Source organism: Eptesicus fuscus, chromosome 6 (genome assembly GCF_027574615.1).
Source record: "Eptesicus fuscus isolate TK198812 chromosome 6, DD_ASM_mEF_20220401, whole genome shotgun sequence".
Taxonomy (NCBI): domain Eukaryota; kingdom Metazoa; phylum Chordata; class Mammalia; order Chiroptera; family Vespertilionidae; genus Eptesicus; species Eptesicus fuscus.
The window spans coordinates 107,329,497-107,390,444 of NC_072478.1; the positions used below are offsets into that span (position 1 = coordinate 107,329,497).

General features: G+C 64.0%; 1 protein-coding gene across 1 annotated transcript; it reads left to right on the forward strand.

Moving 5' to 3' along the window:
• Window positions 1-28,499: 28,499 nt before the first annotated feature.
• On the forward strand, window positions 28,500-60,626 carry CARD11 (caspase recruitment domain family member 11). The gene is made up of 23 exons (XM_054717051.1): window positions 28,500-28,713; window positions 30,466-30,603; window positions 31,499-31,824; window positions 34,946-35,125; window positions 38,245-38,397; window positions 38,717-38,842; window positions 39,681-39,878; window positions 41,652-41,828; window positions 42,830-42,881; window positions 43,433-43,515; window positions 44,478-44,578; window positions 45,341-45,393; window positions 47,444-47,576; window positions 47,999-48,200; window positions 48,557-48,683; window positions 50,629-50,869; window positions 51,383-51,479; window positions 51,798-51,893; window positions 53,757-53,892; window positions 54,816-54,995; window positions 56,950-57,074; window positions 58,420-58,535; window positions 60,068-60,626. Exons 1-23 carry the CDS (start codon window positions 28,515-28,517, stop codon window positions 60,270-60,272), a joined length of 3,444 nt encoding a protein of 1,147 aa, XP_054573026.1. The 5' UTR covers window positions 28,500-28,514; the 3' UTR covers window positions 60,273-60,626.
• The last annotated feature ends 322 nt before the right edge of the window (window positions 60,627-60,948 follow it).

The following is a 60,948-nucleotide window of genomic DNA, read 5'->3' on the forward strand; positions in this document are numbered from 1 at the left end:
TGTTGGGGAGCGCCCGGTGTCAGGAGGCACTGGGTGTCGGGGAGCACCGGGTGTTGGGGGGCCCTAGGTGTCGGGAGCACCGGGTGTCGGGGGGCACTGGGTGTCGGGGGGCACTGGGTGTCGGGGGTACTGGGTGTTGGGGAGCACCGGGTGTTAGGGAGCGCCCGGTGTTGGGGAGCACTGGGTGTCGGGGGGCACTGGGTGTCGGGGAGCACCGGGTGTCGGGGAGCGCCTGGTGTTGGGGAGCGCCCGGTGTCGGGGGGCACTGGGTGTCGGGGGTACTGGGTGTTGGGGAGCACCGGGTGTCGGGGGCACTGGGTGTCGGGGGGCACTGGGTGTTGGGGGGCACTGGGTGTCGGGGGGCACTGGGTGTCGGGGAGCGCCTGGTGTTGGGGGGCACCTGGTGTCGGGGAGCGCCTGGTGTCGGGGGGCACTTGGTGTTGGGGAGCGCCTGGTGTCGGGGGCACTGGGTGTCGGGGGCACTGGGTGTCGGGGGGCACTGGGTGTTGGGGGGCACTGGGTGTCGGGGAGCACCGGGTGTTGGGGGGCACTAGGTGTCGGGAGCACCGGGTGTCGGGGAGTGCTCAGTGTCAGGGAGGTGACAAGTGGCCCCACGTTCCTGTCGAGGAGCCGGGCAGGGAGGGCGCCTTGCGGATGGCGTCGGCCGTGCCTGTGGCTGCTCGGTTGTGTCGCTCCGTGCCCAGCCTCAAGTTACTCAGATGCAGTTGGCGGTGTTTTTCACTGGGCGCCCCCCTTTTCCTCGTGGCGGCTAATATCTCCTGTCTCGGCCCCCCTCTGTGGTCACCCCTGCCATCCCTGTCGCCGCCCCACCAGGGGGTCCTCGGAGGGTTAAAGAAATCCAACGTGATGGGAGGCGGCGAGGAAGCAGACCGGGTACCTGGGGGATGAGTGATAAGCAGGCATCCAGCACGCGGTATTTATTGCCGCTGGAGGAGGGAGACATTTGCATGTTAAAAGCGGGGATTCATCACGCGGGGGAGGGGAGCCGGAAAGTCCCCCCTGCTCACTCCTAGTTATTCCCGACGTGCCCCCAGGCTCGGTGCTTCCCTGAGGGGTTTGCACCCCAGGGGCCAGGCTCGCTGGCAGGGGAGGGACGGAGCAGGAGCATGCTCCGCTGCCTGGTGCTGGGAAGGCTGGGGGGGGTGAGGGGTGAGCGAGGGTGAACTGACCTGGATCCGATCCTGGCCACGCGGCTCAGGAACTGCGGCCTCCCACCACTCACCCGGGGCCTCGGCACTGGGTCTCCTGCGGGTCCGTGCGCTGATTGTAAACCCTTCTGCACAGCCCTGGCTGGTGTGGCTCAGTGGATAGAGCATCCGCCTGTGGACTAAAGGGTCCCGGGTTTGATTCCCAGTCAGGGCACAGGCCTGGATTGCGGCCCGATCCCCAGTGTGGGGCGTGCAGGAGGCAGCCAATCCATGATTCTCTCTCCTTATTGATGTTCCTCTCTCTCTCTCCCTCTCCCTTCTTCCCTGAAATCAGTAAAATGTATTTAAAATGAATAAATAAATGATGCTACCACTGCACAGGAGGAATGAATCCTCACCCTTTGCAGTTGTCCTCCGGCGTGGGCCTGGCGCGTGTATGCTGTCACGGAGAGCGGCTCCGGGACGCTCCGTGACGAGCGCCGGGCAGCGCGGCCTGCGGGCCGACCCTCCCAGGGCTTAGGTATCAGCACAGCGCTGGCCACGTGAAAGGAGGTGACAGGGTTCTCGTGAGTTTATGACAGAGTTGGTGTAAGATGTGCCATTTCTGCCTTAAATGTTCGACCAAATCCGCCGGTGAAGCCATGTGAGTCGAGAGCTTTCTTTGTGGGAGGGTTTCTGATAACGACTTCAAAATGTGCTGCGTGCACGAGCCAGGCTACCTCAGATTGTCTGTTTCTTCCGAGGTCAATGTTGGGAATGTGTGTCTTTCAAATCATTTGTGTCCTTACCACCGATGTTGTAGAATCTGTGGGGATAAGGTTTTCTATGATCCTCTATAATAAAAGCCTAATATGCTAAGTGTCCGGTTGTTCGGTCGTCCGTTCAACCAATCAAAGCATAATATGCTAATGATATGCTAAGGCCGCTCAACTGCTCACAATGACATGCACTGACCACCAGGGGGCAGACGCTCTGACAGGTAGGTTAGTTTGCTGCTGGGGTCCAGCCTATCAGGACTGAGCAAGATGGGCTGGACACTCCCTGGAGCTCTCCCACGGTCCCTCCCCGGCTGGCCAACCTCCCGCGTCCCTCCCCAGCCCCAATCATGCACAGATGGGGTCCCTCGGCCCAGCCTGCACCCTCTCGCCATCTGGGCTGAGGGACCACCCCTCCCCCACCCCCCAGTGCATGAATTTCATGCACCAGGCCTCTAGTATTTCCATAATATCCCAATGCCCCGAGGGTCTGTAGTTATATCTCATTCCTCATTCCTGATATTGGTAATTTCGTTTCCTCCCTTTTGTTCTTACTCGCTCTAGCTAGAGGTGTATCAATCTTGTTGATCTTTTCGAAGAACCAGCTTTTAATTCCATTGATTTTTCCACATTGCTCTGAATTTTCTTTTTTTCTTGCTTTACACTCTTTTTTTTTTTTTTTTTTAATATATTTTATTGATTTTTTACAGAGAGGAAGAGAGAGGGATAGAGAGTTAGGAACATCGATCAGCTGCCTCTTGCACACCCCCTACTGGGGATATGCCCACAACCAAGGTACATGCCCTTGACCGGAATCGAACCTGGGACCCTTGAGTCCGCAGGCCAACGCTCTATCCACTGAGCCAAACCGGTTTCGGCTCTTGCTTTACACTCTTTATCGTCGTTCCTCTACTTTGGCTTTTCTGCGTCTTCATGTAGAAATTCAGAACCCTCCTTTTAAATCATCCTTCTTTTCTAGCATAAGCATTTAGACGTATACCTTCCCCTCAAAGCATTGGTTTAGCTGCATGCCACACATTTTGGTGTTTTGTTTTCATTTCTATTCAAGTCAAAATATTTTCAGCTTTTCCTTTCTGTGTCTTCTTTGATCAGCGGGTTATGTAGGACTGCCACGTAGCTTCCCAGTATCTGGGGGCTTTCCAGGTGCCTTTAAATTATCGTCTCTCGTTTCATTCCCTGTGTCAGAGGACATATTTTTTATAATTTTAATCTTTATAAAGCTGTGGAGACCTGTTTTATGGCCCAGCAGAAGGAGCTGGTGAACGTTGGGTGGACGTTCGAAATGCCTCTGTATTCTGCAGGGTCTGCAGGTGTTGGCCGGAGTGTTTTGTAAATAGATGCCCACCAGGCAAAGTGGTGATCGTGTTGTCCAAATCTTCCATCTCCTTGATTTTTATTTATTTGCTCTAACAATAACTGAGAGAGGAGTGTTGAAATCTACAACTAGAGCCCTGGCTGGTGGGTTTCGTCCGTGGTCAGGGCACATGTCCAGGTTGCAGACTCGATCCCTAGTGGGTGGGAGGGGTGTGTGGGAGGCAGCCGATGGATGTTATGATGTTTCTCTCTTCTCCTTTCCTCTTTCTCTAAAAATCAATAAACTATGCTTTTTAAAAAATAATAAATAATTACAATGAAAAAGAAATCTACACGAAACCAGTTTGGCTCAGTGGATAGAGCATCAGCCTGCAGACTGAAAGGTCCCAGGTTCGATTCTGGTCAAGGGCATGTACCTTGGTTGTGTGCACATCCCCAGTAGGGGGTGTGCAGGAGGCAGCTGATGGATGTTTCTCTCTCATCGATGTTTCTAACTATCTCTCTCCCTTCCTCTCTGTAAAAAATCAATAAAATAAAAAAATATATAAGCCGAAACCAGTTTGGCTCAGTGGATAGAGCGTCGGTCTGCGGACTGAAAGGTCCCAGGTTCGATTCTGGTCAAGGGCATGTACATTGGTTGCGGGCACATCCCCCGGTGGGGGGTGTGCAGGAGGCAGCTGGTCAATGTCTCTCTCTCATCGATGTTTCTAGCTCTCTATCCCTCTCCCTTCCTCTCTGTGAAAAATCCATAAAATATATTTTTAAAAAAGAAAAGAAAGAAATCTACAACTATAATTGTAGGCTTGGCTAATCCCTTCAGTTCTATCCACTTGTTTGGTTTTTTTGCCCATTACTCTATAATTCAGTTCATACACATTCAGATTGTTGTATCTTGTTGCTGAACTGACTTCATTATTATAATAAAACTAGAGGCCCAGTGCACGGATTCGTGCACCAGTGGGGTCCCTCAGCCTGCCCTCTCACAATCCGGGACCCCTCGGGGGATGTCAGAGAGCCAGTTTCAGCCCAATCAGACAGGAGGGAGCTCGACCCTGTGCATTGAACGTTTGTCCCCTGGTGGTCAGTGTGCGTCATAGCAACCAGTCGACTGGTCGTTCGGTCGCTTAGGCTTTTATATATATAGATGTCCCTTTTGGCCTCTGCCTACACTCCTTCTCCCCAAGTCTGCGTTTCTAATGTCAATGGCTCCAGTTTTGATGGACATGTTGCCACAGTTTTACTTTCGCCCTGTCCATGTCTTTATATTTGAAGTGTCTCTTATTAGCAGCATATCGTATGAGCACTTTGGGCCACTCTGACCATTTCTGGCTTTTCGTGGCAGAGTGCAGCCGTTGGCATGTGCCGTCTAAGTCTGTCTCCTTCCTGACGGGCCTGCTCTCTGTCCCAGTTCCCCTCCTCGCCGGCCGGCCTGCCTTTGGGTTGATCTTGGTCTTAGGGTTCCCACTTCCTCTCTGCTGGCCGGTCAGCCTCCTGCCCGGTCTCTCCGTGCGTGTGCGCAGTTGCTCTGTGGCTTCCGAAACGCAGCTTTACCTTGATCACAGCCTACCTTGTGCTTAATTGTATCGACTCTGCCATTATATCACATCCGCCTGGTTTTTGTTTTGTTTTGTTTTTTAATCCTCACCCGAGGATATTTTTCCCATTGATTTTTAGAGAGGGTAGAAGGGAGGGGGAGAGACAGAGAGAAGCATCGATGTGAGAGAGACACATGGATTGGTTGCCTCCTGCATGCCCCCGACCAGGGCCGGGAACTGCAACCGAGGTACGTGCCCTTGACCGGAATCGAACCCTGGGACCCTTTGGTCCGCAGGCTGACACTCCAACCACTGAGCCACATCGGCCAGGGCCGCCTGGTTTTTACCTGTCACTTCACATACCGCGTAAAGACTTGCAGTGTGCTCTCCCCGAGCCCCTCTGATGCTTTGGGTTACTGGGGTCTATGTTTTACTTCTGAGCATTTTCCGAACTGCACAATAGACTGCCGTTATTTTTGCCCTCCGCTATCAATTATCTTTTAAAGAAACTACAAATAAAAATAGGTTCTCTTTGCTCACCCTGCTACCATGCTGGGCTCTCTCCAGTTCATGCAGATCTGAGTCTCCAGGCTGAAGAATATTCTTTCATATTCTTCACACTGCAGGTCTGCTGGGGGTGAATTTTTTCAGCTTTGGGTTTGTCAAAGAAAGAGCCTTTATTTCATCTTATTTTTGAAAGAGATTTCGCTGGATAAAGAATTCCATGTTCGATGCTTTATTCCAGCACTTTAAACATATAGTTCCATTGTCTTCTTCCTCGCATTGCTTTTCGGGAGGAATAAGCAGTGTTTCTTATCTCTAGTCCATTGCATTGAATGTGTCTTTTTTTTTTTTTTTCCTCTGCTTTTAAGATCGCTCTTTATACGTAATTTTCAGCAATTTGGTTACGATATGCCTTATGTGTGTGGGGGGGGGGTTGTTTGTTTGTTTACTTTGCTTATAATCAATTGAAATTCTTGGACCTCTGGGTTGATATATTTCATCAAATCTGGAAAACATTTTAAAGCATTCTCTTCCACAATTTTGCTTTCTCCTCTCCTCCTGGGACGCCAGGTCCACCCCACAGTTCACTGGTCCTTTGTTTCGTCCTTTTCCGTCCTTTCGTTCCCCTCTGTGGCTCAGTTGTATCTTCCTTTTGTCCTGTTTTTAAATTCACTGTGGTTTGTCTGTGTTTCCTTCTGCAAGGTCCAAGGGATGGTTAAGCCCATCGATTGAATTTCTAGTTCCTGTGTTCTGATTTCTAGGTCTAGAGTTTCCATTTGCTTCTTTCTTGTTTCCTCTCTTTTGCTCTGTTGCGTTCATGTTTTCTTTACATCTTTGGCGTATTTATAGCAGCTGTTTTTAAAGTCTTCGTGTGCCGATTCCAACATTTCTGTAACTCGTGGGTCTGTTTCTATGGACTGGGTTTGCTCCTGACTATGAGCCACATGTGCTGGCTCATATGCATCTAGTGAAATGCTGCTGAATTCTGGTTGTTGTGGATGCCAAGGGCCTGGATTGCGTTCCCCGTACGCTGGGATAACTTTTGATCTGGCAAACAGTTCATTTACGTGTCGATAGGCGCGATTCTTTTCCCACTTGTGTTTAGGTGTGGTTGGGTGCCTCTAGAATGGACCTTCTTCTGGAGTTAGAGTCGCCTGCCCTGTGGGTGGGCTTTCCAGGCCGCTGAGGGGAGCGCAGTGCTGAGTGCCGACCTATGACCCAGGAGGTCACGGTTTGATTCTGGGTCAGGGCACATGCCCGGGTTGCGGGCTCCATCCCCTGTGTGGGACGTACAGGAGGCAGCAGATGAATGATTTCTCTCAGCATTGGTGTTTCTCTCTCTCTCCCTCTCCCTTCCTCTCTGAAATCAATAAAAATATTTTTTAAAAAGAAAGAAAGAAAACACAGCAAGGAGGTGAGCGACCCTCAGAAGCTGTACCTCCCGCCGTGAGCCTCTTCCCAGGACGCAGGCCCGTGCGCTGGACGGCAGAGGAGTCGCGTTCGGAGATGCGGCTCCGGGAGGAGGGGGCGGCTCACGCTGGCGTCAGCAGGTGCTCGCGCGCGGGGACATGCAGGGTGTGTGCAGAGCTGTGACCTTTGCACGTGTAAGGGACACACCCTCGCACCCTCCGCACACGCCAGCGGAGCCATGGGCGGTGAGGGCGCCGCCTCGCCCGGCCCGTGCCCGGGTCGGTCCCGTCGTGGGTAGGAAATGACGGTCAGGCTTTAGCTTCAGCCTCTTGGGCGATGCCGGGAGAGCCCTTTCGTCCCGAGAGGCGCCAGGCCTGGGCGCGGGGCTCGGCTGGGGAGCTGAGTTCAGGGCGACGATGAAAGCTCCCGAGTTAAGCACCTGCTGTACGCCGGGCGCCGGCATTACGGAGGCTTTTACTCACCTCGGAAACTCCACCCGCCTGGGTGCCTGTCCTATTAGGCAGGTGACCGTTTACAGATTATTTTGGGGGAAACCGAGGCCGGGGGCGTTGAAGGGGCAGTGTGGGTGCTGGGTGCCCGGGTCTCCTGAAGCCTTGCTCACCCACGATCGCCGGCCTCAGGCAGGGTAACCGGCTCGTTCTGGCTTCCTCGTGGCCTTTCCTCCGCCTTCTCGGCAAAGACTCGGGGTTCTTCCGGCCCCTCCCTCTCGTGGAGCGCGGCAGCTGCGAGAGAAGACAGCCGGCCTCTGACGGCCGGGGTCACAGACCCAGGGAGGGGACGTCCGACCCCTCCGTCCCTCCCCGCCCCTCGCGATCCTCCGCCCGAGGGCAGGGTCCTGCCTGTCCGTCCAGGCCAGCGGCTGCCTCCCAGCTGCTGGGCTCTGCAGGGCCGCGGAGGGTGGGGGAGAGCGAGCCGGGCAGCGGGCCCTGTTCCCGGGCAGGCCTCCCCCGCCACCCTCACCCCCCGCATCTCCAGGCCGCCGTCCACGGCGACTTCATTAGCAGCAAGCTGCTAATTAAATCTCACATTTATGATCAGAAAATAAAATCACTGGGCCTATTTGAAAAGGGATTTGATGAGTTCTGGCTGCAGCAGCTGAGTCAGCAGGCGAGGCCCACGCCGTGCAGAACCGGGTTTCAGGGCGAAGCTAAATAAAGCAGCGCCGGAGGAGGCTGGCTCCTGAGTTCTGGGTGGGCCTGGCCCGAGCCGGTGTCACCTGGCAGGACAGACCTGGTCCCTCTGGGCAGAGTCCTCCCGCCTCCCCAGGCTTGGAGGGGCTGGGGTTTGGGGCTCGCACACCAAAGCCCCGTGGACCAGGCGGGTCTGTTTCATCTCCAGGGTCCCCAGGCCGGGCCGGAGGAGGCTGAGCAGGGCCGGAGGGGGCTGAGCAGGGATGGAGGGGGCTGAGCAGGGATGGAGGGGGCTGAGCAGGGCCGGAGGGGGCTGAGCAGGGATGGAGGGGGCTGAGCAGGGATGGAGGGGCCTGAGCAGGGATGGAGGGGCCTGAGCAGGGATGGAGGGGGCTGAGCAGGGCCGGAGGGAAGAGCAGGCTGCTAGGAAGGGGCGGGGCTGACCTCTGACACCCGGGTGTGCGGGCTGCTCCATCCACCCACAGCCGCCCTCCCTCTCGCTGAGGGCTGTGTAGCCCGTCCACTCGGAGCGCCGCCCTGCAGGCCGCCAGGGCACAGGTGCCCGCTCCCTGCCGCAGACCGGGGCCCGGGTCCGGAGGAGAAGCTCGTGCCGGTGTGTTTGGCTCTGAGCACCTCCGCGTGAGGCTTTCAAAAGTTTCTTCAGGGCCCTGGCCAGTGTGGCTCAGTGGGTAGGGCGTGGGCCTGAGAACGGCAGGGCCCGGGTTCGACCCCGGTCCAGGGCACGGACCTCGGTTGCAGGCTGGATCCCGCCCCGGTCAGGCGTGTGCGGGAGGCAACCCATCTGTGTCTCCCAGCGATGTTTCTCTCTGTCGCTCCCACTCGCTCTAAAAACAAGATTAATGGAGACGCACCCTCTGCGGAGGGTTAACAGCAGCAAAAGGAAGTCCCTTCAGGGGCACTGGGTCCCGCACTCCCGCCCCGGCCGCCTCCCCGGTCCAGCGTCCGGCGGGCAGACCTGGGTGATGCCGCTGCTGCCCGGACCCCCTTCCTCCCCGCTGCCCCCGTGACAGACGGCCAGGTTCTCTGCCGCGCCGCGGGGTCCCCCTCTCTCCTCCCAGCCTCCCCCCTTCCTGGAAAGTCACCCACAGACTCTGCTGAGAGCAGAAGTAAAAAGGGAAGTGCGGCCGCCCCACCGCTGCCCCAGCTAAGAATAGAGGCGCCCTGCGTGGGGTGCAGGCTCCGGGCTCCGCTCCTGCAGCATCAGCGTTTGGGGGGCCTGGCAGGCGACAGGAGGGGAGCGGGGATCCGAGGAGCCGGAGGGACCGGCGGGGCCGGGCAGAGCCTGTGTGTGAGCCCGTGAGTACATCCCCCGCGCCCCCCCCCCCAGGCCTGCGCGCCCTGCCAGGGAGACGCGCTGTTCGGAGGGAATGGGCTGCAGGTCGGGGGGCGTGCACCCCGCTCTGCGATTTCTCTGGCGCTGCCCACGCCGCGTGCTGATGGCCGTGCGTGTTCCTTTCCCGTCTTCACCTCCCAGCCACGCGGGCCCTCCCACGCCCGGCAGCCGTGGGACCTGCTTCGGTGCACGGGGCGCGGAACTGCGCGGAGACCCCCCATCCTGATCTCCGTGCGGACAGAGCCTCCTGTCCCCGGTGCTGGCCTTCCTGTCTTTTCCCGGATGTTTCCATGGATTTCAGAGCGGAAGGGAGAGGGAGAAACATCCAAGATGAGAGAATCATGGATCGGCTGCCTCCTGCGCTGGAGCCCGCAACCCGGGCCTGTGCCCTGACGGGGAATCGAACCGTGAGCCCCTGGTTCATAGGTCGACGCTCAGCCACTGAGCCCCGCTGGCCGGGGGTTTTCCTAACTTTCTTCTGATGAGGACGGTGCCCAGGCTGAGGGCCCTCGGGTGTTCCTGGGGAAGGAGTGGGGTGCCGAGCCCCGCTGGGCGGAGAGGACGTGGGCACAGCGTCTGTGCCTAGAAGCCGGGCCCCGCCCCGTGCGAACCTCACGCCCCATAGCCTCGCCCCTGGCACCCGCCCCCTGGCACCCGCCCTCCCGGGGCGCCTTTCCGTCAGCTCCTCAGAGGTTGGTAGATCCGGATGCAAAGGAGTCAGCTGTGGATGTCCGACACGCAGCGAGGCCAGCCCTGCCCACCAGCAACGTGGGATGAGAAGGCGGTGCTGGGAGCCAAGCCGCGGGGTGACCCAGGCCCACGATTCCGGGGAAACGGCCCCTCGCGGGGGCAGGGCTCACCCCAGGGCAGCGGGGCCAGACCCCCCCCCCCCACCCCGCCGGCCAGCTCTGTGGGAGGCGCTGAGCCGGGCCTGGTCTCCTCGTGAGACACCGGCAGGTCCCGTGGGCGGCACACACTCCTGCGCCGGGGCGGGGCGGGGGGGAGGGGGGGGCAGCAGCCTCGCTCATTAGGGACCGAGTCTTCGTCTCGGGGTCAAACTGAGGTCACGGTGTGAGGAGGTGACTCAGGTGCAGAGCTGTCCGTTAAGAGGAGAAGCAAGTGCTGCATTCTGGGCGTCTCAGAGTCGCCGGAGGGTAACAGCCCTCGGGGCAGAAATGTCACCGTGTGGTCGGACGCCGTCCCCGCCTGGCCTGCAACACGTGTGTGCGACGCGGGGCAGCGGCCCTGGAGCCTGGCTTCCCACATGGCCCTCGCATGGGAGGGGGGGGGGAGGAGAGAGAGAGAGAGAGAGAGGAGGCCCACGGAGGCAGCCGCGGCTCCCAACAGCCCCAGCCCCCTGCCCTCGCGGAATCACGGGCATTGTCTCACTTGGCACCCACCGCGCTCCCACGGCTTCGGGCGGGCGTGGTTTACCGCCCTCACTGGGCGGGGGAGCTGGGGTGACCTCTGAGCCTGGAGGTGCCTGAGTGCCTCTCCCGGTGACCGTCGGACTCGGTGAGGTGTCCGGCAGACCGTGTAGGACGCGAGGAAACAGGACAGCCGGCGCCAGGTGGCGGGCGGGTCAGGGATGAAGCGAGGAGGACGCCCCAGCCCTCCCGGCGCCTCCAGCCGCCCTTCCGCACTGACTGACACCCAGTCTGCGGGAGAGGCAGCTCCCACGCGCCTTGGGGGACGGTGTGTTCTGGGGTGTCAGGTGACTCCGCGGGGCGTGGGAATGTGAGTCCCCGTGTTGTCTCGCCCTCGGAGCCGGCCTTCGGGGACGTGCCCGCTAGTTCCTGGGCGGGTGGCGGGGCGGGGGCAGGGGGGGGGGAGGCGGAGCGGATGGCGGACAGGGGTGCCCAGAGGCTCACCCCCTGGCGGCTGCCCTCTCCCTCCCGCCCTCACCGGCGCCCGCCCCTCCTTCGCTGTGACTCGCCTCACTGCGCTTCCCTTTTCGGCCGTGCAGCTGTGGGCGCTAAATAAAACCCGTCCCTGTTCCCTTTTCCCGTCTCTCCCCGCCCTCCCCACCTGCCTCTGCGGCCGCCCCTGCGCAGCCGCTCTCCCGGGTCCCACGGCCCCTGGTGCCCCGCCCCCCCGGGCTGGATTGTCTCTGAGCGTGAAGATCCCTGATTCCTCTCACCGGGAACTCTCGGGGACTCGCTCAAGTTTCCATCGCGGCTGTGCAGGAAGCGGGACATCGGAAAACCACGGCGTCGGGTAAAACCGCTGCTGACTGCGCGGCGGGCTGCGTGGCGGTGGGCTGGTGCTGGCTGGGGGTTCTCGCGTGTGCTGAGAACTTGTAGCTGCTTCCGCCGACTTCACTTGTTGGTAGAGGTGACATTTCCGGGACATAAAGTGCACCATTTTAGAGTGAACAATTGGTGCTTTTTTAATATATGTTTATTGATTTCAGAGAGGAAGGGAGAGGGAGAGGCAGATAGAAACATCAATGATGAGAGAGAATCATGGATCAGCTGCCTCCTGCTCGCCCCACACTGGGGATCGAGCCAGCAACCCGGGCCTGTGCCCTTGACCTCCTGGTTCATAGGTCGACGCTCACTGAGCCATGCCGGCCGGGCCAACGGTTTTTAGTACATTCATAGTCTGTGCAAGCACCCTCTATCCAGCGCCGAAGCGTTTCCGTCCCCCCGAACACAGGAGCGTCACCCCGCCCCGCCCCTCCCCGGGCCACGGCCTGTGGGTTTGCCTGTCCCGCGTTTCCCGGACGGAGCCCTCGCTGTGTGGCCGTGGCGTCTGCTTCCCGCTCAGCAGATGCTTTCCCGGCTCCGCGCCGTGGACGTAGCGTGTCCGTGCCCGTTCCTTTCACGGCTGCACAGTGCTCCTCCGTGTGGATAGGTGTCTGTTTTAGGGTCACTGCTGTGTGGGCTCGGGGGGCCGGGCCTGGGCGGCAGCTGGCAGAGAGGGTGGGGAGCGTGAAGCTTGGTCGGCGCCGGGGTGCGGCAGAGACGCCGAAGCTGCCTACGAGGGTCCTGCCCATCGCCTCGCCCACCCTCTGTCCTCGCTGATGAGTGCCCCTGCCCCTCAGACACCCCTGCCCCACAGACACCCCAGCCCCTCAGGCCCCCCTGCCCCTCAGACACCCCTGCCCCTCAGACACCCCTGCCCCTCAGACCCCCCAGCACAAAGGTGTCCCTGAGGGGGAGCTGGCGGCAAGGCTCCCGTCCCCTTCCTGTGACCTCACACAAGAGAGCGGCGCACAAGGCTCGCTCTAGGGGCCACTGGCTGGTTCTGGGTGGTCAGTCCTCAGAGCATCGGGGTTCCACGGAGCGACTGGGACCGTGGTGTCTGGACGGGCTGTCCTCATCAACGCCAAGGCCCCGGGTTCTGGCAGTGCCCCCGGAAAAGCCCAGCTCGGACGCGGCGTCCGGGGCGCAGCCCACGGGGAGTCCTCGCGACAGAGCGGGAGGCAGCCTTCCCGCCCCGCCCGGCGGCCAGGGCTGTCCCCACGGGTCAGGAACCACAGGGACGTGCGGTCCAGCCTCTCATCCACGCTGGTCGGGAGAGCGCGACGGGTGGGCGCTCGGATCCGAGATGCAGCGCGGCAAACAGGCCTGGTGCCTGGGGGGCACGCGGTCCGGCCCGCAGGCTGTCGGGGAGCCTCACCGCTCACCGAGCGGAGGTGAGATGACGGAGATGACGGGGCTCACCCTCCGAGGGGAGGAACGCGCGCACAGAGGAGGGAGCAGCGCGCATCCATCGGAAAGCAATCCCTTTACACACACGCAGCGCCTGTCTGTCCAGGAGTCTTGCCGGCCACAGGGCTTCCCTGCCCCGAGGATCTAAGCAACAGGACAGACGGACAGAGACGCCGCCCCGGGTCGGGGAGTTTCTCACCGGCAGCCCAGACAGCAGGGTGGAGGCCAGGCGTCGACGCTCTCCTGTAAATTGCGTTTGGTGGGGAGGTGATTATCGGGACGCCTAGGCAGAGACCTCCATCGAGTTGGCCGTTGGCTGTGGCCGGGCGGGACCGGGTGACATTGACTGAGTGCCTGCCGTGGGCGCGGCGGCAACCCCAGGATGTAGGTCTGCCGTCCAATTGCACAGACAGCAGGTGGGCTCGGGAGGCTCAGCAGCGCCGAGGCCACAGCAGCTGCGGCTCCCACCAGGGCTCTCTCCTTCAGGGCACGTTCTTTCCACGGGGCACAGAGAAGCCTCGCCTTGGTGCCTTTACGCAAAGGTTTTTGGGGTTCGCTCTTTCTGATTTGAGTACAGCTCCGGGGACGCTTCTGCCACAGCCCCCTCTTTTAGGGGGACGATGTCACTTCACACCAACAAGCATAACACATTTAACCCCTTGAGGGCAGGCTCTCCATGTTCCTTGTGTGGGGGTGCCCTGCACACGGGACCCCAGCCCCCCAACTCTCCACATGGACAGCGGAAGGGCTCTTCAGAGACGGCCCACCTTAACGAGGTCGTGGTCACGTGGTCACCCGGCCCTCAGAGCACCTCCTCCCGCCCTCTGCTGCCTGGGGACCTGCCCAGTGACCGATGCCCGAGAGTCCAGCTCTCTCCTGAGTCCTCGGAGGAAGAGGAGGAGCCTGGGACCTGTAAAACCCGGCCTGCACTTCCTGCCCCGGCGCTTCCACTGACCTGAGCGGCCTGTGCAGTGGACCGCCGAGCCTCCTGCCTCCTCCGGCTCCTGCTGCTGCTCCACTGCCTCCCGCGGCACCTGTTACCTTGGACCATCACCTGTTACCCTTCAGGTTGATTGAAATAACAGCAGAGCTGTTTGCAGACACATGGATGGATGATGGATGGATGATGGATGGATGGATGGATGGATGGATGGATAATGGATGATGGATGGATAATAGATGGATGGATGGATGGATAATGGATGATGGATGGATAATGGATGATGGAAGGATGGATAATAGATGGATAGAAGGATGGATAATGGATGATGGATGGATGGATGGATGGATGGATGATGGATGGATGAATGGTTAAATGGGATGGATGATGGATGAATGGATGGATGATGGATGGATGAATGGATGGGATGGATGGATGGATGGATGGATGGATGGATGAATGGTTAAATGGGATGGATGATGGATGGATGGATGAATGGTTAAATGGGATGATGATGTATGGATAGATGATAGATAGATGGATGAATGGTTAAATGGGATGGATGATGGATGGATGGATGGATGGATGGATAAATGGATGATGGATGGATAATGGATGATGGATGGATGGATGGATGGATGGATGATGGATGGATGAATGGTTAAATGGGATGGATGATGGATGAATGGATGGATGGATGATGATGGATAGATGGTTAAATGGGATGGATGATGGATGGATGGATGGATGGTTAAATGGGATGATGATGGATGGATAGATGATAGATTGATGGATGAATGATTAAATGGGATGGATAATGGATGGATGGATGGTTAAATGGAATGGATGATGGCTGGATGGCTGGATGGATGGATGGATGGATGGATGGATGAATGGATGATGGATGGCTGGATGGATGGATGGATGGTTAAATGGGAGGGATGATGAATAGATGGATGGATGAATGATGGATGGATGGATAATGGATGGATGGATGGATGATGGATGGATGGATGGATGGATGGATGGTTAAATGGAATGGATGATGGCTGGCTGGATGGATGGATGGATGGATGGATGGTTAAATGGGATGGATGATGAATAGATGGATGGATGAATTATTAAATGGGATGGATGATGAATGATGGATGGATGGATAATGGATGGATGGATGGATAATGGATGGCTGGATGGCTGGATGGATGGATGGATGGATGGATGAATGAATGGTTAAATGGGATGGATGATGAATAGATGGATGGATGAATTATTAAATGGGATGGATGATGAATGATGGATGGATGGATGGATGGATAATGGATGGATGGATAGATAATGGATGGATGGATGGATGGATGGATGGATGGATGGATGGATGGATGGATAAATGGATGGATAGATGGCTGGCTGGATGGATGGATGGATGAGTAGGGTTCCCAGTCTCCCGCTTTACGTCTGCCCTGAAGCATCCTCACCACCAGACTTTCAAATGTTGCCCCACGAAACGTCCAGAGGCCTTGGGCCCACCTCGTCTGCCATTTGACTTGGTCTGTCTCCTGCCCCGTGGGACCAGTGCCAGTGCAGTGAGAAGAAGACCAAGGGAAGGTTTGGTGGGAGTGCGGCTCCCACAGAACCTTCCAGCTCTCGTCCTTGGCTGCTCTCTGGGTGGGGCTCCAGTTTGAGGACCCTGGTGACCTTTCCTGAGAAATGTGAGGGCCGACCTTTTCACTTCACAGGTTCTCGGGGCTGCGGGCCCCCCAGGAGCAGGTTCCGCCTGTCGCTGCTCCAGGTCAGGCACAGCTGCCCACGCCGTTTCCAAACAGGCTCCCCTCGTCCCAGCGCCACTCTCCGGGGCTGGAACTGAGCGACCTGCGATGCAGGCTCCGATGGATGCTCCGCGCCCTCCGTGGGGTTGCCTCTGCGTAGTAGAGACCCCAGGTCTCCGGCCCAGATCCGGGGGAGACGGGGTGGGTGGGGAGAGGTCACCGAGGGCCTGGGCGTGCAAGTCCCAGGTGAGTGGGACACAGTCCCCCTCCCGAGGAACCCACAGCGGCGTGGAAACACGGAACGGCCAAGGATGGAGGCGGGACGAGGCGTCGCAGAGCGCCGGCGGGCGCCGGCGTATTTCCCGCTCTCTCTGCGTCCTTCCTGGTGGGCTGATGGCCGAGGACAGTGAGGTGGCCACGGGATGCTTTTATGATGAAACCGGAGGTCATCAGAGCATCCCACTCAGCAAACGTTTTTACTGAATCCCCCCACGTGCTGCGTAGCGTGACTGCACCCCGTCTGGAGCCTGGCGTGACGGAGTTTCTCCCAACCCAAATGGTGAGCCGGCCCGTGGCCAGGACGAGGAAGAGGTGCTGAGGGGTGTTCCACGGGCCACGGACGGAGCAGGGCTCTTCGAAGGCACAGAGGCTCCTGATTGGAGCGAGCCGGTGCTCTCGGTGGCGAACGGGCATTTGTGGGCCAGGCTGCCGAGGCGCCCGCAGGAGAGAACGCATTTCCTTGTGGTCGAGGCCAGAGGGCTTCCGTGGCCGCCCGCCGTGGGCGCCCCCCAAGAGGGAGAGGGGTGGCCTCCCGCTGGGGCGGGGGGCGGGGGGGGGGGGAGGGTTGGCCGAGCCGCGCAGCCATGCCCCCCGGAGACCTTGGGGGCTGTCCTGTCCATCCCTGTGTGCGCGGCTCTGGAATCGAGACGCAGCCAACGCTCACAGAGCCACCGTGATGGAGGGATGCGCCTTCCGGAACGGTGTGAGCCTGGCTCGCGGATGTGCTTCTCAGAAGCTTCCCTGTGGCAGGAAGTGAGAGCCGCGGGGGGCGCGGGGGGCGTCCCTCAGGAGGGCTTGGCCTTGGCACAGGGCGGAGGCCACTGGGAAGGAGCGTGGGTGCAGGGCCGGGGGCGGGGAGCGGTGAGGAGGCCGTGTATGTGGGCCTCCCCCCCCCCCCCCCGAGTCCTGGCTCGTCCTGGGGCCTCCTCTCCCCTGGCACCTGCATTCCACAGCGACTGCGGCCCTGGCCGGGCACGGAGAGCAGTGGCTGGAGCACCTGAGGAGCTCGCCTGGTGCCCGGGGGGGTGGCGGGTGGTGGGCAGTGCCCGGCGGATGAGCAGGCAGGCCCGGATGTTGGCGCGAAGCATGGCCGTAACCGGGTGTTTGGGAGCGTCGGGAAGACCGAGGCTGAGGGAGAAGAGGCGAGGCCGGCGCGTGGGGGGGAGGCTGGGCCTGGGAACCAGGGTCGGCTCAGGACTGGAGGCCGCACCGAGGCAGCAGGCGAGATGAACGGTCCGCCAGGCACCGCCATCCGGGAACGGCCGGGCAGACAGACAAGGGGGTGTCGTCTCGTTACCGTGTCCTGGCTGTGCCTACCGCCTCGCGGCACGGCCACCCCTTGGAGCCACACCACTCGTTGCTGTCACCCGCGGCGCCCCGTCCACGGCGGTGCTTCGTCTTTATTGATCGCCCGCTCGCTCGGTGTTGTATCTGGAAAAAGGAACACGAGCGATGGACCGCCAGCGCTCAGGCGTCTGTCGCCGTGACCCCGATCGCGCTCTCAGATGTCGTAGATCTTACTTGTCACACGGTCTGTGAGGGTGGTTTTCCTAACCGCGAATCACGGAAAAAAATCAGAGCTTCAGACACACGAGGGATTTCATTCTTCTGTGGACCAAGGGCTCGAAGCTTAGCGTGGACCCAACGTCCCGGCAGCACCCAGGCAGCCGCACTTCGAGGGCAGCCTCTGTCTTCGTGCTCACAGGGCAGCTGCTGTGCTTCAGGGCGTTGCGTCCGCAGCCAGGGAGGGAGACGGGGACAAAGAAGAGGCTCTTCTCACCAGGTTCTGCCCCCAGCCCAAGGAGCCCTCCCCGATGTCTCACCTGCAACTTCCACTTACCTCGCGGAGGCCAGGGATTGTCTCGCACGGCCACCCCTAGCTGCAAGGGAGGCGAGAAACGCCCTTTTTCAGGTGGGCCCAGCGACACTCCACAAAACTGGGCCCCTCCACAGAGTAAGAGAGCAGCTGGCAGGGCCCGCCACTCCGCTGTGGATTTAAAATGATAATTGCTGCTTTCAAAACATGGACGGGCAAAGCACACTGACGGCTTCACATGGTAATTGTGGGGAATGTTATCATCTTCATGTTTCGGTTGAATGAGCCGAGATAGACAGAGGTGAGGACGTCCTCGGGGATGCCTGGAGGAAGCCTGCAGGGGGTTTCTAGCTGCTTCTCTGAGTGTCCTGTCTGTAGCCACGAGGGGCGGGGGCAGGGGACACGAGGAGGAAGGCGTGAGTCGGGGTCTTTTCCACAAGCTTCCTTCCTGGGCTGTGGACGCGCCGGCCGACCGGCCGCAGTGCTGGTGTGTCCCCGTGTGTCCTCATTCCTCACAGACACTAGATCATTCTTTTAAATAATACGCCTCCCCCCTTTTTTTTTTTTTGCCAGAACTCCTTCCAATTAAGTGGAGGTTTCGTTGGGATAATTAAACCCTCCATCTCAAGCCGCCCACTCCAATCACCCAGGCAAATCAATTAACCAGAGATGCGTGCATCTCCCTGCCTGCCGGGCCGTCTGGCCCCCGAGCGTTCGCCCGAGGGACAAGGGCAGAGAGCAGAGGCGTGTCCCGCAGGCGGCTCCTTCCCAAGGGCCTGGCTCTCTGTGGCTGCCAAGTCAGAGCAGCCTCGTGGTCGGTTGCATCCAGATTTGACTTTTATTTATCCGCCCGACAAACAGATGTGGGATACCTACTGCGACCGAGGCCCCGTGCCGAGTTCTGGGGGGGGGGCGGGGGTGGGAGGGCCGAGCGGGGACGGACATGGGCGGGTGGCCGAGCCCCTCTGAGCCTGTCTCCTCTCTGTAAAGGGGGGACGTAGTGGCCGCCTCGTAGGGTGGTTGTGTCAAAGGAGATGACCCACAGGGTGTCTGCCTACAGCCACCCCGCACCGCGTCCTGGGCAGCTGCTGGAGGGTGCGCTCCCGCAAAACAGGGGAGAGGACAGGAAGGAGGAAGCCACGGAGCCCAGGAAGCAAGGGCTCTGGCGGGGGCCGAGCTGCCCTGCCTCCTACATGCTACCTGTGACGGCGGCCGGCTCCCTCCGGACGGTGACAGGGAGCGGGAGGGCGGGGCTGCGGTCTCTGCCCCTAGCGGCTGTGGGGTCTCACCCAGGCTTACTCCCTGACCCTCCCTCTTCATCGTAACGTGGGAGCCTTAACCCTGCCCCACCACGCCCCTGCGAAGGGGCCGGGGGGGGGGGGGTGTTTGTGAAGTGCCCTGCACACACTCTGGCTCCTGGAGGGGTGAGCTGTGCGACGGGCATTGCAAAGGGCGGGGCGTGGTGAGTGTGCAGAGAAGGGAGGTGGCTGGCTGACCCTCCAGCCCGTCAGGCAGGGTCCGTATTTCCAACTATTGCTGTATGTCGTGTTTTATTAACATTTTTGCCAAGGTCACACATCCCATGCAGCGTTTACAAGTTAAGCAGGCTCGCTCCGGCTGCTCGGTGGTTAGAGCGTCAGCCTGCACACTGAAGGGTCGCCGGTTCGATTCCCGGTCAAAGGCATGTACTTGGGTTGTAGGTTCCATCCCCAGCCCTGGTCCCGGTGGGTGTGGGAGGCGACCAATCGCTGTGTCTCTCTCACATCAATGTTTCTCTCTCTCTCTCTCTCTCTCCCTCCCTCCCTTCCACTCTCTCCAAAAATCAATGTGGGGTGGAGGGGGGGGATAAAAGGTTAAGTAGGCTTGTCGTGAAAACCATCAGTGTCCAGCAGCCCCAGTCCTGACCCCCAAAGGCAACCACTTCTAACTCGCCCTCATCATCGTCTTCCTTCGGCTTCCACCCTGTGTTTCTGGGCAACATGTGTGCCTTCCATGTGTCGCCGTGTCTGCTCTGTCATTTCTGTTGGCGTACCGCACGGTAGATGCGGACTCTGCTGTCCTCGGGAACCCCGCTGCGTGCCCCCCTCCTCCCTTCTCCCCGTGCATGTGGGTCACGGTGCTGTGTGCTACAGTTCGTGACGAGGTAAATACTGTTTACGCTGAGGCCGGTTGAGGCCTGTAATTATGTTTCCTTTCTTACCTTTTTTATTTTTTCCTGGAGTTACTATTGCCTCTCTTTTTCTTTTCACTTGCTGAGGTTTGGGGTTTTAATGTACCTGTCCTTAATTTTTCCCATCTGACCCTCAGACCGGTCCTTTGTTTCACAATATTACGTCCTACATTATCAAATACTAGAGGCCCAGTGCACAAAATTCGTGCACTGGGGGGGAGGGTCCCTCGGCCCAGCCTGTGCCCTCTTACAGTCAGGGAGCCCTTAGGGGATGTCCGACTGATGACCTAGGCCCACTCCCCATGGGGACCAGGCCTAAGCCGGCAGTCGGACATCCTTAGTGCTGCTGTGGAGGCGGGAGAGGCTCCCGCCATGGCCGCTGCGCTCGCTAGCCATAAGCCTGGCTTCCAGCTGAGTGGTGCTCCCCCTGTGGGAGTGCACTGACCACCAGGAGGCAGCTCCTGCATTGAGCGTCTGCCCCTTGGTGGTCAGTGCACGTCATAGCAACCAGTCGGTCCACCGTTAGGTCGATTTGCACATTAGCCTTTTATTATATAGGCTATGAGATGGCCATTCAGTACGTTCGCCCTGGCAGCATCTCTCCTGGGCCCTCGATGGCCCTGCCGCAATCCTGGCCACCGCTTTTTGCGGCATCCCTCTCCTCCCGGAACTTTCCTCGGTGCTCCGGCCCATCACATTCTGCTTCCTGGGCTCCATACCGTCCTCTGTATTGTTCGAGCCCCTCGTTCTGCCGGAGCAAATCCTCAAGTAGCTTCCCAAGACAGGGGACTAGGAAATTAATGTCTAGAGTCATTGCCTTTCTGAAAATGCTCTTCTGTTTTCATTCATCCCAGTTCGGGTGGGTTTACAATTCTAGATTTAACGGCATTTTCCATCGAGAATGTGAAGGTATTGCCTTGCTGCCTCCCAGCTTCCTTCCGGAGCTGCTATTGGAAGCCCGAGGCCTAACTCACTTCCAGACCCTCCCGGGCGCCCTGCTTTTCTTCTCCAGACGCCTTCGGGGTCTCTAGCTCGCTGGTGGCCTGGCCTCTCAGCGAGGTTCTGAGAAGGCTCTTCCCTGGCTGGGCTGCGTGCTCACAATCTCTTCCCATCGGAACACTCAGGGTCTTGCATGTGGAGGGTCCTCGAATATTCTTTGATCGTTTCATCCCTTTGTTTATAGGATATCCTCCAAAGATGCACAAGGAAGGAAATATAACCTCTGTCGTCTCTTCCTAGGATTTCTGCTTATTGGGTATTAGACCTTCTAAGTGGGCCTCAGCCCTCCTTCTCGTCTTCCTTCTCTTAACATTTTATTAACTTTTTGGGGAGATTTCTTCAACTTTATCTTCCAAATCTCCTAGTAATTACAAATGTCTGCTCCCTGACTTTAATTGCCAAGAACCCGTTCCTTGTTCCTTTTCATAGCGTTGTTTTATGGCTGCAATATCTTCTCTAATCGCTCACGGATTCTCACGGTCAGATCGTGTTTTCTGAAGCCTCGCCTTGTTCCGCGCACTCTGCTCCCCGCTCCCTCCTCCTGGAGCCTCCTCGCCCTCCCCGGGGGGATGGAGGGGGCGTCCGTCAGGGGCGGCCAGGCCGCGTGGACAGCGCTGCTTGTCGGCTAACGGGCGCCGTGCGGGATGGATGGGCTCCCCGGCCGGCCTGACTCCCGCACCAGTAACTCCCGAGCCATCGATTCCTTTGCGAGAAGCAATAGCTCTTTTTCACCCCGAGCCAGTACCTGCCGTCTTCGAACGTGGTTGTACTTCTGCTTTAGGCTCGTGTGCTGAAGCCATAGCTCCGGGCGCGGTTGGACAGACACTTTCTGGTTGGAGACGTTTCAAAGGCGGACTTTAAAGAAAGGCGGTCCGGGGCTCTGGGGAGTGGTGAGGAAGAGGAGGCAGCGAGCGTGGCCAGAGCTGCCCCCTGCGGATCGGACACATGGGCTCCTTCACACCGGCCTCCTTGGGGGGATGGCCCTCGCTGTCCCGAGGGCGCCCCCTCTCACGGAGCCCGTGCGCTGACCAGCTCGCTCAGCCGAGGGCCTGGGGCGCGGTCCGTGGCCTGTCAGCATCGGGGGTGACGTTCAGCCGGCCAATTGTTAAATACCCGCAGGTCCGCCTCTCGGGAGACGTAGCCTGTTCGTCTCCCCGACCTCGGGTTCCTCGGGGTGTGGGCCACCTCTAAGGGCAGAGGTCGGGAGGGCAGCCTCGCTCCTGCTGCCCTGCGCCTCGGTTCCCCAGCCTGTGCTGACACGCCCGGTGGTGGTACCAGCCTCGGCCGACCGCAAAGGAGCCTCTCCCACCGCCAGTTTCCAGAGCCTTTTCTTCCGGGGGTAGAAGAGCCCGCGTCCCTCCTGCTCTCAAGGGAAGAAGCTGCTTCCCTCTGCCTGTGGGCGGCCTGCTGTGCCCATGGCCCTCCCCGGTGCCCACGGCCCTCCCCGGTGCCCACGGCCCTCCCCGCGGTGCCCGGAGCCCTCCCCGGTGCCCGCAGCCCTCCCCGGTGCCCGCGGCCCTCCCCGCGGTGCCCACGACCCTCCCCGGTGCCCACGGCCCTCCCTGCGGTGCCCACGGCCCTCCCCGGTGCCCGCGGCCCTCCCCGCGGTGCCCGCGGCCCTCCCCACAGTGCCCGCGGCCCTCCCCGGTGCCCGCGGCCCTCCCCGGTGCCCGCGGCCCTCCCCGCGGTGCCCGCGGCCCTCCCCGATGCCCGCGGCCCTCCCCGGTGCCCACGGCCCTCCCCGGTGCCCACGGCCCTCCCCGCGGTGCCCGCGGCCCTCCCCGGTGCCCACGGCCCTCCCCAATGCCCGCGGCCCTCCCCGGTGCCCACGGCCCTCCCCGGTGCCCACGGCCCTCCCCGCGGTGCCCGCGGCCCTCCCCGGTGCCCACGGCCCTCCCCGGTGCCCGCGGCCCTCCCCGGTGCCCGCGGCCCTCCCCGCGGTGCCCACGGCCCTCCCCGGTGCCCGCGGCCCTCCCCGGTGCCCACGGCCCTCCCCGGTGCCCGCAGCCCTCCCCGCGGTGCCCGCGGCCCTCCCCGCGGTGCCCGCAGCGGGCGGCTGCTCCTGTCCCGGCCGCCGAACAGGGAGGCCTTGGGGACGCCAAGGAGACGCGTCCTTCAGAGAAGCGTGTCCCGCGCTCCCTGGGGCGAGGCCGGTGAAGGCTCCTGCCATCGAGCTGACACCGGCGAGAACAGCTCTGTCAGCTCCGGGAGGGCCGGCGTCACCTGCGATTAGTCCTTCGGCCCAAATCAGCGGTTCCTGATGAAACGGCCCCCAGGCCCCTCACTCGCAGCGAGCACCGCCTGAGCCAGCACAGGGCTGAGCCTCCCTCCCCTCCGCCTGCCTTCTCCGGAGGAGACTGGTCCTTCCCTGTCAGCCGTGCCGGCCACCCCGAGCCCCGGGAGCAGCAGCCTGTCCCGCCGGCCCACGGCGCCGCGGGCTGCAGACGCAGCTCAGAGGAAGGCAGCCCCCCTGGGCTCGGGGACGTGCGCTGCCCTTGACCCGTGAGCGAGGGCCGATGGGAGCGTCCACTCAGCACGCTCCTCTCACGCTGCGGAGCCCTCCCCCGCCAGGGGCAACCCTGGGGACCTCTGTCCATCGCTGTCCCGGGGCCCAGAACCGGGGGCAGTGGCTCCCGGGCTGGATCCACGGCTCTTCCTCCAGCGGCTCCGGGGCGCGGTCACCCCACGGCCCCCGTCCCGGGAGAGATGCGCTGCTCGGCGCCACTGTGGTCCCCGAATGGCCCCTGGCTCTCGACCTCCAGCTCCGCCCCAGTCCCTTCTCCCTTTTCCAGAGCCCGGCCGCCGCAGCCCCCGGCCCCGGAGGAGCCCGGCTCGGGGAGGGACGAGCCCGGGCCGCGAGGAGTGACGCTCAGGCCTCGGTCACGGGAGGGAGCGGCCGTCCGAGCACCTGCCACATGCCAGGTACGTCACACCTGCCTCTCCTCACTGAGCACGAACAGAGCGAGGTGACCCGAGAGTGAGGGGCGGCGAGGGGAGGTCCGCGCAGAGGGCGCGGGGAGCCGGCTCTGAAGCCAGCAGCTCCCACGGACACTCAGAGGAGGCCGTGGGGACGGGCGGGCAGGCCACAGGGCCTCGGGGTCAAGGCGAAGACTTGAACTTCACAGTGACAGCAGCAGGGAGCCCCGTGGTCGGTGTTCCACTGAGTGCGGGGCGGAGGTGGGGCCGTGAAGCGGTGAGCACGGGGCCTTCCCGTGGGGCCTGCCCGGGGCCTGGAACTAGCTCTTCCCGCTATTGATACACAGACCCGTGTGGCCGGGGTTTGACTCACGACCACGCCAGGCCCTGGTCAGACCTGCCGGCGTTGGGTTGGAGTTGCCACCAGCCCTGGTTAAGATTCAGGGGAGGGCCTGGCCGGCGTGGCTCGGTGGCTGAGCGTTGACCTGTGAACCAGGAGGTCACGGTTCCATTCGGTCCGGGCACAGGCCCAGGTTGCGGGCTCCATCCCCAGGAGGGGGTGTGCAGGAGGCAGCCGATCCATGATTCTCTCTCGTCACTGATGTTTCTCTCCCTCTCCCTTCCTCTCTGAAATCAAAAATATATTTAAAAAATATATATCCAGGGGAGGGAGGAGCGTCCAACATGGATGTTGACGCCTTGGAAAGAGCAAAGGCAGGTTCATCTGGAGTGAGCGACGGAGGCGGCATGTTTATGCGGCGGGAGCCCCCCCCCCCCCCACCAGCAGCCCCCGTGGCCCGCGCCGAGTTCGCAAATGGGCGGGAGGCCAGGGCGTCCGTTGGTGAAGGCAGCCTGCCGTCTGTGCGGACGCCGCGGGCCTGGACGGACTGGTCCTCACCTATAGTCACTCAGTCCGTTGGTGAGGGCGGCCTGCCGTCTGTGCGGACGCTGCGGGCCTGGACAGACTGGTCCTCACCTACAATCACTCAGTCCGTTGGTGAGGGCGGCCTGCCGTCTGTGCGGACGCCGCGGGCCTGGACGGACTGGTCCTCACCTATAATCACTCAGTCCGTTGGTGAGGGCGGCCTGCCGTCTGTGCGGACGCCGCGGGCCTGGACGGACTGGTCCTCACCTATAATCACTCAGTCCGTTGGTGAGGGCAGCCTGCCGTCTGTGCGGACGCTGCGGGCCTGGACGGACTGCGTCCTCACCTATAATCACTCAGTCCGTTGGTGAGGGCAGCCTGCCGTCTGTGCGGACGCTGCGGGCCTGGACGGACTGGTCCTCACCTATAATCACTCAGTCCGTTGGTGAGGGCGGCCTGCCGTCTGTGCGGACGCCGCGGGCCTGGACGGACTGGTCCTCACCTATAATCACTCAGTCCGTTGGTGAGGGCGGCCTGCCGTCTGTGCGGACGCTGCGGGCCTGGACGGACTGGTCCTCACCTATAATCACTCAGTCCGTTGGTGAGGGCGGCCTGCCGTCTGTGCGGACGCTGAGGGCCTGGACGGACTGGTCCTCACCTATAATCACTCAGTCCGTTGGTGAGGGCGGCCTGCCGTCTGTGCGGACGCTGCGGGCCTGAACGGACTGCGTCCTCACCTATAATCACTCAGTCCGTTGGTGAGGGCAGCCTGCCGTCTGTGCGGACGCTGCGGGCCTGGACGGACTGGTCCTCACCTTTAATCACTCAGTCCGTTGGTGAGGGCGGCCTGCCGTCTGTGCGGACGCTGCGGGCCTGGACGGACTGGTCCTCACCTATAATCACTCAGTCCGTTGGTGAGGGCAGCCTGCCGTCTGTGCGGACGCTGCGGGCCTGGACGGACTGGTCCTCACCTATAATCACTCAGTCCGTTGCTACTCAAAACAGCAAACAGCCAAGGTCCAGGCCCAACAGCTCCGTTAACGGGGAGATCACGGACGTCGACAGCAGGGACCCGACACCACGTGGGAGGCGCAGAGCCACGCGTGGCCGGGCCCACGGGGCCGGGAACTGGAGTTAGAGACCCAGAGAGACGGCCCTGCCACGTCTCACGGACGCTCGGGTCGGTCACGGCCGTGTCACAGCATCGCCTCCCGGCCTCCCTCCCCCGCTCCGCCCGCTGTGGGTGGCCCGGCTCTGACCTCCATGGCGTCCAGGTGCCGGCCTCCGGCTCAGCCCCCCAGCCGGCTCCCCGACCTGTGTCTCTGGCCCATGTGGAAGCCCAGGTGGAGGTGCAGCCGGCCCGTGGGGGGGTCCGCCTCGGGCAGCTCAGTCGGCCGGGGCCAGGGGTCTATTTGACACAGATGAGCCCGCAGGGTGGTGAGGTGTGAGGAGGAGGCAGCACTGGGTATCGGGGTGCCCACCACCCTAGACTTGGCTTCACCTTCAGCTTCACCACCTGCCCCCCTTCAGATGCCCAGGCCCAGGGCCCTGGAGCTGAGGGGCCCCTCCCAGCACGGCACATGGTCACAAATCGGAAGCTCTGGGAACCCCAGTGTTGAGGGGATTTTATGGGGGTGTCATTACACGGGCATGGCTGATTAAGTCATTCTCCGTGGAGGACTTCTTTTCCTCTTTTAAATATATGTTTATTTATTTCAGAGAGGAAGGGAGAGGGAGAGAGAAACATCAACGATGAGAGAGAGTCACTGATCGGCTGCCTCCTGCACGTCCCCTACTGGGGTTCAAGCCCCCAACCTAGGCATGTGCCCTGACCGGGAATCGAACCCTGACCTCCGGGTTCACAGGTCGACGCTCAGCCACGGAGCCAGCCGGCCGGGCGCCGTGGAGGACTGAGCTCACTCTCTGGCTTCTCCCTGCCCCAGAGGTCAGGCTGGGGCTGAGTCGCTTCCCGTCACTGGCTTGTCTTTGGGCCACAGCCCCCGCCCCGAGCTCTCCAGGGCCCCAAGTGAGGAGGCATTGCATTGCCACACAAAGGACTCTGACCCCTCAGAGCCCCAGAGTGGTAGGGGACGGGGACAGAGACCAAAACGCTTTTTATTAAACGGCACGTATACGTTCTGAAATCTCCTCTTTTAACACCAACGGCCCCGGTGCCGCCACATCCATCCCGCTGAGGCGTGGCTCCGTGGCGCAGGGCCGTGGCCTCGCTCCTGGGCAGGCCGCTTCCATGCCCTCCCGCCAGAATCAGTGCTGCATGTTCAAGTCCGAAATCGGGGGAGGGGATGAGTAATGCTGCTATGGTCTTACAACGGAACACGTGCCGCCGTTAAACATGAATGAGCACGTGAAATGCAGGCGCTGTCACGTGACGATGGAGTGGAAGGATGCTCCTCAGGGCAGCCGGGTGCCTGCCGTGCGTGACGGCCCAGGGACGGCCGATGTCTCGAAGTACGTTAGTGGCTGCCGAGGGCCGGCGGGGTGCGCATGGAGCTTCGTGTGGGGGCGATGAAACTGTCCTAAAATTAATTGGGGTGATTGTTGGGCGACTCTGTGAATGCCCTTTGAATTGCACACGTTCCAAAGGTGAATTGTATGCTACATAAATTATATTTCATTAAAGCTGTTTAAAAACGAACAGATCAGACGTATACATCAACCCAAATCAGTCTCAGGAAACGTAGAGAAAAGAAAGCAAGTTGAAAAAGGAAATGAGGAACCCTGACCGGTGTGGCTCAGTGGATAGAGCGTCGGCCTGCGGACTGAGGGGTCCCAGGTTCGATTCCGGTCAAGGGCATGTGCCTTGGTTGCGGGCACATCCCCAGCAGTGGGTGTGCAGGAGGCAGCTGAGCGATGTTTCTCGATGTTTTTAACTCTCTATCCCTCTCCCTTCCTCTGTGAAAAATCTATAAGTATATTTAAAAAAAGAAAAAAGAAAGAAATGAAAAAGGAAACGAGGAAGCGCACAGCATGACACCATCGGCGGGAAACTGCAAAACAAAAAATAGCAGCGCAGTCGTCCTGGGGAGGACAGAGCCCCGCGAGCACGAACACGTGACTGGAGGGCTGCACGCCAGCTGCACCGTGCCCCTCTCCCAGTGACTGTTTCTTTAATGTGGTGGCTTGTCCGCCCGTTGCTCACGGTGTGTGTAGACGGGAATGCACACAGGGTCGGCGCAGGCAGCGCTGCGGTGCGAGTACATACGTGAAACACAGAGTTCGTGAAGCTACTGTCAGCACCAGAACCGCGTCTTTTTCCATACAGACAACGGCACGCCTGCTCTCGCTCACCCCGTGTGTCTGTATCCGTGTCCCTCCTTTCTTTTCATCTACTTATTATTTCAGAGAGAGAGGAGGAGGGGGGGGGAGAGAAACACCCGTTCCACTTACGTACGCATTCATTGCTTGATTCTCGTCTGTGCCCTGACCAGGGATCGAAGCCGAATTGGCGAGCCGGGACGACACTCTAACCAACTGAGCTACCTGGCCAGGCCTCTCCCTTCCTTCCTTAAATGGTTAAAATGCCATAATGGTTTCTCTGCCTGACTTTTTCATTCATCCATTCATTCATTTTTAAAAATCGCTTATTGATTTGAGAGAGAGAGGAAGGGAAAAGAGAGAAACATCAACGTGAGAGGGTAACATCCATCGGCGGCCTCCCACGCGCCCGCCCTGGGGATGGAGCCCGAAACCCAGGCACATGCCCTGACCGGGAATCGAACCAGCAACCTTTCGGTGCCGGGATGATGCCCACCCGGCCCTGCTTGACCTTTATTAGCCCAGCATCGTCCAGAGGTCACCCTGGAGGACTGCGCGCCGCGGTCCGCGAGCTCTGGGGTGACCCGTTGCCTGTGTGTGCCAGGGGGCGGCGCCGAGATGGACGACTACATGGAGACGCTGAAGGACGAGGAGGACGCGCTGTGGGAGAACGTGGAGTGCAACCGGCACATGCTGAGCCGCTACATCAACCCGGCCAAGCTCACGCCCTACCTGCGCCAGTGCAAGGTCATCGACGAGCAGGACGAGGACGAGGTCCTCAACGCTCCCATGCTGCCCTCCAAGATCAACCGCGCCGGTAAGCCCGGCCGCTCCCGGGGCGCGACGGGGCGGGCGGGCGGGCGGGCTGCCCCTGGCGGCGGCCCCAGGAAACCCCTCCAGTTAGTGTGCCAGCGTGAGTTTCTCTGGGTCGGGAACTATTCAGCTGGGCCCGCGGCCCTCTGCCCAGCCCGCACACCCCTCCCCCCACCCCCACCCCCAGCGGTAGAACTCAGAGGGTCCCAGACTCGGAGAGCGGGAAATAGTGTTATTTTCCTACCCGGCCTGAGGGGAGCACCCCTCCGATGACGGATGCAGGCCGGCGACACATCAGGTGATTACCAGCACCTGTGGCTGGGTCACCCCCCACCATTACGATGTCTCCATACCGCTTTGCCGCGGTTACAGGTCTGTCCACACACCGCTTCCACTCATCGTCCCTCGAAGTTAGAGGAGCTGTCAGGTCTGCCGAGAGGTTGTGTTATTTCACGCCGAGAGCAGCACATTCCTTACTGAATCGTAACTTGACGATTCGAGGTCTGTGTTCCATTATAACTGATACGCATTGGAACCCAGTGCATTTTATGTTTGAAAATACAGGGTGGCCCCAAAACTGTGTGCACACTTTGACAGCGGACAGCTCAGTTTTGAAAAGGAAATGTACTGCAGTAAACACTGCTGTACAGTTGTTCAAAGGGTGTGCGTACGTTTTGGGGGACACCCCAGGTTCTTCTGAGAAGGGGTCTGTCGGACTGCCTTAGGGTGCCCGGCACTTCATTACCTTCATGCAAGGTGGTAAGTAACGGTTGGTGAAACTAGTTTTGGTTCCACATACGTGCCTGTGTGTGTACACACGTGTGTATCTGTCTCTGTGCGGGCACACGGGGTCCCAGGATAACGGTCTCTCTCTGTGGCTCACACGTTAAAAGGGTTGGAAGCCACTTTCCCACACGTGATGGGTGCTGAGTGGCTCGTGCATGTGACTGTCCTTTGTGCACACGACACTCACCACCCATCACGGCGCTCTCCTACCCAGCGCGGCTGTCACTTCAGCCCTGCCCCGCACTGCTCCGGCAGCCCCCACGCCGGCAGCCCCCACGCCGGCAGCCCCCACGCCCGCAGCCCCCACGCCGGCAGCCCCCACGCCCGCAGCCCCCACGCCGGCAGCCCCCACGCCGGCAGCCCACACAAGATGAAACGCGTGTCCTGCCTGTCCTGGGGACACGGTCAGCTCGAGGGCCTCCAGGGAAGAAGCGTCTGGAAGGGAAGTGTTTAAGGGAGGCCACGGCATGTAAACATTAGGGGACCAGTGGGCAGAGACCCGCTGGCACGTCCCACTTGGCTTAGAGATGCTTCCAGCGCTGTGGCCACCCCAGGGAGCGCGGCCCGCTTCCGGGGACGCCTAGCTCCCGCACAGATTGTCTTTCTGCTCCGAAGCCGAGAACACATCCGCTCTGTAGCGGCCCCTGCACTTCACTGCCTCCGATCGGGAACCGAGGCCAGCGTGGCTCCTCGGAACCCGGTCTCCGGGGAGCTCTGTGACGCCGCGGGCTTCCTGAGCCGTGGTGTGCCCGGGTCCCCGGGTCCCCGAGGAAGGAGCTGACAGCCAGCGCCTCCCCACTGAGGGCCTGGCGTGGTCCCAGCCCCGGGGTCCGGGTGGCCCGCGGGGGTGACAGCTGCGGCCACGCTGTCTTCTCCGGGTTCACGGAGGGACAGGAGTCCGGGAGGGGACGAGACCTGGGGACGTGGGTCCGGCCACGGGTGCCTCACGCCGTGCGTGGCTGTGTCCCAGGCCGGCTGCTGGACATCCTGCACACCAAGGGCCAGCGGGGCTACGTCGTGTTCCTGGAGAGCCTGGAGTTCTACTACCCGGAGCTGTACAAGCTGGTGACCGGCAAGGAGCCCACGCGCCGGTTCTCCACCATCGTGGGTGAGCGCTCCCCGGAGAGCCGGGGCTGCGGCGGGAGGGGGGTGTGTCCACAGTGGGACGGCCCAGAGCGGTGCCCGGTGACGCTAGGACAGCACATGCGGGCTGGCGGCCACTGACTTCTGCCCGATGGTGAAAGCGGAAAGGGGAGCTTGAGCCGAGAGAGGGGGGTGTTCCTGGCACATCCCCTGATGGCGGCGGCGGGACAGATGCTCGCGGCCTCTGGGTCCGGTTCTCGCCTACTCTCTTCCGGCATCCCTGAGCCAGAGCCCCGGCGTCTTGTCTTACGTCCCTTCCCACACATCCCGGCGCCGGCCTCCTCCCCGGCCCTGCATCCCATCAGCTCTCACATCCACCCCTGCCTGCATCCACCCCTGCCTGCATCCCATCAGCTCTCGCACCCACCCCTGCCTGCCTCGTGCCTTCTCCACCTCGCAGACCTCCCTGCGTAAAACCTCCCACGGCTCCCTGCTCCGTCCGAAGACCCGTCCTTCCTGCGGCCCCAGGGCGCCGTGGCCCAGCCCCTGTGGACACCCCAGCCTCCCCCCACCTCTGCCTCTCCCTGGGCTCCAGGCGCTCCGTCTTCCTCCGCCATGTCCCACCTTCCTGGAGGTTTGCCTTCCACACTCAACCTTCAGCTCGGGAGCCGGGCCCCCCAGGCTGGACCGGCCCCTCCCTCACGGCCTGGGCCTTCTCTCCCTGTCATCTCCGTCTGCAGTTACATTTCTGTGTCTCTCCTTTCCTGATGTCTGTCTCCCTGCCAGACCAGAGCTCAGCCAGGATGAGCTGCTTTGCTCCCCTTGAGTCTGGGGCCCGTGGGGGTGAGAGCTCGGGAGGGCGGGTGGGTGATGGGGAGCGGGTCACCCTGACCACCACCACCACCCCCCCCCCCCCGCAGTGGAGGAGGGCCACGAGGGCCTCACGCACTTCCTCATGAACGAGGTCATCAAGCTGCAGCAGCAGATGAAGGCCAAGGACCTGCAGCGCTGCGAGCTGCTGGCCAAGGCGCGGCAGCTGGAGGACGAGAAGAAGCAGCTGACGCTGACGCGCGTGGAGCTGCTCACGTTCCAGGAGCGCTACTACAAGATGAAGGAGGAGCGCGACGGCTACAACGACGAGCTGGTCAAGGTCAAGGACGACAACTACAACCTGGCCATGCGCTACGCGCAGCTCAGCGAGGAGAAGAACATGGCGGTGATGCGCAGCCGGGACCTGCAGCTCGAGGTGAGGCTGCTGCAGGCGGGTGCGCGGGCGCCGGAGCCTCGCCCTCGGCCGGGGGCGGGGCCGGAGGCCTCGATCCTCCCTGCGCATGCGCACCGCCCTCGCAGCCTAGCGCCCGCTCCCCACCGTGCGCATGCGCACGCCGAACCAGGGGGCTTCCCCCACCGTGCGCATGTGCAGACGGGCGCAGACCAGCCCACCGCAGCTCAGGTCCCGCTCGGGAGCACAGGTCCGTCGCGGCAAGTGCAGTCACGTGCACACGGACCTCGTGGGGCTTCCCTCCTGCTCGGGGCGCCCACAGGCCGTGCACCCGGCCAGGGGGTGGGGAGATGGAAGGGGCCAGGCCCAGACGATGGCCCCCGGAGTCAGCGAGGAGAGGGCAGCGCCTGCTGCGGGAGGCAGCAGGGCCTGGGCGCCGGCCTCCGCCCGTCCCGGCAGAAAGGGCAGCGGGCAGGCCCAGAGCCAGGACGCCTCTCGGGAACGAGCCGCCAGCACGTAATTGAGGTCATTGAAGACCTGAGCGCGGAAGTGGAGGCAGGGAAGGCACCTGCTTAACTCATTCGTTCCTTTCAAGTACTGAGCGCCAGGCTCTGTGCCAGGGATGCGTAAGGCAAACCCCGGCCCGCTGGCCCGGCACCACCTTCTCACCAGAGAGCCAACAGATGAACACCAGGGAGTGCCGAGCGCGGTTTAGAAGAGGAACGCAGAGAGCACGAGGCGGGCGGGTGGGGTGCTGTTTTATGCAGGACTAGAGGCCCGGTGCACAAAAATTCATGCACTGGGGCGGGGGTCCCTCAGCCCGGCCTGCCCCCTCTCACAGTCCGGGAACCCTCAGGGGATGTCCTACTGACGGTTTGCTCCCTGCAGGGGGCGGGCCTAAGCCACAGTCTGGCCTCCCTCTGCGGGAGGCACCGGGGGATCAGGGGATGGCGCTGCCCCATCACCCCGCTGCTGCTGTCACTGCAGGCTGCCATGGCTGCCAGCCCTCCGCGGCCCTCGCAGCCGCTGCAGCTTTGTCCGGAAGACATCCGGTCTATCCGGTCTGATTAGCATATTACCCTCATTGGTGCAGATGGTCGGGAAGGCCCGTGAGAAGGGGACGGGGGCAGAGCCCCGGGGACAGGGAGGGCCAGCCATGCAGGTCTCGGGGTGGCGCTCGGAGCCATCAAGGCCCCAAGCAGGGGGGATGCTTGCTGTTGTTCCTGGAGCCAAAGGAGCAAGTGGCAGGAAAGGAGGGGGGAGGGGGCCAGCGTCCCGATCAAGGGGACGCGGCGAGACCTTGGCCGTCATTCCAGTGGTGATGGGACGCGCTGAAGGATTGAGAGCTGGGGAGTGACAGCTGATTTATTTCTAGATGGATCACTCTGGCTACGGGGTGGAAATAGACTCTCGGAATATTTATTAGGCACCTGCCATGTGTAAGGCGGTGTGCTGAGCACTGTGGGGGACGCGGGGATAAATAACCTGATTTCTGGTCAGGTCACATACAATTTAGCTGAAGCGGACAGGTCAGTAAACAGCCCGCTAGAATCCGGGCGGCTGGAATCAGAGGCGTCACGGGCAGTGGGGGGGTGTGTGTGTTAAGAGCAGGAGCCTTTAAATATTACAGACGGGAATTCGAACCCGGCTTCTGCTTTCCCAGTGACTTGACCCTCGGTCTGTTTCCTCACTTGTCGGTGGCAGTCACGGCAATCATGCCCACGCCCTCAGAGGTGAGGCGCGGCGCCGTGAGCCCCCCGGGAAGTGGCTGGCCCAGGTGCGCCCCTCCATGCGGGCACGCCATGCCCTCTCAGGTGCGACTGGGGATCGGCCCGGCACAGGGCACTCGGGTTGACCTCCCGGGATGCTGACGAGGACTCTGCCCACGGTCTCTAAGGAGGGGTGACTCCTGAGCCGCGTTGCCCAGCATGTGGGGCCGTGAACCTAGGGTGGGGCTCCCACAGTTCTGTCCCTTAACTTTCCCTCGTGGTGTCCCTCCCCGAAGATGCAGTCCCAGTGAGACAGCATGTCGAGAACTGAGAGGCCCTCTGGCCCGCGGAGCCCCTCGCACGTCTCAGCCCCAGGCTGCTCCCCTGCGGCCTCTCTCCTGCCCCCGGGCGGGGGCGGGGGGCAGGGCTGGCCTTTCCTCGCTAAAGCCGGGGCCCTCCACCTGCCAGACATCACGCCCGCCTCTCCGTGACCTGGAACTGACGAAGGACACCCACCCCTGCGCCTCCCTCCCTGCAGCCTTGAGCACAAGCCCCTGTGGTGGGTGTTCTGCCGAGGCCAGGGTCCGGGGCAGCAGACTCGCTTAGGCACCAGGTGTGAGCGTCTTCTGGCCCCCGATCCTGACACGTCTCCAGCTGCCCCGGTTCCAGATGTTGGCACGGCCTCCTCCGGCAGCCCCGGTAGACCCGTGAGCCTGGGGCCTTTCCGCAGGAACGCTGTCCTTTCAAACGAAGCCTGCTGTGAGCCCTCAAGGACAGAGCCTCGGGGAGCAGGGCCGCTCGGGGGTGGAGTCAGGGTGGGCCCAGAGCCCCGAGTCCCCGGCCGTGTCGTCCCTCCCGTCCAGAGCACTGGGCTCCCGGGGAGCTCTGAGGACCGTTGTGAAAGGGCATCGACACGGCTCACGCCTCGGGGACACCGGATGGGTATCTTTTATCCCAGCGGTCGGCAAACTCATTAGTCCACAGAGCCAAATATCAACAGGACAACGATTGAAATTTCTTTTGAGAGCCACATTTTTTAAACTTAAACTTCTTCTAACGCCACTTCTTCAAAATAGACTCGCCCAGGCCGTGCTATTTTGTGGAAGAGCCACACTCAAGGGGCCAAAGAGCCGCATGTGGCTCGTGAGCCGCAGTTTGCTGACTACGGTTTTATCCTCCTCTGTCACCCGTTTCACCCCACGGTTACCCCGGAATTTTCTAAGGGACATAGAGAGCCTTTGAATTGTTCTAAATGGGGAATTGGGAACTCCCTCAGCCGGAGGGGCGGCTGGTTTTACTGGAAAAGGCTCTGTGGGCCCTTCGCCACCGGAAGGAGGGAGGGGCGCGGCCCAGGTGGGGCCGCATTCAGGGGGCCTGGGGAGCGATGCCTCCTCGGGGCCCCTGCCAACCCCGCCCCTTGGCGCCCGGCTGCGCAGATCGACCAGCTGAAGCACCGGCTGAACAAGATGGAGGAGGAGTGCAAGCTGGAGCGGAACCAGTCCCTGAAGCTGAAGAACGACATCGAGAGCCGGCCCAAGAAGGAGCAGGTGCTGGAGCTGGAGCGCGAGAACGAGATGCTGAAGACCAAGATCCAGGAGCTGCAGTCCATCATCCAGGTGTGTGTGTGTGGGGGGGGGGGGGCAGGTAAGGGGGTGAGGGCAGGAGGGGCAGGGAGGGGGCAGCTGGTCAGGGCAGGGCAGGGCAGTGTGCCGCGCCAGCACAGCCAAGGGTGAGCCGGAGGAGGGGCAGTGAAGGATTGAAGAAAAGGCAGACAAGAGAATACAGCTGGGGCCCGGTGGATCTCCAGTGCCTGGATGAGGACACAAAAGACCCAGCCTGCAAGCTGATGCTCTATTTTATAGTCTGACTAGAGGCCCGGTGCACGAAATTTGTGCATAGGGGCGGGGGGAGGATGTCCCTCAGCCCAGCCTGCACCCTCTCCAATCTGGGACCCCTCGAGGGATGTCTGACTGCCCATTTAGGCCCGATCCCGGGCGGGCCTAAATGGGCAGTCAGACATCCCTCTCACAATCCAGGACTACTGGCTCCCAACTGCTCGCCTGCCTGCCTTCCTGATTGCCCCTAACTGCTTCTGCCTGCCAGCCTGATCATCCCCTAACCACTCCACTGCCAGCCTGATTGATGCCTAACTGCTCCCCTGCCAGCCTGTTTGCCCCCAACTTCCCTCCTCTGCCAGCCTGGTCACCCCTAACTGCCCTCCCTTGCAGGCCTGGTCCCTCCCAACTGCCCTCCCCTGCTGGCCATCTTGTGGTGGCCATCTTGTGTCCACATGGGGGCAGGATCTTTGACCACATGGGGGCAGCCATATTGTGTGTTGGAGTGATGGTCAATCTGCATATCACTCTTTTATTAGATAGGATAGAGGCCTGGTGCACGGGTGGGGGCCAGCTGGTTTGCTCTGAAGGGTGTCCCGGATCAGGGTGGGGGTTCCCTTGGGGCATGGGGCTGCCTGAGCGAGGGGCATGTGGTGGTTTGCAGGCCAGCCATGCCCCCTGGTGACCCAAGAGGAGGCCCTGGTATCTGGAATTTATTTACCTTCTACAATTGAAACTTTGTAGCCTGGAGCGGAGCCAAGCCTCCCACTCGCTCCGTGGCTGGCAGCCATTTCTGTTTGGATTTGTTTACCTTCTATAATTGAAACTTTGTAGCCTTGAGTAGAGGCCTAGGCCGGCAAGGGCAGGCAGAAAGCTTGGCTTCCTCCATTGCCTGGGAAACCCAAGCCTCCCTCCTGCTCTCTGTGGCTGTAGCCATCTTAGTTGGGTTTATTTGCATACTCGCTCTGATTGGCTGGTGGGCGTGGCTTGTGGGTGTAGTGGAGTGATGGTTAATTTGCATATTACTCTTTTATTAGGTAGGATAACAACAAGGGTGGACTCACATGTATACAAATGTTCTTGTTTTGGCAGCACTTGCTGCACCTCCCACAGCCCATTAGCTGCTTAGGAAGGAATGAGGGAGGGTTGCCAGGTCAGGCTTAACTATGCTCTGCCCTCCAGGCTGGGACTTGTGTGTGGCCCTGCCACAGGTCAGCCTGAGGCTTGACCCTAGAGCCGCGCCCTACAGGGCAGGTGACTGCAGGACCACCGGCAGCCCACATCACCAGGGGCGCCTCAGTTTCCTCCTCCGAAGACTGGGGGTGACCACACCACCCCTTCTCAGACACGTGACAGTCCGTGACCTGATACTTGTGAGAAGCTCCTTTAACTGACCCACTCCACAATCAGTGCCCTGAGCGCAGGGAGGCGAGTGTGACAGGGAGGCCTGCTTGTCCTGAAAGACGGAGAAACGGACCGTGGCTGGTGGCTCCGTGGTTAGAGCGCCGGCCCGGTACCAAAGGGTCATGGGTTCGATCCCCAGCCCCTATCAGGGTATGTGAGGGAGGCAACCAATCGATGTTTCTTCCCGCCCCCCCCCCCCCCCCCCCCCCACTTTCCACTCTCTAAAAAACATCAATGGGAAAAATACCCTCAGGTGAGGATGAACCAAAAAAATCCCAAGATCCTCCACGGTCAGCCCGTGCGTTTATTAACGCTCCTCCTGTCTCTGTCAGCCCGGAGCGTGTGGGGACAGAGGGCGTCTCCGCGGAGTGACGGCCCAGCACACACCTAAGGGAGAGAAGAGGCCTCCTGCCTCCCCTGCCTCCCCTGCCTCCCCCTGCCTCCCCTGCCTCCCCTGCCTCCCCCAGACTCCCCTGCCTCCCCTGCCTCCCCTGCCTCCCCTGCCTCCCCCAGACTCCCCTGCTTCCCCTGCCCCCTGCCTCTCCTGCCTCCCCCAGACTCCCCTGCCTCCCCTGCCCCCCTGCCTCCCCTGCCTCCCCTGCCTCCCCTGCCTCCCCCAGACTCCCCTGCCTCCCCTGCCCCCCTGCCTCCCCTGCCTCCCCTGTCCCCCCGCCTCCCCTGCCTCCCCTGCCTCCCCTGCCTCCCCTGCCTCCCCTGCCTCCCCTGCCCCCCTGCCTCCTCCTGGCTCCCCTGCCTCCCCCAGACTCCCCTGCCTCCTCCTGCCTCCCCCTGCCTCTCCTGCCTCCCCTGCCTCCCCTGCCCCCTGCCTCCCCTGCCTCCTCCTGCCTCCCCTGCCTTCTCCTGCCTCTCCTGCCTCCCCTGCCTCCTCCTGCCTCCCCTGCCTTCTCCTGCCTCTCCTGCCTCCCCTGCCTTCTCCTGCCTCTCCTGCCTCCCCTGCCTCCTCCTGCCTCCCCTGCCTTCTCCTGCCTCTCCTGCCTCCCCTGCCTTCTCCTGCCTCTCCTGCCTCCCCTGCCCCCCTGCCTCCCCCGCCTCCCCTGCCCCCCGCCCCCCTGCCTCCCCTGCCTCCCCTGCCCCCCGACTGGCTGCCTGGTGCCTGTGCTCCACAATGAGCCGGTGTCACCGGAGCGGATTGGCGCCTATTTGGCAGGCGGGCGGCGTCCACACAGGCCTGCCCTGTCTTTGTTGTCACCTGGGAAGTGTTCGGGAGCAGCTTCGGGGCTCCGATAAGAGCTGGGGCCCAACAGCAGGCCTCGGGGTGTTGGTGGCAGCAGGGGCTCATGCTTCCTGCCCGGTGATAACCTTCTCACCTAATGGCCGCTGGGGACCCCCAGAGGCAGCGGTGCGCGTCTCTGCTCCGGCTCTGCCGCACGGCTCTGCCCCACGGCCCTGCCCCACGGCTCTGCCGCACGGCTCAGCGTGGCCTGCGGGTGTCTGCCCCGCTCTGTGGCCCTGCACCCACCCTCTCTCCCCCCCAGGCCGGGCAGCGCAGCCTGCCCGACTCGGACAAGGCCATCCTGGACATCCTGGAGCACGACCGCAAGGAGGCGCTGGAGGACCGGCAGGAGCTGGTCAACAAGATCTACAACCTGCAGGAGGAGGCCCGCCAGGCCGAGGGGCTGCGGGACAAGGTGGGCGGGCGGCCGGGCACCCTGCTGCCGGCCCCACTCTCCCTGACTCGGGGTACACGCCCCCGTCCAGCGCCAGCACCCCTGCAGCTGTTCGTCACTGCCCGTGGGGTCCCGTCTCCCTTCCCGACGGCAGGCCTCGGGGGGCACGCACCGGGTCTGCACGTCCCCCACTCCATCCCCTGGCACAGAGTAGGTCCGAGCCAATCCCAGCTCATTGACTGGCCGGTCAGATGGCTGCCACGGGGGCGGCGGCCTGGCCTGCGGGTGACGTGGCGGCCACTCTGACCGCCCGCCTGCCCTCCCCCCCCGCCCCCCGCAGTACCTGGAGGAGAAGGAGGACCTGGAGCTGAAGTGCTCGACGCTGGGCAAGGACTGCGAGATGTACAAGCACCGCATGAGCACGGTGATGCTGCAGCTGGAGGAGGTGGAGCGCGAGCGGGACCAGGTGCGCCACGCCGCCCAGGGCGGACAGGGCCGGGGGACAGAGGACGGCGGGGAGCGGGGGGACTGAGGGCCAGGGGAGCACCGAGGGCCAGGGCACCCCGGGGGCGGCCGAGAAGGGCCCACAGAGCCTTTTCCAGTAAAACAGCCGCCTTCCCGGCTGAGGGAGTTCCCGATTCGCCGTTTAGAACAATTCAAAGGCTCTCTGTGTCCCTTAGAAAATTCCGGGGAACCGTGGGGTGACACGGGTGACAGAGGAGGATAAAGGGTACCCAGCTGGTGTCCCCAAGGCATGAGCCGTGCTGATGCCCTTTCACAACGGTCCTCAGAGCTCCCGGGAGCCCAGTGCTCTGGACGGGAGGGGAGACTCGGCTGGGGACTTGGGGCTCTGGGCCCAGGCCCCGCCCCGTCCCCCCGCCAGGCGCACAGCCGGCCGGGCTCTCCCACCTCCGTTTCAAAGGTGAATTCCAACCGGAGCTTTCAGAACGCACAGGCCGTTGACCATGTGGGCCCGGCTGGACGCGCGTGGCCCTTCAGTGCTGGGCTCCGGAGGAGGCGGGTCGGGCCCGTCACTCAGGCGTGTGACGGCCGCACGCGGGCACCCTGGCAGGCTCGGTGCCTCTCTGTAAAGTGGGAAGAATGAGGGCCTCGGGCCAGCGAGTGGGCTCCCGGGGAGGCGCCCCGAGCCCAGAGGAGCCCAGCGGGATGGGTGCTGCTGGGAAAGGCAGCGAGGGACCGGCCGGGAGCTGGGGCCGCGGAGAGAGCAGGGGCGCCGGGCTGCCGCGGGGCCGGGAGGCGTGTCGGGGAGACGGGGTGGAACCAGGGGCCTGTCCCTCCCGCAGGCCTTCCACTCCCGGGACGAGGCGCAGACGCAGTACTCGCAGTGCCTGATCGAGAAGGACAAGTACCGGAAGCAGATCCGCGAGCTGGAGGAGAAGAACGACGAGATGCGCATCGAGATGGTGCGGCGGGAAGCGTGCATCGTCAACCTGGAGAGCAAGCTGCGCCGCCTGTCCCGGGACAGCGGCAGCCTGGACCAGGTGGGCCTGCGGGCGTGGCCCGCCCTGCCCTGCCCTGCCCGCCTGCACCCGGCGGGGGTGCACCTGCCCTGCCGCCCCGAGCAGCCACGCCCTCGAACCTCCCGTGTGCTGTGCGGTGAAGGTAGACGGGGCGGTGGAACCCCGGCTTGGCGCTTGCCGGCTGGGCACCTCTGACGAGCCCCTCGCCAGGTGGCTGCAGCAGCTCCCTCTCGGTGCCGCCATCGGGATGGTACCCGGGGTTAAGCTCCCTGCTCCCCTTAAAGCCCCAGAGGGCAGGGCGAGGTGGGGAGGCAGCGAGTGGGTGATGTTATTAAAGCATCCGGGGTCTCGGGCCTGTGGGCGGGTCTCGGGGCCTGTGGGTGGGTCTCAGGGCCTGTGGGTGGGTCTCGGGCCTGTGGGTGGGTCTCGGGCCTGTGGGTGGGTCTCAGGGCCTGTGTGTGGGTCTCGGGCCTGTGGGTGGGTCTCGGGCCTGTGGGTGGGTCTCGGGGCCTGTGTGTGGGTCTCGGGCCTGTGGGTGGGTCTCAGGGCCTGTGGGTGGATCTTGGGGCCTATGTGTGGGTGCAGGTGTGGGTGCAGGTACGGTACAGAGCGCCTTCTGTGCGTGATCTCGCTGAACGAGCAGGACTGCCCACCAGGAAGGCCCCACTACTCCCCTCCTGTACCGAGAAGGGACCCAGACACGCCCTGAGTAGCTTGCCTGGGAGAGCGGGACGCCCTCCACTGTCAGGGCCTGGGAGAGCGGGACGCCCACCCCCTCAGAGGATGCCCTGGCTGGGGCAGACCGGAGCCTGGCGTTTCCGCAGGTTGTCAGTCACACGGCGAAGGGCGCGTGGAGCCGGGAGCAGGCTGTGGCGCCTCCAGCCGGGCCTCGATGTGGCCACCGGGCGCCTGTGTGCGGTGCCCTCAGCTCTCGAGCCTCTCGGGCTCACGCAGACACTCAGGAAGGGCCTCTGTCTGTCCGACACCTGGTGCCGGGCACGGGGTCTCAGGGACAGCTGCCCTCTGTACGGACGAGACGGGGCCACGGGACAGACGGGCCAGGCCAGGGGGCGGGGTGGCACGATGGCCGACTGGGAGGTGGGGACAGGCAGGGTCCACAGTGGGAGGAGCCGCAAGGGGAGGGGGCGGTGTGTGATGGAAGGACGGCGTTGTCCGCTACGGAGGGGCCCTGAGGGGCACTGTTTCTGTCCTTAATCCGTCATTCGACAATGGTTTTTGTTCTTTTTCTGTGTTGTTTTTTCCCAAATATATTCATAGATTTCATGGAGGAAGGGGGAGAGAGAGAGAGAGAAACATCAATGATGAGAGAGAATTATTGATCGGCTGCCTCCTGCACGCCCCTCACCGGGGATCCAGCCCGCAACCCGGGCATGTGCCCTGACCAGGAATCGAACCGTGACCTCTTGGTTCATGGGTCAGCGCTTAACCACGGAGCTTCCTGGCCGGGCCTGGCAATGTTTCCTGTATTCGTAGCTCAGGCCGGGGCTGGAAATTGGGGAGAGGATGGTGCACCTCGGATCAAAGGGGCCAGGACCAGCTTGGGGGGTCCTGTCACTGCTCCAGGCCCCGGCTGGCGGGAGGCGGGATGGAGCCTGGTGAGGAGAGAGGGCTCGGGGCTGGAGGATGGCCTGGCCTCCAGGTAGACGGGGGTCGGGGGCAGGAGAGAAGCGCAGGCGTCCTGAGCTCGGCCCCGGGGCATGGCGGCGCCATCGGCAGAGCGGCTTCGTGGCCCGGCAGCTGCCGCTCACGCCCCGCCCGCTCCTCCGTCTGCAGAGTCTGCCCCGGAACCTGCCCGTGACCATCATCTCCCAGAGCTTCGGGGACGCCGGCCCCAGGACCAACGGCCAGGAAGCCGACGACTCCTCCACCTCCGAGGAGTCGCCCGAGGACAGCAGATACTTCCTGCCCTGCCACCCGCCCAAGCGCAGGATGAACCTGAAGGGCATCCAGGTGCTCGCACGCGGGCGGCAGGTGGCGGGCGGCGGGCGGCGCGGTGGGGCCGGCTGGAGCCCTGAGGGCCGGCGAGGACGCGGCTGCGCTTCTGCTGCGGGTCTCAGGCCGCAGACGGGCCGACCCGTCACACCCTACGGACAGGCGCTGCGCACTGTGCGTGGTGACCAGTCCCCTCATCTCTTCTAAATGTAGTCGGAGAGGCCCGGCCGGCGTGTCTCGGGGTGAGCGTTGACCTATGAACCAGGAGGTCACAGTTCAATTCCTGGCCAGGGCACATGCCCAGTGGGGGGCATGCAGGACGCAACCCATCCATGATTCTCTCTCATCCTTGATGTTTCTCTCTCTCCCTCTCCCTTCCTCTTTCTGAAATCAATAGACACATTAAATAAATAAATGTGGTAGGAGGGAGGGAGGGAAACAGAGGGGGGGCATTATTTCCAGATTCAGCAGGCAGGTGGGGGTGCAGCCCCGCCCCTGAGTGGGGTGTGATGGGCACACCCGGGGCGGGGCTCCGGTCCTCCCTCTGCCTTGCTCCGGGTCTGGTCTAGCGTGTCCATGGCGCACGCTGGCTCCGGATGAGGAAGGAGCGCGGGAGGGAGACGATGTCGCGTGAGGGCCTGGCAATGCCCACGCTGTCCCCACCGTCCCCTGCACCACGGAACCAGGGCAGCACAGCGAGGGCAGCGGGGGACCCCCTGGTGCTGAGCGGCCGGGCAGCGGCCGGAGCCCGCCCTCCCCCCGCAGCGCCCCTGGGCGTGGGTTCTGCACAGCCCGGCGCACCGCTCCTCGCTCTGCCCCTCCGAGCGCTGTCCTCCGAGCCCGGCCCGGCCTCCCTGGGGGAGCTTGTCCCCAGCAGCTGTGGCCGCCGAGAGGGGAGAGGGGCGTCGTGCGCTGCTGTGGTCGCAGCCGCGTGGCAGGGGCCGCCGGGCTCCCCAGTGCTCGCCTCCGTCACGGCGACGGGTCTGGGCCCGTGTGATCCGTGTCCTCTGCCCCCTCAGCTGCCGAGAGCCAAGCCCCCCATCAGCCTGAAGCGTGCGTCCGACGTTCAAGGTCAGTGCAGCTCGGCCTCCGGTCCGTCCCCGCTGCTCCCGTCCCGCCGCCCCCTGTGCGCTCACTCCTGCGGGGGCACCTGGGACCGGCCGGGGCGGGGGCGGGGTGTCCGCGTGGTGACTAACGGTCTCTGTCCCGGGAGGGCGCCTCGTCGCGTCCACCACCCCTCCCCCTCCCCGTGGGTCCCCGGAGCCCAGAGCATCCATCTCCCTCCCCGAGGGAGCAGGCGGCGCCCAAGGCGGGAGGGGAGGGACTTCCTGGCAGGAGACAGTGCCCTGCCTGGAGGTTGGGGACCCTACCTGGCGGCCTGGGACCCTGGCGGGGACCCTGACTGAGCCGCCGCCGGGCCTGGCCAGGGCGGGGCTGCTGGTGAACGAGCCCAGCCTCCCCCCACAGCCTGCAGTGGGACGGGGTCAGGAGAGGAGAGAGCAAGCCCCGGAGAGAGGAGCCGAGCCCCGAGACAGGACGCCCCCTCCCTCCCCCCCATCCCCCCCACCCCCGCTGAAGGGGCCCTCAACTCCCTGTCCCCCCTCTCCCCTCGGCGAGGACAGGGAGGGGACAGGAAGAAGAAGGCATGGACGTCAGCCCCAGCTCCTCCCGCTCCCTGCCCGTCACCAGCTCCTTCCCCAAGATGGTGAGCATGGCCCCTCCGGCCCACCCCACGGCCCCGGCTCCCCTCCAGGCTGCACCCCAGGCCTGTTCTGTGTGTACCGATGTCCTAGGCCTCGTGATGTGTCCACCTTCCGGCTCCTCCTCCCCCAATTCACCTCTCGGAGGCTCTGGGGGAGGAGGTGGGGGGTGTGGGGACTCTATAGCAACCTCTCAGCCCTAAAACCCTGGCAGTGGGGGGGGGGCGGGTGCTAGGGGCCCAGACGCCCCTTCCCCAGCCCAGAGGCCCCACTCCTCGGCTTCAGCCCACCTGGGCAGGGCCGCCTGGGTCTCAGCCGCCAACCAGTGCCTCTCCCCGCCTCCCCCACCCCACCAGGCAGCAGAAGCCTGGGGATTCGCAATTCTAACCCCAGGGGACGCCCTGAGAAGCTTGTCAGCTCTGCTTCCAAATCCAGGCCCTGGGGAGGGGAGGGGCGGAGAGGGGAGGGGAGGGAGGGCGAGGAGACTCGCTAACAGATGCCTCCTGTCTGAGCACGGCTCTGGGGGTGGAATCCGGCTCTTGCTGAGGGCAGCCCTTGCCAGGAGCCAGCAGGCCTGGTTTCGAAAGGTCGCCCCACTGCCCCCCCGCCCCACACCGGGCCGCAGGTCTTCATCTGGCCCAGGGCAGGCGCCACACCTCGCAGCCTGGGGCCCGGCGCTCAGCCTGTGCGGGTGCAAGGCCACTCCCCGCTGCGTCCTCCCCGCTGCGTCCTCCCCGCTGCGTCCTCCCCGCTGCGTCCCCCTCGCCCCCCCCCATCTCCGGGGACAGACCAGCAGATGTGCTGGTTCTCGCCCGAGGTCCCCCGAGACCAGCTGGCCGGCCCCCACACCCCCGTCGGAGGCGGGGCCGCGTCCCAGTGAACCTGGTCCCTGTGTATGTGACACCGGGGCCCGCGGGCACGGACGGCGGCTACCTGGCCCGTAACCCCGCTCCCTGCGCGTCTGAAGCAGCCCCACCGGAGCCGGTCCAGCATCATGTCCATCACCGCCGAGCCCCCGGGGAACGACTCCATCGTCAGGCGCTACAAGGAGGACGCGCCCCATCGGAGGTGGGTGACGGGCCCGGTGCCCGCCGTGCCCTCTGCGCTGACCACCTTCCCACCCTCCGGCCCCCTGGGAAGGGCAGCAGCGTGGGACCCATTTTGCAGATGAGGAGGCCGAGGCTCAGAGAAGGGGCGTGGCTTTCCCAGGCCGCCCACCAGCGAGCAAATGGCAAAACCTGTGCCATGTCGCCCCACCGCACCCGAAGTCAGGGTCCTCTGCCCCGTGGCTCCAGGGTGTGGTCCGTGCCAAAGAGCCAGAGACCCGTGCATGCCCCCGACTCCTCCCTCTCCCCCTTCCTCACCTCGTGGAAGCCACAGGGTCCCAGGAAGGACAATCCCTCAGAGACACAGCTGGGCGCACACGTCTCCAGCCTGCGGCAGGCCGGCGTGGCACGCTCCAGGCTGAGATTGCCGGGCCGAGAGCACAGGTTGCGGGCGGGGCTGGACCCGTGGCTCCGGTCGTGCCCGGGGCCTGGCTTGGGCCTCGATACTCGGTGGCAAGAAGCGCACGTGAACTTGGCTCCTAGGAGAAGGCTGACACCTTGATCCCTCCCCAGCAGAGCGCCCGCCTCATCCACCCCCTCAGCCCGCAGCCCTCCCTCCCGCTGACCCTCCTCTCTCCATCCTCTCTCCATCCGTCCTGCCCTCTCAGAACCAGGGTCTCAGAAAGCCAGGCGCCCGTGAGGCTCCCCTCCCCGAGCTCCCGCACACCCAGCCCGGCGCCCACGCCCACGCCCACCTGCCCTCCGCCCTCCTTGTGTCTTGCAGCGCCGTGGACGAGGACAACGACAGCGGCGGCTTCGACGCCTTAGACCTTGACGGTGGGTACCCGGCAGCTCTGAGCCTTCGCGGTGCCGCGCTGCCTGACACTGAGCGGGAGCAGGGCCCGCTGGGACGGAGCCCTGCACACAGTAGGTCATCAGGAGCGAGGGGCTGGGGTGCTGCCCCCGCACAGATAGGCCTCTGCCCCGGTGGCTGCTGGGCTGGAGGCGCCGGAGGGCCTGTCCTTTGGGGTTTTGTTGTTGGGTTGTTTTTGTTTTTGTTTTATAGATTTTTTACAGAGAGGAAGAGAGAGGGATAGAGAGTAGAAACATCAATGAGAGAGAAACATCAATCAGCTGCCTCTTGCACACCCCCTACTGGGGATGTGCCCGCAACCAAGGTACATGCCCTTGACCGGAATCAAACCTGGGACCCTTGAGTCCGCATGCCGACGCTCTATCCACTGAGCCAAACCGGTTTCGGCTTTTTGTTTTTTTTTAAATATATGTTTATTGATGTCAGAGAGGAAGAGAGAGGGGAGAGAGAGAGAAACATCAATGATGAGAGAGAATCATTGCTCGGCTGCCTCCTGCACGCCCCCTACCGGGGATGGAGCCTGCAACCCGGGCCTGTGCCCTTGACCCCCTGGTCCATAGGTCGAAGCTCAACCACTGAGCACGCTGGCCGGGCCTGTCCTCTGTCCCGTGGGCGGTGGGGACGCGGCTGCTGTGCGCGGGCCGGAGCTCGGCCTGGGTCTGGAAGAGGGAACAGCTCTCGGGCTGCGGCCAGCGCCGTGGACGCCTGCCTCGCGCACCTGGTCCCGTCTGATGGATGCCCAGCGGCTGGGCGGAAGCGCCTCTGTTCTCATTTTGCAGAATCAGATGCGGGCGCGGCGGGTGGACGGTGGCCGGCGGCAGGGCGGCCGCCTAAGCGTCCATTTATTAAGCTGTTAACCAACCTGAACAAGACGAGGAGGAGTGGGGAGGGGGGCTGAGGCGGGCGGCAATTACGGAGGCGTGGGGCCCGGAGCGCGGGGCGGCGAGGGCGCGTGGCAGTCCTAGACCCGCACCCTGGCCAGCTGTGCCGTGCGGGGCCCGGGAAGGGGCTCCGTCTCTGGGGGGAGAGCGTGTGCGGCCCCAGCCCCCACCCCCACCCCCACCCCCGACAGCGGGCGGCCTGCCTCCGCCCGCACCTGCTGAGCCCCGTGCCTCACAGGCCTGGGCCATGTGCACGGGACTCACACGCGTGTCCCTGAGTCCTTGCCGAGGCAGAGGTTGTGGTGGAGGGGACGGTGCAGAGTTCCACGCCGGCCGGGAGCACCTGGCGGGCGGGCGGGAGCGGGCAGGAGGGTTTGGCCCCTGGAGATGGCTCTCTGGGCCGGCTCCCGCCCGCCCGCAGATAAAATGAAAGATTAGTGGCTCCGTAATTGGGAGCCATCAAGTGTTAAGAGAGGTTAGCCCCTAATGGAGGCTGGGAGCCAGGGGAGTCGGAGGAGTTTGGAGGGAACGCGGGAGAGTTCTGGGCAGCGGGCCAGGCGAGGCTGCAGCGTCGGGACAAATTCCCCTGCAGACCAGCCTGTGATCAGCCGAGGAGGGTCCGAGGAGCCTCTGCCGAGCCCTGCGGGCGGCCTCCCCCCGCCCCCCGGCCCCCGCCTGGCGCTCTGTCCTGCCGAGTGGGGGAGGGGGGAGGGGAACAGCTTTGCAAGGTCTAGGCTTTGCCCTCCTGCCCCGCCCAGCCCCCCCACCCCCAGCCTCCTCCGCCCAGAGCTGGTCCAGGGTAGTGAGACCTCAGGTGGTCCCCAAACGAGCCCAGTTCAGAACCAGAACCAGCAGCTGCGGCGGCGGCCGCCTTTTCCAGACACAGAATCGGGTCCTTAGGAACCAGCCGGCTGTGGGCTTCCTGCAAAGTGGGGCTCCTGGGTGGGGGCCAGGCCGTCAGCATCGGGGCGCAGGGGCCTGGCTGAGGCTGCCCTTCTCGCAGCTGCCTCACTCGGGGCGGGGGGGGGGGAGGTGGTCTCCCAGGAGCGGCCCAGGGCACCCCAGCAGGTCCGGGGCCACCCTCTCTGCTCTGCCCCTGCTCCTGGGTCCTGAGGGCCCCGTCCCTTTACAGACGACAGCCACGAGCGGTGCTCCTTCGGCCCCCCCTCCATCCACTCCTCCTCCTCCTCCCACCAGTCCGAGGGCGTGGACGCCTTCGACCTGGAGCAGGTCAACCTCATGTTCAGGAAGTTCTCGCTGGAAAGGTACTGTGGCCGCGGGAAGGGGCGCTGGGGCGGAGGCCACTCACCAGCTGGGACCCCCAGGAAGGGGACCGCCCGTGTCCCCCTGAACGCTGGAATACAAATCCCCCAATCAGGACCACTTCCCCTGACCCCATCAGGCCCAGGGGGCGGGGCTTCCCGGGCCACGCAGCTGGGGGTGCCAGGAAGCAGGGTTTCTGTCTGCCCAGCGCCCCCCCCCCCCCGCCCGGCACAGGAGGCGGGCGGAGCCTGGGTCTCAGGGCAGCAGTGTCCCCGCTGGTCACCGCCGTGGCCAGGAGCAGCTCGGCTTCCCGCTCTTGGCACAACTCTCCCTCGCGGGGGCTGCGGGGGCAGTGCCCGCCCTCTGTGTGTCCGGGGACAGGTGCTCGGCTCCAGCGCGACCCCCTGTTCCGTTTCCTGCCCAGACCCTTCCGGCCGTCAGTCACGTCGGTGGGGCAGGTGCGGGGCCCCGGGCCCTCGGTGCAGCACGCCACGCTGAGCGGCGACAGCCTCACCTCCCAGCTCACCCTGCTCGGCGGCAACGCGCGCGGCAGCTTCGTGCACTCGGTCAAGCCGGGCTCGCAGGCCGAGAAGGCGGGGCTGCACGAGGGCCTGCAGCTGCTGCTGGTGAGCGCTGGGCCGGGCGGGGGGGGGGTTCTAGGGGGGCTGTCCCCGTGTCCCCATGTCCCCACCCCCACGCCTTGCATTCAGCTCGGCCCCCAGGCCAGGAGGGGCGGGAAGGTGGAGGGGTCCCCTCCTTGCTAGGAGCCCCTCTCCAGGCCCTCCCCCGCCCCTCCTCACGGGTGTTTCTGGAGCCTGTGCCGTGCGGGTGCACACAGGCCAGCACATGTGGGGGAGGGGGTAGACAGGAGGCGATGAGGCCATGAGGCGGGGTGCAGTATTGGGGGGACGCTCCCATTTCCTGGGAGCAGCCAGCCCTGGACTCCGCCCGTGGCCCCTGAGGAACAGGGTCTGGTCTCCAGCTAGAAGGCTGCATCAAGGGCGAGCGGCAGAGCGTGCCCCTGGACGCCTGCACGAAGGAGGAGGCGCACTGGACCATCCAGCGGTGCAGCGGGCCCGTCACCCTGCACTACAAGGCCAACCAGGAAGGTGAGGCCCGCGCCGGCCGGGTCTTGAAGAGGGAACGGGGAGGGGGCTGAGCTGGGTCACTCTCCTCGCCCGGCCACCGGACACCAGGCGGGCAGGGCCAGGGCGGCGTCCTCGCCTCGCTCACCGTGTGGGGAGGAGGGTCTGACGGCGGGTGTGGGTGGCAGCAGGAGGGCGACGAAGGTGAGCACCACACACCTGCCTGGCGCACCTCGGGCGCCCACCCGGCTCCGGGCGCTGCAGGTCCAGCCAGAGCAGGGGCCGGAGGCCGCCGGGGCTCCCAGCCACGGAACTGGCCCTGCCGGGCCCGGCTCACCCTCCGGCCGGGCTGAAGCTGCCCCCTCTGCCGGGCTCCCAGCCCTGGGGTTGGCCCACGCAGCGGCCACTCGGTGCGAGCAGGGCCGTGCCGCCACGTGGAGGGCCAGGCCTTTGCGCTGTGGCCCGGGCCCCGGACAGCCAGGCCTCCCCCCTCCTGGTCCGGCCCCAGCGGCCTCACCGGCCCCTCCTGGGCCAGGCCCCGGTGGGAGGGCCGAGCTCTGCCTTCCGAGTCGCGCCCTCACCTCCGCGTTTCCCGCGTGATCATCTCTGCAGCTGGAGCTTATTTTTAACCACAGGCTCATGAATGTTTCAACAGCGCAGAAATAGCCGCTCTCCTCGCCGCCCTGCCGCCTCCCGCAGGCTTCCCGGCAGGACCTGGCGGGGCCCCCCAGAGGTGGGCAGCGGGATAGCGCGGGCCTGGAACTCAGGGGAGGAAATCTCACTCCGGGGGGCCCGCTTATAGGGTCCCCTCCGGGCGGGGAGCTCAGAGAGCGATTGGCATCAACACGACCTGGCGGGTGGGGGGCCTGCCCGGCGGCCCCCCACTTCCCCGTGAACACGCGCACACGCCTGCTGGCTCAGACGTCCCCGCGGGCCGTGTGGCCGTCTGACGAGCGATCTCTGGGCCTGGCTGTTAGGGCGTGTGCGCGTCCGTGTTCCCGCGGCTCACTGCGCGTGGGGCTGATTTGGGGCTGAGAGGACGGGCTTATGTCACAGGCACCCCCTGTGCGGCGTTGGCTGCATTTGTGCTTCACGCCCTGCTTCTTCCAAAGGGGCCTGAAGGCGTCGCACTGACGAGCGACGGTGTCGGAGGGGTGTAAGCAGCGGGCGCCGTGGTCCCGCCCCTTCAGAAACCCACTCGGCAGCGTGTGCTCAGCAGACGCATAACGGGGGCCTGAGAACCCCACTTCTGTGACCGTGTCCAAGAGACACGAGCCCACGCGTCCACCAGAGAGACACACGAGGGTGCTCGTCACAGAGCTGCTCACAGCAGCCACGAACGGGGCAGCACCCATGTGCACGCAGGAGAAAGCCACGCCACGCGGAATAGTACACAGCGAGGGCACGGTGCTACACGCAGCGCCGATGGCGCTCACGGGCATAGCGTTGAGCAATAGAAGCAGACGGGGGGGGCCCTCTGTTGGCTGCACGCGTGTGCGGCGGGCACGCTGGCCTGTGGAGGTGGCAGTGGGGGGGGCTGGTCCCAGGAGGGGCATGGGCGGGGGGGGCGGGGCGGGGCGAGCGCTCTGAGTGGTGCCTGCCGCCGGGGTGTCCATCCGGGGAACCGTCAGGCTGAGTCCCGCGAAGCCGCTTTCGCTCGCTGTGTGCGCGTTGTGCGCTGACTGGAGGGCGGGTGGGGGTGATGAGACACGAGCGCGTGAAGGGCGGGGAGGCGTGGAGGGCAGAGATCCCAGATGTGTTACATCTCGGCCCAAAACGTAGCGCTGAGCTTCCGGAAGCCACGACGAGGAGGGCGCCCCGTAAATGACCCAGCCGCGTGCCCCGGGAGGACGGCGTTTCCGGGGCCAGCGCTCCGAGAGGGGTGCGGGCAGGTGGCTGTGCCCGGGGGGCGGCGGCGGCGGGAGGCCCGGCACCGCCTCAGCCGGCCGCGTCCCTGCCCCCTGCCCAGGGTACCGGAAGCTGCTGAAGGACATGGAGGAGGGCCTGGTCACCTCGGGGGACTCCTTCTACGTCCGGCTGAACCTGAACATCTCCAGCCAGCTGGACGCCTGCTCCCTGTCCCTCAAGTGCGACGACGTGGTGCACGTGCGCGACACCATGTACCAGGACCGGCACGAGTGGCTGTGCGCGCGGGTCGACCCGTTCACGGACCACGACCTGGACCTGGGCACCATCCCCAGCTACAGCCGGTGAGGCGGGGCCTGGGGCGGCGGCCCAGCCGAGGGGACACGCGGGCGCCTCTGCCGTGGAGCCTTCCTGCCTCGGCGGGTGCTGCTCTCTCCCCAACCCCCGAGCGCCGCTCTCGGTCCCTCTCCCCCAGCTTCCCGCTCGGGCCGCGAGCCCTCGGGCCGTAATCACACAGCAGTAGCGGCGGCGCCGGCGGCCGCCAGGGGCTGAGCCCTGGCCTCCCCCGGGCCGGGAGCACAGGCGTCCGTGAAGCGTCTGTGAACGCCAGCACCACGGCCCAGGCCTCCTGTGGGGCGGCCTCTGTGGACCCCGTTCCCAGATGGGGACCCGAGGCTCCCAGCCGGGAGTGGCTGTGCCTCAGCGCCACTGGGAAGGCCTGGGGGCAGGATTCAGGCCACGGGCGAGCTCCCTGTGTCCCCCGGGTGCCCAGGCCTCAGAGCTCACAGCGCACGGCCCCCGCCCAGGGCTGGCCCTGCCTCGGCTCCGGCCCTGAGGCTCCCACCCCCCCTCCCCAGAGCCCAGCAGCTGCTCCTGGTCAAGCTGCAGCGGCTGATGCACCGGGGCAGCCGGGAGGAGGCCGACACCGCCCACCACACCCTCAGGGCCTTCCGGGTAGGTCCCCAGCACCTGCCGCTCCGGGCTCCTCCCCGTCTGGAGGGATCGCCCACGGGGTGAAGGGTCCCGGGGGGACTTGGTTCTCGGCACACCCCGCCCTGTGACCCAGGGCCTCGGCGATGCTGAGCCAGGGCTCTCGTCACCATGGGAACGGGTCTGGGGCTTCTCCCCTGCCGGGACGCGGGTCCCTGGCTGGCACTTGCCCGTCCGCTCGGAGGGGGCTGGCGACACGCCTGTGTCTCGGTGGCGGTGGCGGTGGCGCTCGCGTGTCCTGCGGGGCACCGCGGGGCTGACGGGCGGGTAAACTGGTTCCAGAACACCCTGCAGCCCGAGGAGCCACTCCCCACCAGCGACCCCCGGGTCAGCCCCCGCCTCTCGAGAGCCAGTTTCCTGTTCGGCCAGCTCCTCCAGGTAAGGCCCCCAGGGCGCCCGCTGCTCTCCATCCCCTCCCCGCCCTCTCCCGCCCCAGGGTCCCAGGGGCCTCACAGCGGCCAGTCGTAGGGCCGCTTTCATCAGAGGTTTGAGGAAGCTCGTGGCTAGAAGCTCACCTCCTGTTCAGCAGAAACAGACACCCCGAAGCCGCGTCAGGAAGGGGGTCCAACATCTCTGATTCCGAGGGCGGTGTGGTCCCTCGGCTGAGCGTTCCTTCTCTGGGCATCCCGGCGGCCGGGGAGAGGGAACCCAGCAGGTTCTTCACGTCCCACCCGACCGCTGAGACACTCCAGCTCTCTGGCACCAAAACAACGTCCCTCACACTTACTCCTCAAAGGACTCCTTCCCCACAGACCGGTATCCGGGGAGCAGAGGGCAGGCAGTGGGGTATCACGTGGAATCAGAAGTGGCTTCACACTCAGACTGTGAGCGGTCCCCTGTGGCCGTCTCCGCGGTCACAGTGACCGAAGCTGAGGGAGCACTGGGCTGGCCCTGCGGGGAGGGCGTGTGCAGGGGCCGCGCTGACGTGTCCCTCACCGCTCTGTCCTGCTCTTGGGACACGGGAGACCCAGAGCCACGGGGAGCGGTGTGACCCCAAACCCAGGAGGATGCGGGCCGGCAGCAGGGAGTCCCTGGCAGAGGGAGCAGGGACCCTGCTGGGCCTGAGGCGTCCTGAGGGCAGGACCACGGCGCACACGATACCGCCCACGTGTCAGCAAGCTGACACCCGGGGCCGCTGTACAGCAGAGCAGACAGAGATCCCAGCCCCCCCACTTCCCTCCCGGCCCCCCCACTTCCCTCCCGGCTCCTCCCAGCCCCCCCACTTCCCTCCCGGCCCCCAGACTTCCCCCCAGCCCCCCCACTTCCCTCCCAGCCCCCCCACTTCCCTCCCAGCTCCCCCACTTCCCTCCCGGTCCCCCCACTTCCCTCCCAGCTCCTCCCAGCCCCCCGACTTCCCTCCCAGCCCCCCACTTCCCTCCCGGTCCCCCGACTTCCCTCCCGGCCCCCCACTTCCCTCCCGGCTCCCCCACTTCCCTCCCGGCTCCCCGACTTCCCTCCCAGCTCCCCGACTTCCCTCCCGGCCCCCCACTTCCCTCCCGGCCCCCCACTTCCCTCCCGGCCCCCCCACTTCCCTCCCGGCCCCCCGACTTCCCTCCCGGCCCCCCGACTTCCCTCCCGGCCCCCGGACTTCCCTCCCGGCCCCCGGACTTCCCTCCCGGCTCCCCGACTTCCCTCCCGGCCCCCCACTTCCCTCCCGGCCCCCCGACTTCCCTCCCGGCCCCCCAACATCCCTCCCGGCTCCCCGACTTCCCTCCCGGCAGAGGAGGGTGTGGAGAGACACAGTGTCCAGGGGACATGGTGGGAGCCTGGGGTCTGTGCCCGCCATGGGGCAGCCCTCTCCGCCCCCCACACCTCACCCTGAACTTGGGAGGGAGCAGGCCCTCCCCGGAGAGCCGAGGACAGCAAGGCAGGGGTGCGGAGAGCCGTGTCCCGGGAGGTGGGGCGGGCTGTCCACAGCGGAGCTCCCAGCCAGGGCCGTCAGCGGCCGCACCCCCGGCCCCACCGCCTGCGGAGGCCGCACACGGTCCCGGGAGGAGGCCGCACACGGTCCCGGGATGCAGGAGGAGCGGCCGGGGCGAGGAGAGAGAGGGCACCTGTCCACTTATTACCTACCGACACCCACGCACGAGGGCCCCGGGCCCGCGGGGACCTCCTGTGCCCAGGGGAGGGGCAGCCGGGCCGGCAGGCGGGGCCTGGACACAGGTCTGCTGGGGCCGGGCTGAGAGCCCCGGGGCGGGGCGGGCGGAAAGCGGGTGGACAGCGTGCGCCCCCTGCCCCCAGTTCGTCAGCCGGTCGGAGAACAAGTACAAGCGGATGAACAGCAACGAGCGCGTGCGCATCGTGCCCGGGAGCCCGCACGGGGGCCTGGCCCGGCCCTCCATGGACGCCACCAAGCTCTTGGCCGACAGGCAGGAAGGTACCGCTGGCCCCCTCCCCCGAGGCCCGGCGGCTCAGGGTCTCCCTCCAATCGGGGTGCCTCCCCGGAGGATCTGCCTGGGGGGGACACAGCCCCCAGGTGCATCCCGCCAAGCCCATCCCAGCGAGCCCGCTCCAGGGGGCTGGCGCCCGGACGCCGTGCTGAAGGGGCTGTTTGCTGGGAGCGGTTCCTGGCTGGCTCCCGTCCCCCGTGCCGGCTCCTGTGCAGGGCCTGCTGGTGGCAGAGCAGGGCCTGGGGCTGGGGCTGCCGGGTCACACAGAGCACACGACCAGCCCCGGGTTTCCGGAAGGCGGCTCCTCCACGCCCGCAGGGGGTGGGAAGGCGGGCACGAGGCCGTGGCTCCTGCCTCTGTCCCTGCAGCCTCCAGGGCTCCTGCAGTGCGCCAAGCCCCTCCTGGCGCCCGGTGAGCCCTGCCCCTCGCGGGCTCCCGCCGTCCCCTGGCTCCCTGGCGTCCACCTTCTCTGCCCACGTGGGTCTGACTCCAGCCCCTCGCTGTCCAGCCCCTGTCGGAGCAGCGTCCCTGCCGTTCACTCCAGGCCCCTCCTCAGCGCTCGGTGCCGTCCGGAGGGAGAGTGTTTGTGTTGGCTCCTTGTGCCTTGTCTGCCTTCTGCCACCACAGCCCCCCGGCATGGAGCGCCCAGAGGCAGGGCCGCGTGCCCGCTCACTGTCCTTGCCCAGCTCCAGCACAGGGCCGGGCCCACGGGTCACTTCGTAAGCTTTCCTGGTGGCCCGGGGCGTCCTGGAGCCTGTGGGCTTGCCGTCGGCATTGTCTTCCAGACCCGGGCCCCGGGTCCATTCGCCCCTGAAAGGATCCGTGAGGCCAGAAGGCACCCGGGCCTCCGTGCCCCCACCCAGGCCAGGGCGGCAGGAGTCCACAGCCAGCCCTTCTCTGTCCCCCCCAGAGCTGGACCCCGAGAGCGAGCTCAGCAAGAACTTCAGCCTGATCCCCTACAGCCTGGTGCGCGCCGTGCACTGCGAGCGCCGCCGGCCCGTGCTCTTCACGCCCACCATGCTGGCCAAGGCGCTGGTCCAGAAGCTGCTCAACTCGGGGGGCGCCATGGAGTTCACCATGTGCAAGCCAGGTGAGCCCCCACGGCCAGAGCCCCCTCACCTCTGCCCGGTCACGTCACCATGGCAGCTGGAGAAGCAGGAGGAGCGACGGAGTGGCCGGGTGTGGCTGGGAGGTCTGTGTGCCCGCCAAGGTCTCACTTGGGGACCCAGAGCCAGGGAGCAGGTCTTCCCTTCCCCACTTTACACTGAAGGTGGCAGGTAAATACGGGTTTCAGGGTCACCCAGGGGTCCCCACTGTGGGCCCTTATGTGGGAGACAAGCCACCCCATCACTGGGGACTTCTGCATCCTCGTGTGCCAGGGAGACAGTGATGGTGGGTGGGTGGACGGATGGACAGATAGATGGATGGATGGATGGATGGATGGATGGATGGATAGATGGATGGATGGATGGATGGATGGATGGGTGGTGGATGTATGGATGGATTGGTATGTGGATTGATAGGTGGATAGATAGATGGATAATGGATGGATGGGTGGTGGGTGGATGGATGGATGGATGGATGGATGGGTTGGTAAGCAGATTGATAAGTGGTTGGATGATGGGTGGACTGGTGGATAGATGGATTGATGGGCAGATAGTTGAGTGGATGAGTGGATGGATGGATGGATGGATGGATGATGGGTGAGTGGATGGATTGGTGGGTGGGTGGGTGGATGGATAGATGAATGAATGGGTAGATAGGTGGGTGGATGGATAGGTGGGTAGATGGATGGGTGAATAGATGGATGAACGGATGGGTAGATGAATGGATGGATGGATGGATGGATGGATGGATGGATGGATAAACAGATTGATAGGTGGATGAATAGATGGATGATAGATGGATGGGGGGTGGATGGATGATGAATGGGTTGGTAAGTGGATTGATAGGTGGATGGATAGATGGATAATGGATGGATGGGTGGATGGATGGATGGATAAACAGATTGATAGGTGGATGAATAGATGGATGATGGATGGGGGGGTGGATGGATGATGAATGGGTTGGTAAGTGGATTGATAGGTGGATGGATAGATGGATAATGGATGGATGGGTGGTGGATGGATGGATGGGTTAGTAAGCGGATTGATAGGTGGATGGATAGATGGATAATGGATGGATGGGTGGTGGATGGATGGATGGGTTGGTAAGCGGATGGATGGGTTGGTAAGTGGATTGATAGGTGGATGGATGGGTTGGTAAGCGGATTGATAGGTGGATGGATAGATGAATAATGGATGGATGGGTGGTGGATGGATGGATGGGTTGGTAAGTGGATGGATGGGTTGGTAAGTGGATTGATAGGTGGATGGGTGGGTGGATGGATGGGTTGGTAAGCGGATTGATAGGTGCATGGATGGATGGGTGGTGGATGGATGGGTGGTGGATGGATGGATGGGTTGGTAAGCGGATGGATGGATAGGTTGGTAAGTGGATTGATAGGTGGATGGGTGGGTGGATGGATGGGTTGGTAAGTGGATTGATAGGTGCATGGATGGATGGGTGGTGGATGGATGGGTGGTGGATGGATGGATGGGTTGGTAAGCGGATGGATGGGTTGGTAAGCGGATTGATAGGTGGATGGATAGATGGATAATGGATGAATGGGTGGTGGATGGATGGATGGGTTGGTAAGTGGATTGATAGGTGGATGGATGGGTTGGTAAGCGGATTGATAGGTGGATGGGTGGGTGGATGGGTGAGTAGAGCAGGAAACCCTTCATGATGATCAGCACTGCAGCCGGTGCCTGAGCCACGTTGTCCAGGGAAATTACTGCCGAGGAGCAGAACGCGTGTTTGCTCGCAGCTGTGCTGTGCGCTGGGGGAGGAGTCGCAGCCGTGCCCTCCGGAAGCCTCCGGCGGTGGGAGGCGGGTCACGTGCACGCGGCCAGGAGGGGGCCCGCCCCGATGGGAGGCAGAGTCGCCAGGACATGGGCCCACGCCGCCACGCGCCGCCCTCAGTCCTGGGCCCGTCTCCGCAGATGTCGTCACGAGAGACGAGTTCCTCAGGAAGCAGCGGTCGGAGACCATCATCTTCTCCCGAGAGAAGAACCCCAACACCTTTGAGTGCATCGTCCCCGCCAACATCGAGGCTGTGGCCGCCAAGGTGAGGGGACGGGGGCGTGGCCTGCCCGCCGACCGCTGAGCCACCTCGGCCGTGGCTGAGCACCGTGGGGCTGACTGGCTCCTCCCTCTCCCTCCCTCCCTCCACGCCTCGTCCCGGCTCCGATGTGCCCTCGTGTTTCGAAACCGCCTTCGGTTTCTGCTGCTTCCTGGGGTTCCGGTTCCCGCTGTTTGGGGGGGCGGGGGTGCTTGGCCGTGATAACAAGGGCCAGAGATAGAGAGCGTGTCGGGGTGGGGCCGGGAAGGGCAGCCATGGTGACAGGTGTGGTGCTGGCCGAACGAGGGCAAACGGAGCGCCAGGGGTCGTGGCAGCGGCGGGAACGGGTGTCGGCGCGCCCGGCAGCGTCCTCTGGAGCCGGCGCCGACCCTCAGCGCCCTCGGCACCGAGCTCTCTCCCGGCCCAGGGCTTTGTGAAAGCGCAGCTCCCGACCTTGGGCGTGACCTTGGGGGCGGCCAGGAGCTCGCATGTGCCGTCCAGCTGACGGTCACGCCCTACCCTCCCGGCCTAGGGCTCTGTGGCCCGAGTCTGGGCCGTGGCGGGTTCGGGATCCGCACAGTGGCGATGGGGGGCGGTGGGTCTGCAGGTTGGAGCGAGGCCGTGTGAGCTGAGGCAGTGATGCCGTCAGGTCTGTGAGGCCGGCAGCAGCTGCGCGGGGGGGGCGGGGAGCAGTGGGGAACCTGGGGCGCCGGGCGTCATTTCTCCACCCCACGTGCGCGCTCCAGGGCGGTTCCGTGGGTGCCGTCCGCGGCCGCCCGCCCGGGAGCACGTGTGGTTTCCCACATTCACGTCCGCCTGGTGCAGGGGTGGTTTGTTCGGAAGCGACACCGCAGCCACGGGATTGTCCCTTCAGAAAGGAGCTGGCGGTGGACACACACACACACACACACACACACACGCACACACACACACACCCGGCCCAGCCTAGGACCAGGGACACCTTCCAGGGCGCCCAGCGCAGCTGGCGTTCTCCGTGCCCCTTGGACTTGGATTAAGACTCTCTCAGGCCGCCAGGGTCGCCTGGGCCCGGTGCCTGCTCCATGCATGGCCCAGAGGAGGTTGGGTTTCGCTGTTGATCATTCCCTGGTTCCGCCTTGGTTCCTCCCGTGGCACTCTGGGCTCTCAGCCTGGACTGCATCCCAGGCCCCGCCCCTCATCCCAGGCCCTGCCCCACATCCAAGGCCACGCCCCTGTGTATCAGGCCACGCCTCCACATCTCAGGCCCTGCCCGCTGTGTCTCAGGCCCCGCCGTTCAGGCCCCGCCCCAGGCCCCTCCCTGGCTGGGGCGAGCAGGGTGGGCCGCTGATGCTGGCGGGGGCTGTGCCTGCAGAACAAGCATTGCCTGCTGGAGGCCGGGATCGGCTGCACGCGAGACCTGATCAAGTCCAGGATCTACCCCATCGTGCTCTTCATCCGGGTGTCGGAGAAGAACATCAAGAGGTTCAGGTAGGGCTCCGAGACCCCCGGGTGCCCTAAAGCACCCCTCTCCGCCCGCCCTACCGCCAGGCCTCTGGGGCTCCCACCAAGAGCAGCCGGGGGCGGTCGTCTGGTGGGAGGTGAGGCCAGGTCGGGGTGCAGTTTGTGAAAGGCTCGGCAGCAGGGTCTTAGGGGAGAGGAACCGGGATGACGCTGAGGTTTGGGGCCGGGCGGGGACACGGCATCACCTCCGACCCCACCTCTCCTCGCACACGGCCAAGACGAGGCGAAGGCTGAGGCCACTGCGCTGTCACCGGATGTTTGCGGGGTGCCTGTTAAGTGCCAGGACCTAGGGGGCCCCCAAGGGAGCAGATGAGGCCAGTCCCCACCTGAGCACTTCACACACACCAGGTGGCCTTCATCTAAGAGCAGACACCGCAGCTCGCCGCGGGAAACGGGATGGAGGGCCCCCAAAATTAACATCCCACCAGGGACCCCGCAGCCCCCCGCCCGGTCACAGCAGGGCCGAGCAGGTGCTCACCCACCCACGTTCACGCGGCCAACCAAGTGCCCACGGGTGGGCGGGAGCCGGCGAGGCGGGGCCCATCATGCAGTGGGGTAGTCGGCGGCCTCTGTGGGGGGCGGGGGCAGGGGGGGAGGAACCCTGTTTCTGTAAGGGCCGTGGGGTGTGTATCCCATCATTCTCGGCCACACAGTCACCAGCTGACACAGGAGCCTGCTCCGTCTGGTCACCGTTTCACCCCTCGCCCCTCACGCCTCGCAGGGCAGGGCCGAGTGATCTCAGGGGCCTGTCCATCCGGGGCCGATGCCCCCCCCCCCGCTTTCAGGGGCAGGGAACCCGGACACGTGAACCCTGGGTGGCCCTTGAGGACACTGCTCGGAGGACGCACACTGTGACCTCAGCTACAGGGGCCCGGAGGAGTCACGTTCAGAGAGACAGCGAGTGGAGGGGCAGGAGCCGGGCGGGGCAGTGGGTGCTCAGAGGGGACAGACGCTCAGTTTGGGGAGATGGGAAGGTCTGGAGCTGGAGGTGGTGACGGTTGCACAGCCGCGTGAATAAACTTACCGCTGAGCTGTGCGCTGAAGAAGGACGGTGGGAGGGTTATTACGTGCACCTGGCCAGTGGAGAAGCACAAAGAAAGGGTTTTACGTCCCCACCTCCTGGGATTTCCTTACGAACAGTGAAAGGGCTCAGCACATGGCGGGCGAGAGGCAGCAGCCGCTGGAGAAGCAGCGCAGGGAAGGGGCCGTCAGCGGGTGGGGAGGGGTGGTCATCGGGGTAGGGAGGGTGGGGGAGGGTGGGGAGGGGTGGTCATCGGGGTGGGGAGGGGTGGTCAGCAGGTGGGGAGGGGTGGGGAGGGGCCGTCAGCGGGGTGGGGAGGGGTGGCGAGGGGTGGTCAGCGGAGAGGAGTGGTTGGCGGGGAGGGTGGGGTGGGGAGGGGGGGAGGGGGTTGGTGGGCGGGGAGGGGTGGGGGTGCCCCGAGGAGGGGTGGCCCCCGGCAGGGCGGCTGGGCTGGACAGTGGTCGCGCTGTCCGTGCAGGAAGATGCTGCCGCGGCCGGACACGGAGGAGGAGTTCCTGCGCCTGTGCCGGCTGAAGGAGCGGGAGCTGGAGGCGCTGCCCTGCCTGTACGCCACGGTGGAGCCCGACATGTGGGGCAGCGTGGAGGAGCTGCTGCGCGTGGTCAAGGACCGGATCGGCGAGGAGCAGCGCAAGACCGTGTGGGTGGACGAGGACCAGCCGTGAGGGCGCGTGGCCGAGCGGCCTCGGCGGGGTGTCGGCCCACCCGGCAGGGCTCCGGGGCGAGGGCGGAGGGCATCGTGCGCCCACAGAGCGCCCAGCCCGGGGCTTCTCCCACCCGCCAGAGCCCGGGCCCCGAGCCCTCGGAGGGAGCGGAGCAGCTTGTCCCACAGGCTGCGCGGCCGAGGGGTCGGCCTGGCTGCCCGGAGGGGGCAGGGCCCCCGGGGCACCGCCGGGCGGAGCCGCCGCAGCAGGGCATGTAACGGAGCAGGTGTGCGGCCTGGATGCGGGCGCTGCCCGGGCACCGCTGCGCAGCCGGCCACTCGGACGCGTTCCCAGCAGGACCCCGGCGGGCGGAGCCGTGTGGCTCTTGTTTTTCTTGCATTAAAATGTCTCCATCTCCTTGGTTTCCGGCCTCCTTTCCTCTCAGGGTCTGCAGGGTTCTCAGCTCCTGCCACCTTCCCGACTGCAGCCTCGGCCTCGAGGGTCAGGCTCACGTCCTGGCGGGTTTGCCCGGGATGATCGTGGGGGGCGGGGGCGCGGGTCTCCTCTCCTGAGCAGGCCCTGGGCTCCGCCTCACCAGCTACGGTGGGGGTGGGGGTGGGGTGGGGTGGGGTGGGGGTGGGGAGGAGAGCAGGAGGGGCCTCCAGCCCTGGCACCGTGCCCGCATGCTGCCCCAGAG

Coding starts and splice junctions, on each gene's coding strand:
- CARD11 (XM_054717051.1), top strand. CDS start 28,515: ATGGACGACTACATGGAGACGCTGAAGGACGAGGAGGACGCGCTGTGG. Junction 41,829..42,829: donor TGAACCTGAAGGGCATCCAG/GTGCTCGCACGC, acceptor CTGCCCCCTCAG/CTGCCGAGAGCCAAGCCCCC. Junction 45,394..47,443: donor CGACGCCTTAGACCTTGACG/GTGGGTACCCGG, acceptor GTCCCTTTACAG/ACGACAGCCACGAGCGGTGC.